The sequence below is a fragment of the Diuraphis noxia genome, unplaced genomic scaffold (assembly GCF_037042655.1).
Source record: "Diuraphis noxia isolate RWA-SAM2 unplaced genomic scaffold, SU_Dnox_SAM2 contig0001, whole genome shotgun sequence".
In the NCBI taxonomy this organism is placed as follows: Eukaryota; Metazoa; Arthropoda; class Insecta; order Hemiptera; family Aphididae; genus Diuraphis; species Diuraphis noxia.
The window spans coordinates 14,745,228-14,817,316 of NW_028301711.1; the positions used below are offsets into that span (position 1 = coordinate 14,745,228).

Sequence of the window (72,089 nt, forward strand, 5' to 3'; positions counted from 1 at the left end):
TTAATTACTTTTTGGTGTCCAAACTACAAAATAACATAAATTTCTTTGTGGTATAATGTGAAGTTGTCTCTGTACTTGAAAATAGTAATTATGATTTTTTTTTTTAATATTAGATTTTCTGATTCTATTTCTATAAACTTTAATTTATTTTGTTTCTGTGCATCATCTTTCGATAAATCTTTTGCCGAATATGGACATTTAATTTCAATGATTGAATTCAGTATCGATAATAAAACCCACAAACTCGTATATTGAGTACAATAATTATCTTTTGTTAAATTAAATGACAGTGATAAGGAAAGTAGGTTCCTACGTATGATTTTGTTAGACGCCTATTTAATTGATGACTACTTTCAGGAGTGCGTATCGTAAAGTCAAAAAATATAGCAATTCAGTTGTTTGTGGATTTATATTTTGAACCGAAAAATTAATTTTAACTATAATTAGTAAGTTATACCGCGATACGGCGGCGACAATTAAAAATTAAAATTAAGATATTATGTAGCATCGACAATAATATTTTATGATTTTTTATCTTTTGAGCATTTTTACGTTATTTTAAGGACATTTTTTTTTAGATTTTTTGGGTCATTAAACTCTTAGGTCTAATGATAAGTGTTTTTGCGGAAATATTTATGAAAAACATGTTTAAGCGTCTAGCTTTCTGCCAGGTTACCAAACCCGCCCGATACGATCCTCCGGCGTTGGCGTTAGTGCTATTTCGTATCTAAAATAATAAGGAAAATTTTTTATGAATTTCTAGGATAAAATAGTCTAAGATAATTTGAAAATTGCCGCAATTTTTACGTATTAAGTCAATATTTGAACTTCAAATACTAATAAAAAACAATTGTGCCTATGTATTTTTATAATTTTTTAATCTTTATAAGAATAACTTATGAGGAACTTTGTATTAAATTTTCAAGTATTTTGATAGGGCCAAAAAAGTTTTTATCGACACTTCAAAAAAAATTTTTCAGACAAATTGAAAATTTCAGTATTCTATAAATATCTCAAAAAAAGTCAAAATATTTTGAAAATTAAATCATGTAAAGAAAATGCCAATCCTAATAACTGGTAAAATTTTCAAGTATCTAGGACTTATACTTTTTGAATAATAACAAATATTTAAAATCGTTTCAGGATAAATCGTTATCGTTACGCTATTTCGTAAAAATTTAAAATTCAAACGCACTTAAAATTTTTCCTATAATGATGCTTCGAGTTGTCTCTATAACTACTTTAAAGGAAAACTTATGGAAAACTTAGTGTTGAATTTTCAATCCTTAGTTATAAACAAAAAACATTTTATGATTTTTCAGCTTCATAATTACTTGCAAATTTTCGCATTTTCGACAGATTTCGTAAAAATTTGAACTATAAACGCTTATAAAAAAAAATTGTGCCTATTTATTCTTATAATTTTTTAATCAATATAAGAATAACTTACGAGGAACTTTGTATTAAATTTTTAAGTATTTTGATAGGGCTAAAAAGTTTTTATCGACACTTTAAAAAAAAATTTTCAGACATATTGAAAATTTCAGTCGTCTATAAATATCTCAAAAAAAGTCAAAATATTTTGAAAATTATATCAAGTAAAGAAAATGCCAATATTAATAACTGGTAAAATTTCCAAAGATCTACTACATATACTTTTTGAATAATAACAAATATTTAAAATCGTTTGAGGATGAATCGTTATCGTTACGCTATTTCGTAAAAATTTAAAATTCAAACGCACTTAAAATTTTTCCTATAATGATGCTTCGAGTTGTCTCTATAACTACTTTAAAGGAAAACTTAGTGTTGAATTTTCAATCCTTAGTTATAAACGTAAAAAATTTTATGATTTTTCAATCTCAAAATTACTTGCAAATTTTCGCGTTTTCGACAGATTTCGTAAAATTTCGAACTGTAAACGCTTATTAAAAAAAAATCGTGACATACAATTTTTAGTTTTTTTTTAGTTACGATAAGAAAAACTCATAAGGAACCTTGTATTAAATTTTCAAGTTTTTTTGGTCGTCCAACATTTTTTTACCGACACTTCAAAAAAAATTCTCAAAAAAATCGAAAATTTCAGTGGTCTATAAATAACTCAAAAAAAGTCGAAAATGTTTGAAAATTAAACTGTATATAGATATCACTAACATTAACTTTAAGTGAAAATTTCAAGTATTTACAGTGATTAGTTTTTGAATAACAACCGTATAAAAATATCGATTTGGTCGAAAACGTGTTTTGCCGTTTTGCGTAAAAATTCCCGTTTTTCTGTCATTTTTTTTTTGTTTTTTTTGAAAAATGTTTATTTTGACCTCTAGAATGTACCAAGGATCTTCACTTTTACATCGGAAACCACCCCCCAAAGTTTGAAATCGAAGCATTATTTCGACTAGTTATGCTGTACCCAGACACAAAAAAAAAAACACACATCATTGTAAAATCAATACATTCATCACTTCGTTCAGAATCTAAAATGTTTTTGTATAATTTTAAGATTTTTTTTGTCACAAAATTGTCTAGCCTATTGTATAATATTTTAAAGATTTTCTACCCAAAAATAAAATTTTCATCGATATTAATTTAATAAAAACTAATAATAGTCGAAAATGGCATTGCCTATTTAAGTGGAAACTTTTAGATTCTGAACGAAGTGATGAATGTATTTTAAAATTAAATGGTGTATAGAAAATACTTATATAAATATTCGGTGAAAACTTCATGTATCTATGGTCATTTGTGTTAAAGTAACATCAAAAAACAAAATCTATTTTGTTGAAAACCGACTGTGAGTAAAAATTCCTGTTTTTCCTTAATATTTAGTTTGTTTATCCCGATTATTAAGAAAAATATTGAGAATTTTTTACTTTTGACTTCCCAATGTACCAACTAGATTCACTTTCTGATCTAACGAGGTACTTGAAGTCGAAAATCTAACTCCCAAAGTTTGAAATTGAAGCATTATTTCGACTAGTTATGCTGTACTCAGACACAAAAAAAAACACACACATCATTGTAAAATCAATACATTCATCACTTCGTTCAGAATCTAAAATCAGTAGCTTTAATATTATAGGGCTATTAGTAAGTATAAACATTATAAACATTAATTAAATATTATGAACATTTAAACACAAATTACAATTTATAACTTTTTTCTAGTTTTCTGTGAAGCAAATTCTTTAATTAAATCATTCCAATCCATAATTTTTAGGGCACAATTTTCGATAGACATTAGAGCCAACGATGACATCTTTTCATTAGATAATGATGTTCTTTGGTAGTTCTTCGCTCTCTTTAAAACTGAGAATGATCTCTCACCGCTAGCGTTTGAGCATGGTATGGCTACAAAAAGTTTTAAAGCTATTTTCACATTAGGAAATGAATTATTTAACTTTGATATTGTTAATGCTTCAAGTAAACTGTTCATAGATAATTTTTCTTCTTCTGAAAAATGTTTCATTATAGTTTTAAATTGAATAATCTCATTCTCAAGATCCGGTTCTAAATCTTCACTATAAATAGCTACTAATTGTTTTGATTTTCACGTAAAATGTCATTGTCGATTTCCTCCATATTTAAAAAAAACCAAATATCTTATTTATCTCAATATATGCCATTTTTCTTTCATTTAAACATAAAATGATTGTATCACAAATTGGTAAAAATGTTTCATTTTTTAATTTCTCTTGTCCATGAAATATTGTTTCTTGAACATTATTGAGGTCATCGTGAAAAATTTTTTTTCGTTTATTTCTTTTTTCTTCGTAAGAAAATATTTCACGTCCACTAATTTGCTTTGCTTCAACTTATATATTATCGAATCTATTTCTTATATCTTTTACATACATTTCTAGAGATTTATATAATTTCACAACACACAACACAAGATAAATCATTATTAATACGTTGTAAATTTTTACTTGTTGCGTCGAATCTTTCTAATATTGGCGTCCACAGAGGTATCATAAATGAGAACTCGAGCGTGTCAAATTTTTTATACGTGGATTCTGCTTCATGTCTTATACTAACTTTTTGATCCAAATTCGAAACTATGGATCCTTTAAATTTTTACAAACTTTTACAAACACTAAATCTTGACGACCATCTCGTCGGGCATAAGTTTTTTACAAACATTGAGTTTGATATATTTTTGAAACTTAATAAAAGTTGTTCCTACCGCCATGTCGATGCAGAAAAGAATACATAGATATTTTGGGCAAGTGAAAAAAAGTTATAACCTTCCTTAGTTACATTAGCAGCATGACAACCAACCAAATTTAAGGAATGTGCTGAGCATGGACTAAAAATTGCGTTTTTTGATTTTTCTTTAATTCGAGCTTGTAAACCATTATACATACCTGACATATTTCTGTCATTGTCGTAAAATTGTCCACGACAATAATTTATGTTGATATTTAATTCAGTTAATTTCGTTAATATTGCTATTAATATAAATATAATTAACTTCCATTTCTTTACTTTTATGTCCAACCGATGGAATAAAACATAAAAATCGTTCTACTGCAGTCCCGTCTAAATTAACGTATCTAATGGCAATTGTTAATTGGTCAAATTTTGTAATATCGGGAATGGAATCTACAATTAACGAGAAATATTTAGATGTCGTTATTTCATTTACAATCTTACGAAGTGCAGATTTATTCATAAGTGTTATTAACTCATCGCAAATAGTATGGGACAGATACGAGACATTTCCACGGCCTTTATTACCACCATAAGCGTCAAGATGTTTGGACATTAGTGGATCGAATTTCGCAATTAATTCTAAACAACCGAGATGATTGCCATTATTTTTAGAGCCCAACGTCTCATTATCTCCACGAAATGCAAGACCTCTGCCTGATAAAAATATAATTGTTTCAATTAAACGGTGAATTATACTTCTCTAGTAAAGTTCTCTTTTTTCAAGTTCTATTTTTAACTCAACATCAATACCTGTAGTTATTTTACGTCTAGAGAGAACCATATGCGAATCGATTCATTATGCGTCAAATTCTTTTCATGTTGTTCAACATTTTCTAGACATTTTTTTTCAATGAGTAAATCCTAATTCGGTTGAACTAAACTGTGTTTTTTTATTAGAAAATAGAAGACAGTAAAAACAAAATAGTGCATTTTTTGATGTTGAGTATAACCATAGTCTATCTTTTATTTTACCATTCAGAAGTTTCCTTTTGAAAACATCATGCGATAACTTCCTATTAAATTCGCCACATTTACGAATAGTATTATCAAAATTAATTATTTTAGGATTTGATACAACTGGGTTACGAATAAAATAATCAATCATATCAGAATTTATTTCTGAAGGCTGGATCTTGTGATGGACAAATTGGGACATTAGTAGTTTTATAAAAGACTTCAATGTCAGATTTTAAAGTTTCGTCATCGGTTTTTAACAATTTTCCAACTATAAGTTCATCAGAATTGAGTTTTAACGATTTTTCAATTAATTCATCAGAATCGGGTTTCTGGAAATTTTATAAGATCATATTTTAGTACCTAATTTAATTTTCACAATTCATAGGTAAATACATTTTAAAATTAATAATGTGTTTTTAAAAATAATACAGAATAATTTATATTATTATTTATAAATAAATATTTAAATTTTGTAAAATAAAAACATTAAAATCATTTTTACGATAGGTAATAGTATATGATAGTATGTAGGTTTGATTGAACAAATTTGTCGGCGTATCAAATCCAAAAAAATCAAATAAAAACTTACATGCTGCAGAGTAACAAATTATCTAACTATTAAAACAATAATATTTGATAAATGTCATAATTAAAAAAATATATTCTAAATAATTAAAGTAATTAAGCTATTATAGTAGATATAAATTTTTAAAAAAAACATTGGAATTTACTACAACACTTAACAAAAGTTATTGCATAATATGTTAATAATATACTGATCTACCATTTAGGTATATAAAATAGAAAAATATAATGTAATAAAATACAATCGTAGTCAGAAGTATAATAAATTAATTATAAATTAGTTTTAAATTCTTGGCATAAATATTAATCGCGACTATTCATATTTTATATTTTTCATTGATCTTTTTTAAATAGGTAACACTACAATATAATATTATTAAATACATAAGTTCTCACCTTTTTGAAGAAACTTTGAATTTTAGATGTCTGAGAAATAATTAGTTTGCTTTTTAATTTTTTTTCCTTTGCTCTCTTGCGAAATTCAGCACCACTTAATTTAAGGCGTTTTTCACTCATATTGAAAGATAAAAAACTGGTGATAGGAAACGTTTGTTTTTCAATTTTCAGTCAATATGACTTGACAGTTCACAAAACTATGAGTACGTTTTACAAATACGAGACTTGAATGACAAATATTCGATAGTATAATAATAACAGTTGATTGGTAATGTACAATTAAATTATTTGAAACTAAAATTTTATAATCTGATAATATTATAATATTATAGCCGTACGGGTATAAAACAAAGACGTTTATGTTTACAATATTTATAATCGAAATAATACGATAATATAAACGGAAATAGAAATGGATCGGTCCAAGCCGATACAGCCATAGAGTATGGTATAATAATAATATGATGGTCTTTCTATTTTAGTAATTTAGGTACTAATAATACGCTGAACGCTCATGTTACGTGATAATTCCGTGGTTGGCGATATAAAAAAAAATATTTAAATATAAAATATACAATATAATATTGGATACTATTTTATTTATTACTTGTTATGCATATTTTTTAATGAATAATAATTAAAATTAAAATTAAAATACATTAGAAAACTTAAAAATTTTCGTTTTCACCGTTAAGAAATTGCCGCCCCTAAAAAATTGGCGCCCGTGGCCACCACCCGTTTCGACGACGGACATCTCGCAGCCACTATCTCGCCGCCACCGTTTCACCGGCGGAAATTTAAAATTTCATCTATCATAAATATGGTTTTAGCCTTTAACCCCTTTTTAAAGCCATTAATTGTATATCTCTTAAAAATAATTACCATTTTTTATAAATACCTAATAATAGAAAACTCAAGAGATCCTTTGGAATCAGAAAATTGTAAAAAAATTAGGTCAGATGAAAAAGTGTAAATAAATCTTATATAAAAATGTTTTCCCAAACATTTTCATAAATCATTAATCAAAACATATAAAACCAATTTATAATATGGAAGTGTAGTTTTAAATGTTTTGATTAAGTAATGATCTATGAAAATGTTTGGGAAAACATTTTTGTATAAGATTTATTTACACTTTTTCATCTGACCTAATTTTTTACAATTTTCTGATTCCAAAGGATCTCTTGAGTTTTCTATTATTAGGTATTTATAAAATATAGTAATTATTTCATATATTTAAGAGATATACAATGAATGGCTTTAAAAGGGGTTAAAGGCTAAAACCATAGTATGATAGATGAAATTTTAAATTTCCGTCGGTGAAACGGTTGCGGCGAGATGTCCTAGACCCTATTTTACGGTAGGTACACACTTCTGCATCTGGCAGGACTGGCAGAGTAGATAGATGGTGGTGGTGGTGGTAGTGGTGGTGTAGGTGGCCAATGAATTTAGCAGTCTGGGGTCGAGTTGTTATTGTGGACGTCGAATCTGTCTGTCGCAGTTTGTCCTTCGTGTATCACGGTCCAGGCCAATTGAGTTACGCATTTGTCTTACATTTTTACGAGGTAAGTAGTGTACTAATATATCTACTCGATTTAGAATAATTATTACTATAATATTATAATAGCTAGGCATTACATAAAAATACGATGTTAGATTATATTTATTACCTATTTAGGTAGGTACATACCAATAAATCATAAGTGTGATTGTCATGTACCTAAACTATAATAATGTAAATTTTTCTACAAACTCGCACTTCTCAGCCTTTTCAAAGTATATTTTTATTATAATATTTCAAATGTCTATGAATAACTTAAAAGTATTTGAAATATTTTGACAATTTTATCAAGTATAGACAATACAAATATAATCATTCAGTAAAAATTTCATATATCTACGGTAATTTGTTTAAGAGTTATGCCAAAATTTAATATCCATTTTCTCATAAACCAATTTTGCGTAAAAGTAGATTATATACTACCTCACTGAGAAACATTTTGGTACCTAGGCAAATATTATAAAGATATTTTTAATGGCACAGTTAATTATTTAAAATATTATATTACCTTTTTCAGTGAACGATATAATCATAATTAAAATATTGAAAAAATTAAAACATATTTTTGAATCTATAGAAATTTATGTACAATACCTAGTGTTCATGTCAAGCATTTGCTTATCGCGGCCAGGTAATGTGTGTACGACGGTGACCCGTTCCTAATCTCGTCTCCTTTCTCCTCCATCCACCACTCAGCAATGTAGGCTACAATTGTTATACTTAAATTGAGTTAAATTATGTATATTTATGTTATTTTTTTTGTATTTTGTATGTTGTACTCATATAATCAATTATATTCAGTAATTATGCCTCAATTTATACTTTAATTCTATGTGATTATCTTTTTTATTGTTATTGTTCTGCGGCTAACGCCCTTATTATTATTACTTATATTATTATTGTTGAACGTAAGCTTTTCTTGTCTCCCGCTATTGCAGCATCGCCGTAACGTTTTAATTTTTGTAATATTTTTGATTGTAAGTCGCATTGAGCGCATATTCATCATTAATTGTTACCTTGATTCACCTAGAAAATACTATAATTGTAAAATCGTAAGTTCATTGAGAAGGCAAACAAAGCAATTTTCTACAACAAACTCAGTCTTATAAGTTGCTTATAAATTTATTTTATCTCACGTCCTCCAATCAGATTGGCCGGTTTCCGTGTTGGGATTACAGTTGCGTAATTCCGTCAGCAACTGACTATTGTGTGAGAGGACATCCAAGTCGTTGAGTGTCTCCCGATTTTTTGGTCTCGACAATTAGTCGAGTGATCTTTCGAATAGCTCTTATCGTTGGTCGCATACACCTAGCCTAATCTATTTTAAAACCATGTAGATTATATCGTGTACCTACCTAATTCATTTCATTGTGTGTTCTATAATAATATCGAAATAAATCGTAGTAGGTATAATGCCTATAATGAATGATCTACGTGATATTTTTAATCTAATCACTTACAATTAACAGAAAATTGATTTTTATAAAAAGGCACATTTTTACCGTTCTGGTTTTAAGTCTTGTCTTTCCGACTTTGAAAGTTTTAACATTTGAAATTTGGTTTGAGCGACATTTTATTATTATAGCACACGTCCGTATACATGCCTGCTGTAGTGTCAGGTGGACACCGTTCTCTTTTTCTTTTCACATCCGTACCTACGTGTGATATAAATTATAAAACATAAATACTGAAATTGGTATCGTATAGTTTCACCACCTGCAAAAGTGATGGTAAAAAAAAAATCATCAGTAAACCATCGTGTCTCCTATTTATGTTATTAGATTAGCTGTTGTGATACTTTCGCATTCATAATGTTAGAAGATATAATACCCATCGGAGCGATTGCAGATGCTGCGTCACAAGTGGCTCGGTTCTTGACCGTTTTGCTTGCAACTGTTGCTTATTTCCACTACGAGGGAAATGATTCTGAGTCAAGGATTATAGACCAGCCCAGCGATATGATACTCGACCAATATGATTTCATTATAGTCGGTGCTGGATCGGCAGGTGAAAATATTTCATATTAATAATATTAATATTTAATGATATTATAATGTACGTGAAATTAATTTTTTTCTTAATATTTTTTAAATAATTAATTAATAACTTTTGAATTGCTATTTATAATATGTAATATTTAAAAAAAAATTAATTACTTAGGTGCGGTGCTGGCGAATAGGTTGACTGAAGTCGAAAATTGGAGTGTATTATTAATAGAATCCGGTGGAAATGAAACCGAACAATCCGACGTACCTTTGTTGGCTGCCTATTTGCAACTCACCGAGCTCGATTGGCAATATAAAGCCGAACCCCAGGATACAGCGTGTTTGGGTGAGCAACATATTAATATAATTGGACATTTTTTCTTTTTTTTTCTGGCTTAATATAGACCATTCAGGTCCTTCGCCGCAACCACCACTTCCCTCCATATATCTCTATCCGTGGTTAGCTCTTCGCTGTTCAAGATTCCCAGCATATCCAAGTCTTTATGGACCCTATCTATCCATCTTTGTCTTGGGCGGCCGAGTGGTATTTTGCTCTTTGGCTTCCAGTAGGCGACTTGACCAAATGTCTGCTCTCGGCCTCGCCATACATGCCCTGCAGAGCTTATCCTTTTGCTTTTCATAGTGGCTATTATGTCCGGATCCTATATTGGACATTTATTGAAATGATTTATTCTGATCGTACCTAGCATATATACATTTACAATAAATTTACTAAGTTGAATGATGGTATTAATGCTATGATGTTATCTACATATTATTAGGACGTCAGGTACCCACTTTTGAATAATAGTGATTTAAAAGTTTCATTAAGTTCATATAAGTTACAAACATGCATTCAACTCTCAAACCTATTTGTTTTTAGAAATAATTTCTTTAATCGAATTCACGAATCCATAAACATTCTATTATATTCTGTAAGATGTAACCAATGGCAACTGTAACGTGGTAGGGGGAACTACCAGTTAAATGAAAGATATTCAGTGAGAGAAATAGTGCTCTCTATAGATACAATTACCGTACCTAGCTTTTGGATAGTAGATATAAGAATCTTCAATATATTTAAATAACTAGGATTCTATTTCTGTAGTTCAGTATTAACAATGTATTGTGATCTAAAGTACACGGTGAACAAAATTACTTTAACATTAATTATGTGCGTGTGTGTGTGTGTGTGTGTGTGTGTAAATATTATTGTATCGGTCAGCAGTTAATATTATATACACAGGTATCATGTAACATATAAACATTTATACCTTTGTTACACAACCATTAGCATAAATTTTCTCGATTTTTATCATAAATCACAAAATCCTCTAAATTTTGGAATTTAACGAAACATTAAAAAAAATTATCCAAATCAGTCCAATAATTTTCAAATGATACCATATGTATCATGTGTACCATATATCTGTCCATACGGACAGCTTTTAATTTGTATTAGGTACATAGATAGTGTACCCATAAATTAAAACAACAACAATAGTACTACACATCATCACACTTAATAATTGACAATAATAAATAAAAATTTAATACTGATTAAATAAATTATTTCAGCTATGGAAGATCAACGTTGCAATTGGCCTCGTGGCAAAGTCTTAGGTGGGTCCAGCGTGTTAAACTATATGATGTATGTGCGTGGAAACAAAATGGACTATGACAACTGGTTACAACAAGGTAATCCGGGTTGGGGGTACGATGACGTGCTCTACTACTTTAAAAAATCAGAAGACAACAGAAACCCGTATCTAGGAAACACCTCGTACCATTCAATGGGTGGTTATCTGACAGTATCCGAGGCACCATACAAAACACCATTGGCCGACGCTTTTATCACAGCTGGGCAAGAAATGGGTTACGATATCCGCGATGTAAACGGTGAACGTCAAACCGGTTTTATGTTACCTCAAGGGACTATCAGAGGGGGAACTAGATGCAGTACAGCGAAAGCTTTCTTGAGACCTGCCAGACAACGGAATAACCTACATGTGTCCATAAACTCTCATGTCACACGTGTGGCAATCGATCCCGAGACTAAAGTTGCATTTGGCGTAGAAATGATCAAGGACAATACACAGCGTTTCATTCGGGCTAACAAAGAGGTGCTGTTGTCGGCGGGTTCCATTAGTTCTCCACAGCTGCTTATGCTATCGGGCATAGGTCCTAAGAATCATCTGATGGAAATGGATATACCCGTTCTAGCCGATTTAGATGTCGGAAAAAACCTTCAAGACCACGTTGGACTTGGTGGCCTTACATTTCTGATAAACAAAGAAGTAATTATTATGCACATTAATTAATAATAATTCAATAATGTTAGTTTATTTAATTAAATGATAATTAATGATGATTAATCATATGGAATATAGATTACAAGCACATTATTAAAGCGCATTGTTAACCAAGGGGACACATTCTATTCAATAGTTAAATTTACTAAATCATCTAGGTAATAAAAGTTTTAAATATTAAATTAAAATTCAAGCATTTTACCTACACTATCTTCCTTGTTATTTTTTTTTTCTATTTAAAGAAGCAGTGTATTGTTTTAAATTATCACATCCATACCATTTTATAAAATATTGATTTACATTTTTTTTTTCTCTTTTCATTGTTAATTTGCTCAAGTTCATCTTCTTTTTTTGTTTAGGTATATCTATTTGATAATTCAAGGTTAAATTTGGTTTTTCGAGTTATGTAATGAAATCTGGTGAAGTTTAATAGATGTGACCAAATAATTAGTTAAATCAAGTGTAATAAAATGGTACAATTAAAATTGTTTGAACTTTTTTGACAGATTAGGCCACAAATTTTTTAAATTTACTAGCATTTTCTTAATAGTACAAAGTGGCATCCAACAATGTCCCCCATCTCTTTATAACAGATTTTGTTTTATCTATTTTCTCTATGTATTGAAGTCACAATTAAATGGTAACAATAAGACACCTTGATTGTAATACATTATTATTTATTAAGACCACATGTATAATTAAATTTTTAAATTAAATTAAATTATTTTGGTTATAATGTTCATAATAATCAGTTATAATGCATAATTTTTACTAGTCCCTTGAAAATCATTATAAATGACTAACTGAACTTAACCATATTTTTAGAGATATTAAAAATATGTTGATTATTTTATTTGCATCTAAAAAAAGAAAAACAATTAGATTTTAAAATTGAATTTAAATATTATTATTATCTCGGGCATGGCTTATTCGATGTTATTCTAACTGTTGATGATGCTATGTTATTGATTACATTTTAACTAATATTCAAAAATTAAATGCCACCTCTTCCTCCCCTCACCATATAAATTACTGGCTATGGAACTTATTCAGTGAATTAAAGTATAACTATTGCTTTTTCGTTGGTTGTACAGGTGTCGCTAATATTAGAGAGAGTGGAAAACGTCGAAACGGCTCTAAACTATGCCATGATGGGTGATGGGCCGTTGACGATCATGGGCGGCGTTGAAGGATTGGCATTTATCAACACCAAATATGCTAATCTTTCAGTTGACGCACCAGATATTGAGTTACACTTTATTTCTGGTTCCACAAATTCTGACGGGGGTACACTACTATGGAAAGCTCACGGGCTGAAAGAAGAGTTTTACAAATCTGTTTATCAACCAATAAACAACAAAGACGTATGGTCTGCTATGCCTGTAAGTGAAATGCCTTATTGCACAAAATATCCTAAAGCAAACATACCAATAAGATTGTATTGTCATGGAGTGTGAGAAGGTTGACCAAAACCCAAAAACTAATTAGGCAAATCAAAATTAAATGATAAATATGACATTTTGAATCATAACATTTTTCTCATAATTTTTTTTTATATACCTACTATATATATATATAACAGTTAATACTATGCTAAAATGAATTGTTTAACAATTATTTTATGCACGGTGTTTCCTACATTTGAATGGAATACAGAGGATTATTCTTAAATTCTTCGTACATTATTGACTTATGTTTCGGAATAATAATATTAGTATTATAATAATAATTTTAATAGTATCTGCGGTGCTCTTCATGAAATTTAAGTTTGTTGAGAAAATCAATTTCGAATATTTTATTATTTGTCGTATAAAAATAAAAATATTCAGTAGGCTACCCTTAAAACCTAGATTATTTTATTGGTTTCTCTGATATTGTGGAACACTGTGATAACATTTTATTCCTAACCAAACGTTTCACGCATTTTCAGATGTTGTTGAGGCCAAAAAGCCGGGGTGAAATACTTTTGCGGAGCACTGACCCGTTCGTGTATCCCCGTATCTTTCCCAATTACCTGACAGCCCAAGAGGACGTGGACACGCTGGTGGAGGGCGTCAAGTTTGTGGTGGCAATGTCCCAGACCTCGCCGTTCCATGGCTACGATAGCCGGCTGCACGACATACCATTCCCCGGTTGCACCGCCGTCCCACGGTATACGGATGCCTACTGGGAATGCATGATCCGGCATTACACGGTAACCATATACCATCCGGTGGGCACCGCTAAGATGGGACCCGAGTGGGACAAGACTGCGGTGGTGGACCCTCAGCTTCAGGTGTATGGCATCCACGGTCTCCGGGTGGTAGACGCGTCAATTATGCCTACGCTGGTTAGCGGAAACACCAATGCTCCGGTTATAATGATCGCCGAGAAGGCTGCGGACATGATTAAAGATAAATGGCTTGACAGGAAACAGTGATAAAAATAAAGATATCTTTCTTTCTTTTATATATTATTTATCAGCCCGTCAGCCGACCTCGTGCACTTCTTTGTCCGTAAAAATGTCAAATCTTGTATAACTCACGTTTTATTCAATTCTTACTCTAATATTCGGTGTAATGGTGTTCAAATCTTTTTAAAAAAAGTGTTCAGATTGGTACTGCTCTAATTTATAGTAGATGTCGTAACGAATATTTGAATTCAATGCTGAGAACATTGTACCTATATGATTGATCAATGATAAATAATGCAATTAAATAATTTTAAAAAAATAAGTATACAATTTCTCAAATAGTATTACATTCAGTAAATTGTATTTTTTTTATCATGATAGAAAAATTAAGAGGAATCTTCTATTTAATTTTCAAATGTTAGCTATAAAAAGAAAAACGGTGTTATGAATTTTTAGCTTAAACTAATTAATAATTCACGATTTTTCGAGATACTTTGTCAAAATTCTAACTTCAGACAATCATAAAAATTTATAGTGAATTTACGCTCAACTTTATCTTTTAATTTCCATTTACAACAATTCTTTAAGGATTTTTTAACGTTTTTAAGTTTTTAACCGAGAGACATTGTGTTTATTAAGATTAATTTTTTTTAGCTAATAAAAATCGTAAATTCCATATGCCGATAAATAGCGCACCAGGAATCAAAATTATTTTTTTCAAATTTTAAAATATATAGAAAATTATATTGTTGATATTCAGTGTAAATTTATTATGTATACCGCAATTTATTTTAATTACACGAAAAACTAAAAACGATTTTGTCGAAAACCGATTTTACGTAAAATTCCCGTTTTTTCATAATTCCTTTTTTTGTTTTAATTTCAACTCCTGTGAATTTTAAATTTAACTAGATTACTTTAAACTAGATTTACATTCCCACCGAAAAAGTACTTAAGTTGAAAATCAGAGTATTATTTTGACTACCTATTGTGTACATAGACACAAATAAAAAAAATAAAAAATACATAATTGTAAGATCAATACAGTCTAAAATATTATTTAAACATTTTGAAATTTCAAAATTATTTTTGTTCTATACCGGGTGATTCTTTTATCATTGAACACTTATTATTTCAAAAATTACTAATGTTTTTGAAAATATTTTTTACATAGTTTCAAGTTGTTCAAAAACCAACGTTTTTATTAAAAAATGTTATTTAAAAATAATTTACTCGTCCTAAATTCGATTTTTATGAATCAAAATACTTAGAAAAATATTCTGCTTTGGAATATGAAATTAAAACTCTATGTTGTCATTCAAAAAAAAAAAACTTAAAATATTATAATGACAAAAAATATTTAAAAATATAATTTTTCAATAAAAACGTTGGTTTTTTAACCACTTGAAACTATGTAAAATAATATTTTCAAAAACATTAATTATTTTTGAAATATTGAGTGTTCAATGATAAAAGAATCACCCGGTATAATTTTTTTATAATAATATAATATTAGGCTTATTTATATTTTATATATAATGTTTATAACACTAATATTTTTTAATGTTCATACTGCATTATCTGTATCTATACCAACAATGGTTGGATTAAAGTGGTAGGGTCCGTTAAAAAAGGACACAATGTATCGTCTTATATTTAAAAAAATATTCTTTGATTAAATAATTGCTCACATAAATATCTTGATATCAAATATTTTTTTAGCTTTTAGCCGATTGTATTAGAATTTGATGCTTTCAATTGTTTAATTTAATAATAATAATAACTTTATTTCAGAAAGATTAGATACAATTTTAATTTTAATATTATATTTCTTTCTCAACTAACCTATAAGTAAACTTGTTTTAGGTTTGAGTTTGTCTTAGTAACAATAGAATAATAATAACAAAAAAATATATAATAATAATAATAAAAAGGATAAATACAACAATAATCAGTTTGCTAAATTGTATAAACTAATATATTTTAAACGAATTAATCTAAATCTTAAATGTACATTTAAAATTTAATCAAAGTTTGAAACAAATCGATATTTATATTTTCACTTCACAACAAATTTATACCAGTATTTAAAAGTGAAATTTTGAAAAGTTTTTTACATAGGTACAGAAGTATTTACATTACTTCTTTCCTTTAATCTGGTATCAAAATTATGTATTGGTTTTCTAATGAGATGCTTATATTTGTAAAATAATAAAAGTAAATTATTTCTTTGTGGTTTTTCGAATTTATTAATATTAGATATTGTATATAGGTACCTATCACGATAGTTGGAGTAAGATATCGTTTTTTAACATACACTTAATTAAGGAATTTACTGTCGTGACCACCCCAATTATACCATAAGAAATAACAGAATTTACTAATGAATCGTAATACTTATACTTTAGTATCTAAAAATAATCTATGTGTTTTATAAAAAATGTCCTTACTAGTTTAGTGAAATTCTCAATATGGTATTTCCAATTTAAATTATTGTCATAGACCAATCCTTGGTATTTTATACTTGATAATTATTTTATTTCCACACAGTTACAATCAGACATTTGTTTACAGTTAGCATTGTGGAAAAATAATTTGTAATTTTTAGTAGTTTTAATTTTATTGCAATTCTGTTATTATCAAATCACGCCTTTATTAATTTAATCGATGTATTACCTAAGTAAATTAATAGGTCATAAGATTTTTCTTTTAATAATAGTAGGGTTTCATCAGCAAGACATATTATCTACCTCTAATATTCAGATTCAGTAATCCATTAAAACAAATTAAAAATAACTGTGGTCTTGAGACATTTCCTTGAGGCACAGATTTTGTAAGAATCGGAGGTTTGCTATGTACATCTTAACTATTTGAGTTCCGTTGTTTAAACAAGATTCGAAAAATTTTTTGTTAATCCTTTTATTTCAGCGTTCTCAAGTTTCTTTAATGGCAAAGCGTGATTATCACTACTTAAAAGTATAAAAGGCTTTTTTTATGTCTAAGAAAATTCCAATTATTTTGATCCAAAGACTCACTGATGTAATTATTTGCTGTAAAATGTGTATTTTCTGTTGATTTACCCGTGATGAATGCATATTGATTAAAGAATTGGTTGTTAGCTAAGAATCCCATAACAAGAGTTTTAACGCACTTTTCTAAAATATCAAAGATCGTTAAAGAGAGGGCTATTGGTCTATAATTAGAACAAATCATCTTATCGTCTGATTTATTTATAACTTATAAGTAATATTACGCAGTTTTTAAAGGAACTTTGATATTTATCAGAAGAGTTTGAATTTTTAAATATTATTTATAGTGGATATGATAATATAGGTGAATATGTGTTTTTTAATAATGCGTTTGTTAAATTATTTATGACATTGGACGACGAGGGTTTTATTTTATTTAAATACTTTTGTATTTCAAGTTCAGTGATTGGGCTCAAAAAAATTGAATTTGGTACATGGCAGTTTTATTCATTTAATTCTAGACTAATTTCTCAAAGGGATTTCCATTTATTATATGTTCAATATTACTTCCAACTTTGACAAACAAGGAATTAAATTAATTAGCTATTTCTTTTTCATCAACTAAAATATTACATTTATTATTAAAAATTTCAGTAAAATGACTAATATTTTTAGTAGTTTTACCAAAAGTGTCATAATTATACTCTATGTTTATTTAATATTATTTTTAACATAGTTTATTATAATAATAAAACATGCATTTTTCGCACTTTTAAGCAAGAGTTTAGAACATTTTATATTTCTTTTAAAAACTCAATAGTTTGGTATCAAATGGTATTTTTTACACTTTATAAAATATTTTTCCTGTGGTTATTATTGATATTATCAATAATTAACACGTTGAATGCCTCGTTATTTATATATCAGAGAGTTTCCGCGTCAAAACTGAGTCGCGCAGCCGACGGCCAACTACGTGTCGACATCGGTTCCCCGCACCCGGTGAAGTTGTTATTTAAAATGTAAATATTGTTTTCAGTGTAAATGTATAATTTAATAAAATGGTTATTTTTTATAAGGGTCACTGGTAATTTATTGCCACACAATTTTTTTTTAAATTAAAAAAAAAAATAATGAAAAATAATAAATACGAATTTACATGTAAAACAAAATTGTTTACGTATAATATACACCCTGTATATTATTAAAATAAACTAATATTATTTTTGTCAGCCAATTAGTGACAACTGACAACAAATTAATATAATATTTTTATATTATTGGAAATAGCACCGCCGCGCTATCGACAATTCGACATCGCCGTGGCTGTCGTCGTAATACGGGGGAAAATAATTATTAATTAATACACATTAAAAATAGCTACTCAAAATCCAAATATACCAATGCAATCACGAGATCCTACTCAATAACCACATATAAAAATTGAAATGGTGCGTCAATAACCGTAATATATACCCAATAAAGATACATATAAGATATAATATTTGTCGACTGCGTGTCGACCGCGGTCTTGGTGACCCAGCAACAGTTAGTCGACCGTGGCACTCAACGTGTTAATCCTTTAGTTATCCATTCTTTTCAGTTGTATAACTAGTTGATAGTTCTATTCTGGGTGATCTGGTAGGTAGTAGAAGCTTCAATGATTTTAATTTCTATTCATTTTATTATAGAATTGTGCAATATTTATATCAATATTTTTATTATATAATATCTCTGTTCATTTTATATCCTTTATTAAGGAGTTGAGTTGATTACAGTTTATGCATTTTTGTATGTTTCTGTTATTATTTTTTTGGCAAACCATATTCTTTTAAGCTCATTCCACCTAGATTCAAAATAAAATATTCAATTAATGCCAAACATTTATTATAAAGTTCATCATGATCATCTGTTATATTATTTTCCATGTGTTGCCGGATATGGTCCAAAAAATCGTCCTAATACTTATTCCAAAGCCTTGAAGATTTTGTTTTGAATGAGCTTAAAAGAATATGGCTTGGCATATTTTAGATTTAAAAAGAAAATATATTATGAATTTTTAATTTGATATAAATTGCAAATTATCGTGATTTTTAAGTATTTTATAAAAATTTGAACTTTTAGTGCCTATTAATAAAAATTGTAACAATGTATTTTTTAAATTGTTTAACTACAACTGTGATAATAATATATTAGGAGCGTTGTATTACATTTTGAAGCTTTTTTACCCAAAGAATACAATTTTATTGTTATTTATAAAAAAAAAAAAACTAAAAAGATTAATAATTTCAAATGTCTAGAAATAACTTTAAAATATTTCAAATATTTTGGAAATTTTATCAATTATAGAAAATGCCAGTATAAACATTCATTAAAATTTCTCGCGTATACGGTAATTTGTTTTAAAGTAAAACAATATCAAAACTCGATATTCTCAAAAATTAATTTTGCATAAAAATACCAGTTCTTATTTCATTTTTTTTTTTTGTTTTTCCTGGTATTGAAAACTACACTGAGAATTTAAAAATTTGACCTCCCCAATGCGCCAAATAAATTAACTTTCCAACCGGAATGTTACTGAAGTTGAAAATTCATTAAGTTATTATGATTTATATCAAAGGTTAAAAAACCCAACACAAGGTTTTCCATAACTTTTTTTTTCAGATAACTTTAAAAAACTCCAGAGTCAATATAGATAGTCTAGGATATATTATATTTAAATATTGTCATTATTTATTATTATTTCTATTTTGAAACAAATATTTTATTTTTCAATTAAGACGCATTTTACATAAGGCAAGGTTAATCAATTTTTCCAAAAACATTGCATGTAGTTATCATAATTCATAATACCTTATATTTTCATAGATATACTATATACATATACCTGGTTTGAGGAAAAATCGTTATCATTACGCAAGATCATAAAAATTTAAAACTCAAACGCTCAAAACATTTTTCCTATAATGACGCTTCAAATTTTCTCTATAGCTATTTGAAGCAAAACTTATGGAAAACTTAGTGTTGAATTTTATAACCTTAAATATAAATACAAACAATATTATGAGTTTTGAACTACAAAATAATTTGCAAATATTCATGGTTTTGACGAATTTTTGTCAATATTTGAAATTCAAATGTTAATAAAAATTTAATTTGAATTTCCGGTGGACATTTTTTTTGTGATAAAGATTGAAAAACTTGTAAGGAGCCTTGTATTAAATTTTCAAATCTTAGGTATAAAAGGAAAATTTTTTATGAATTTCTAGAATAAAATAATTTACGAATTTTCGTGATTTTTACGTATGTTGTCAAAATTAAAATTTGAATGCATGTAAAAAAAAAATGTAGCTATATATTTCTTTTATTTTTCAACTGCTAATGTTAAACTATATTATGAGCCTTGTATTAAATTCTCAAATCATTGAATTAAAAAGAAAAACTTTTATGAATTTCGATCTAAGATAATTTGAAAATTGCCGCAATTTTTACGTATTAAGTCAATATTTGAATTCAAATGCTAATAAAAAAAAATCGTGCATATGTATTCTTATAATTTTTTAATCACTATAAGAATAACTAATGAGGAACTTTGTATTAAATTTTCAAGTATTTTGATAGGGCCAAAAAATTTTTATCGACACTTCAAAAAAAAATTTTCAGACAAATTGAAAATTTCAGTCGTCTATAAATATCTCAAAAAAAGTCAAAATATTTTGAAAATTATATCAAGTAAAGAAAATGCCAATATTAATAACTGGTAAAATTTCCAAGTATCTACTACATATACTTTTTGAATAATAACAAATATTTAAAATCGTTTGAGGATGAATCGTTATCGTTACGCTATTTCGTAAAAATTTAAAATTCAAACGCACTTAAAATTTTTCCTATAATGATGCTTCGAGTTTTCTTTATGGCTACTTGAAGGAAAACTTATGGAAAACTTAGTGTTGTATTTTTAATTCTTAGTTATAAACACAAAAAATTTTATGATTTTTCAACTTCAAAATTACTTGCAAATAATCGCGTTTTCGACAGATTTCGTAAAAATTTGAACTATAAACGCTCATTAAAAAAAATTGTGACTAACGATTTTTAATTTTTTTTAGTTACAATTAGAACAACTCATAAGGAAACTTGTATTAAATTTTCATGTATTTTTGGTTGTCCAACATTTTTTTACCGATACTTCGAAAAAAATTTCAGTGGTCTATAAATATCTCAAAAAAAAAATCAAAACATTTTGAAAGTTAAACTGTACATAGATAATACTAACATAAACATTTGGTGAAGATTTTAATTATTTTCAGTGATTATTTTAGATTCTGAACAAAGTGATGAATGTATTGATTTTACAATGATGCATGTTTTTTTTTGTTTTTTTGTGTCTGTGTACAGCATAACTAGTCGAAATAATGCTTCGATTTCAAACTTTGGGGGTGGTTTCTGATGTAAAAGTGAAGATCCTTGGTGCATTATAGAGGTCAAAAGTAAACATTTTCCAACAGTTTTCAAAAAAATCGAGAAAAACAAAAAAAAATGACAGAAAAACGGGAATTTTTACGCAAAATCAGTTTTCGACCAAATCGATTTTTTTAAATGGTTGTAATTCAAAAAATAATCACTTTAAATACTTGAAATTTTCACCAAATGTTTATGTTAGTGTTTTCTATATACAGTTTAATTTTCAAAAATTTTTGACTTTTTTTGAGTTATTTATAGACCACTGAAATTTACACTTTTTTTGAGAATTTTTTTTTGAAGTGTCGGTAAAAAAATGTTGGACAACCAAAAAAACTTGAAAATGTAATACAAGGTTCCTTATGAGTTTTTCTTATTGTAGCTAAAAAAAATTAAAAATCGCAAGTCACAATTTTTTTTAATAAGCTTTTATAGTTCAAAATTTTACGAAATCTATCGAAAACGCGAAAATTTGCAAGTAATTTTGAAGTTGAAAAATCATAAAATTTTTTGCGTTTATAACTAAAGATTAAAAATACAACACTAAGTTCTCCATAAGTTTTCCTTCAAGTAGCTATAGAGAAAACTCGAAGTATCATTATAGAAAAAATTTTAAGTGCGTTTGAATTTTAAATTTTTACGAAATAGCGTAACGATAACGATTTATCCTGAAACGATTTTAAATATTTGTTATTATTCAAAAAGTATAAGTCCTAGATACTTGAAAATTTTACCAGTTATTAGGATTGGTATTTTCTTTACATGATTAAATTTTCAAAATATTTTGACTTTTTTTGAGATATTTATAGACGACTGAAATTTTCAATTTGTCTGAAAATTTTTTTTTGAAGTGTCGATAAAATTTTTTTGGCCCTATCAAAATACTTGAAAATTTAATACAAAGTTCCTCATAAGTTATTCTTAAAGTGATTAAAAAATTATAAGAATACATACGCACAATTTTTTTTTATAAGCGTTTATAGTTCAAATTTTTACGAAATCTGTCGAAAATGTGAAAATTTGCAAGTAATTTTGAAGCTGAAAAATCATAAAATTTTTTGTGTTTATAACTAAAGATTAAGAATACATCACTAAGTTTTCCATAAGTTTTACTTCAAGTAGCTATAGAGAAAACTCGAAGCGTCATTATAGGAAAAATTTTAATTGCGTTCGAATTTTAAATTTTTACGAAATAGCGTAACGATAACGATTTATCCTGAAACGATTTTAAATATTTATTATTATTCAAAAAGTATGAGTCCTAGATACTTGAAAATTTTACCAGTTATTAAGATTGGCATTTTCTTTACATGATTCTTACCGGTTCTTTTGGTTATAGCAGTAATAAATAAAAATAAGTATTAACTTATAGGACTATATATGCGTATATGCCACCAGTGACCGGTTAGTACCAGTCCCTAAAGTATTCAAATTTTCGTACTACACACATAGTTCCAAATCAGTCAAATCCAAATTATACATAGTACGTATCAAAATAATAATATGTATTTACAAAAAATTTTTTTTATATAAAACTCATTTTAAGGCTTCTAACACATTTTTACAATAGCAGGTGAAAAATAAAATAAAAATATAGTCACAATTTTTATTTACGAGCTTTCACATTTTGAATTTTGACAACATACGTAAAAATCATGAAAATTCGTAAATTATTTTATGCTAGAAATTCATAAAAAAATTTCCTTTTATATCTAAGATTTGAAAATTTAGTATAAGGCTCCTAACATATTTTTACAATAGCAGGTGAAAAATAAAATAAATATATTGGCACAATTTTTTTTTACAAGCGTTCAAAGTTTGAATTTTGACAACATAAGTAAAAATCACGAAAATTCACAAATTATTTTAAACTAGAAATTCATAAAAATTTTTCTTTTTAAATCTAAGATTTGAAAATTTTTAATAATCTATAATATATCCTAGACAGATAAACTGTCTTCGTTCAGAATCGTTTTTCGTATACAATGATATAATAATATCATTGGATTCAAATTTAATTCCATCCATTACAGTAACCCACTTGTAACCTATAGCTACTATACAGCAGAGCGACATCCACGACTTACCCGCTTTTTTTTTGAATTACAATCATATAAAAAAATCGATTTGGTCGAAAACTAGTTTTTCGTAAAAATTCCCGTTTTTCTGTCATTTTTTTTTTGTTTTTCTCATTTTTTTGAAAACTGTTGGAAAATGTTTATTTTTGACCTATATAATGCACCAAGGATATTCACTTTTACATCAGAAAACTCTCCCAAAGTTTGAAATCGAAGCATTATTTCGACTAGTTATGCTGTACACCATAGGCGAATCTACAGGGTGTGCCTGGTGTGCCAGGGCACACCCTGCGACTCGTATAAACCTGTGTAGGGCCCATAATACTCATTTCAGACTTCAGTTACAATGATATTGAGTCTAAACATTACATAATTTCTATTTTAATTTTAATACATTATTATGGGTAAAAATATTGTCAATAAATATTATAATGATAAGCATAGTTAATAAAAGATTAGCAATATTTTCAAGAATAGAGAAAACATGCCTGTTTATTTATAGCACGACTATAGTCGTAATTTGTAGCCATAATCATAGTTATTTTATGTAATTTAATTTTATCAGTAATTATCATTTTTATGGTTATTGACAAAATGAAAAATACTTTATTTCGTATTAAGAGGACGCCACACCCGCTGTGTTGTCTTCGTCGTACAAGTACGTAGCATAGCAAATTTTACGCTCAGCAGATCACGTTTATCTCCGTTATTTTAAAATTTAGAGTGAATTGACCTATTAAAAAAATTAAAGGCAAGATTATTACCGAGTGCATCTCATAGGCTTTTTATTATATTTTAATTTTAAGCCGAGTTATGAGTATTTTTAGATATAAAAATTATTTACAATTTTAAAATACTCATTACTCGCTTTAAAATTAAAATATAATAAAAAACTTATGAGATGCACTCGGTAATAATCTTGCCTTTAATTTTTATAATAGGTCAATTCACTCTAAATTTTAAAATAACGGAGGTAAACGTGATCTGCTGAGCGTAAAATTTGTTATGCTACGTACTTGTACGACGGAGACAACACATACGGGTTTGGCGTCCTCTTAAGTATTAACATTTAACACAGAAGTATTAAGTATAATATCATATCACCTATTACTATATATCAGTCACCTATATTATATATTTCATACAATTCTTTGTTATTAATAATAATATAAATAAGATGTTATATTAAACTTCCAAGAATTTTAAACATAATTGATTACCAATTTAATTAATGGTTGTAAATATGTACAAAAAAAAAATTGAGTAACATATATTGAACTTTGCAACTTTGCAATAGTTGCAGTTTATTAAATTGAATAATTTTGAAACATTACATGTGTATTCTACAGCATGAAAAATAGCATCTAAACTAGGCAATAAAAATTAATCTTAATAATATTATTAATGTTATTTCAAATGGTAAACATATTTTAAACATATGATAACTGAGAGGTATTTTGAACTACAGAGGGCTTTTTTGAGGTAAAGGCACACCCTGCAGTGAATTCCTAGATTCGCCTATGATACAGAGACACAAAAACAAACAAAAAACCCACATCATTGTAAAATCAATACATTCATCACTTCGTTCAAAATATAAAATGTTTTTGCATAGTTTTAAGATTTTTTTTTGTCACAAAATTATCTAGTCATGTGAAACTTTGTTTTAAATTTTAAATCCTTAGCTAGACAAGTTAAACGCATCATAGAGTTTTAACAATTAAAGAATTTGTAAATTTTGTTGAAATTTTAATTTTAAATGGTTATGAAAAATACTTGGCTAGGTATTTTTAATGTTTTTCAACTGCTATTTTATCAACTTATGGGGAACCTTTTGTGTTCCCCATACCAGTGTTCAATGTAATTATGATTATCATTACTGTAGTTGTCAGACAACTACAACCTGTAGTTGTCTTCATATCTTTTGGAAAACAAAAGTAGCTGTATAATAGTTATTTTAGAAACAGACAATAGCCTAAAATACAGTCTAATAGGTACAAATAACGACGTGATATAAGCTGTCAAAAATAACGTTTGTGATTAATATTCGTGAGTTTCAGGTTTGCTATTATCTCTGTTATTTTGCTGCTTAGTACTTTATCCGACCAAATAAATTATATATTAAGTATCCATCTAGACGGTCGTATATAGTTGACTGGTGACACACCCATGGAGACGCGACGGTAATTAGGAGTTAGGAGTCTTATAATAAGATTAAATTTCATTTTGTATTGGTACCTACTATTAGTAATTTGATATTGCATGCGCTCTAAAACATGTACTGTATTCATGTACGGAAATGTATCTATTAGAACGCCAACGACTTCGATTATATACATATATATTGATATACATATCATTACTTCGTTCAGAATCTAAAAAATATAAATATATATATTAAATTGAACTAAAAAATATTTTAAAAATTGCATTAAAAATACAAAATTATTTTTCTGTAAGCACTTAAAAATAATGAAAAATTTAAAAGTGTGTGGTGCCAGTGGCGCAACTACAACTTTTGGTGCCCTAGTGTAAAAAATTGGACGGTGCCCTACCAGTGGTGTTAATGTGTGGTTATATTACCACACTAATCTCAATATATATATGTATTTATATATTAATATGTAAAACATAAATGATATTTCTTAAATAACCTAGAACACAATTAAATAAATACAAATATTTTGATAAAATTAAATTAATCCTCTGGAAGTACTGTGATAATTTAATATGTTTAGGAGAAAAATTTAAGAAGCATTTAAAATTCCTGTAAATTAAAATTATTAACAAATTATTTCACAAAAAGACATATTATAATATATTTAAATAGCTTATAAATAATAACATAAAAAACATTATAATTGAATTTAAAAAAAAAAATTAACTAAACTTGACTTTTATAACTTTTATGTTGGCAAAGTTATCTATTATTTTATTCATATCTAAGTTTTGAGTTTTATTTTTTTCAATATTTAAAATTGCAATGTTTGACAATCGGTCTTGATTCATTGAATTTCTTAAGTAGTTTTTTATAAGCTTCTGTTTAGAGAACGACCTTTCCGCTGATGCAACTGTTACAGGTAATGTAAGGTAAATTAAAGTTGCGCTTAAAATATCACAATATGATGTACTATAGTGATGTTTTAAAATGTATAATGTTAATTGTTCAATATTTTTCACTTCAGAAATATTAATTAATTCTCTCATTGAGAGTAATTGCCGAGTTAAATCTAAAGTTATATCATTTTTATGTAATTGTACAAAATCATATGACGCTTTTATTAAGTCATCTTCAGATAAATTAACTAATGTAATTGGTTGTAAAAAATCAAAGTTTTCAGTTATTTCTTTCAATGCATTAAATCTATTGGAAAGTTGAAAAATCACAGTATCAATTACTGGTAAAAAAACTCGAATCTTGAAGTTCTCTGTTGTAACATTTAATCTTCGATCACCGTCAACTTCATCAAAATGTCGAATGGCAAATTTAGAACGAACTTCATGGTAATTTTTTGAAATTCCCCACTTATCACACATATTATGACTTGTTAGTATTAAATCATCATACTCATTTCTTAAATTTTGAATAATACAATTAGCCTCAAGTAAATTTTGACAAGCATTGTGTAAAAATGTATTTTTACGTTAAAGAGACTGTGAAACTCCATATAATGGTCTTAAAATATTTTCCCATAAGCATAACAATAAAACAAATTCAATATTTTCTAATTTTTTTTTTTAGAGTACCTACAATATTTCTATTTTTGTACTATTTTTAGATGTACTTATGATAATATATGGTAGGTAAACGAATCCAATCTAGATAACGTCTACCGTTTCAAGAAATATTGATATAAACTATTTTAGTAACTTTTACAAGAAATAATCAATATATATCTTTATTATTATGCCTCTATGGTAATACCTACCACATTTTAATGTTTATTAAAATATTGATGTGTCATATGTTATTCTAATATACATTATACATAATATTCGTCATATTATATATTATTTTTGTATTGGTTTTATATATTATAATAATAATATATCGAAAAAACAAAAGTATCAGATGGTGCCCCCCAAAATGGCATTGTACTCTGGTGCCCCAGTGTAAGTACCACCCAACACCCCCGCTTGTTGCGCCACTGTGTGGTGCTCTTACACTTTATACTCCTAGTCACTATCTTATAAACAGGTTTGAATAAAGAAGTGTATGTGAGACTTAGCTCGGCTATGTTTTGTATGATGCACCACGCAAGAGAAAATTATTTTTGTATTTTTAGTGCGATTTTGAATATATTTTTTAGTTCAATTTAATATATATATATATATATATATATATTTATATTTTAGATTCTGAATGAAGTGATGAATGTATTGATTTTACAATGATGCGTGTTTTTTTTTGTTTTTTTGTGTCTGTGTACAGCATAACTAGTCGAAATAATGCTTCGATTTCAAACTTTGGGGGTGGTTTCCGATGTAAAAGTGAAGATCCTTGGTGCATTATAGAGGTCAAAAGTAAACATTTTCCAACATTTTTCAAAAAAATCGAGAAAAACAAAAAAAAAAAAAAACAGAAAAACGGGAATTTTTATTCAAAATCAGTTTTCGACCAAATCGATTTTTTTATATGGTTGTAATTCAAAAACTAATCACTGTAAATACTTGAAATTTTCACCAAATGTTTATGGTAGTGCTATCTATATACAGTTTAATTTTCAAAAATTTTTGACTTTTTTTGAGTTATTTATAGACCACTGAAATTTTCGACTTTTTTGAGAATTTTTTTTTGAAGTGTCGGTAAAAAATGTTGGACGACCAAAAAAACTTGAAAATTTAATACATGGTTCCTTATGAGTTGTTCTTATTGTAGTTAAAAAAAATTTAAAATCGTAAGTCACGATTTTTTTTAATAAGCGTTTATAGTTCAAAATATTACGAAATCTGTCGAAAACAAGTACCTCGTTAGATCAGAAAGTGAATCTAGTTGGTGTACATTGGGGAGTCAAAAGTAAAAAAATCTCAATATTTTTCTTAATAATCGGAATAAACAAACTAAAAATTAAGGAAAAACAGGAATTTTTACTCACAGTTGGTTTTCAACAAAATCAATTTGGTTTTTTGATGTTACTTTAACACAAATTACCATAGATATATGAAGTTTTCACCGAATATTCATAGACAATGCCATTTTCGACTATTATTAGTTTTTATTAAATTAATATCGATCAAAATTTTATTTTTGGGTAGAAAATCTTTAAAATATTTTACAAGGCTCCTAACATATTGTTACAATAGCAGTTGAGAAATAAAATAAATCCAGTCACAATTTTTTTTATAAGCATTCAAAGTTTGAATTTTGACAAAATACGTAAAATCACGAAAATTCGCAAATTATTTTAAGCTAGAAATTCATAAAAATTTTTCCTTTTAAATCTAAGATTTGAAAATTTAATACAAGGCTTCCAACATATTTTTTACAATAGCAGTCGAAAAATATTAAAAATACATACTCACGGTTTTTTTTAATAAATTATAAAATTTAAAATTTAAATATTATTTTGTAGTTAAAAATTTAAAAAATTTTCGACATTTTTATCTAAGGATTGCAAATTTTAAACGAGGTCCCACGTAAAATCTATTTTTATACTAATTTGATTAATTATTTATAATATTATAAATTAATATAATTATAGTGACTGAACTGAAAGCCAAATGGAGACATATTAGAGACCATTATTCGAAATTTATGAATCAGGGTAAAAGTGGTGATAGTTCAAAAAGAAAAAAATATGTATGTTGTCCGTTGTCCGTGTGTGCACGATTTGACGCAATAAAGATTAAACATTAAAGATTATCCCACAATAATAATAATTCTGAGGAACTATATTGAAGTGCGTATAATTTTATTACATTATCGTCATTTTCGTGTCTCATCGTGGTGTTTTAGAGGTAATAAATAAGTTTAAAAATGATGTGTTAAATCTTAATAAGTAAGAAATTTTATTTAGTTTAGGTGACAAGTGATGGTTTTTATTGATTTGAAACTCGATATGGAGTTCTGAAGCAGTTATACGCCAGAAGTCAGTTCACAGTATGTCAGAAAAGCTACTACAAATTGACGAAGTTCCAACAGACGCAGAAGTAGCTTTACGAACAGTCGACCGGAACTGGCTAAGGATTTTTAAAATGTGTTTGTAAGACCAAGCGTCAAAATAAAATGTGAATTTGCCTTAAAAATAATGTTTTATGCACTTCAAAATGCCAATTTTCTACAACATGTTGTAATAAGTAGCTAGTAGTTTAAGTAAAATGTATGAATAATAGTAGGTACTTAATAAAATAATAATATCAATATTCTAATATATAAAAATCTCGTGTCACAATGTTTGTTACCAAACTCCTCCGAAACGGCTGGACCGATTTTCATAAAATTTGTTGTGTATATTAAGTAGGTCTCAGAGAGTGGTGTAAATTATTTTTCACACCCCCATTTTTATTTTAAAGGGTGGCTCATACAGAGATTTTTTTAACCTATGACAATTTTTTTTTTATAGAGTTGCCGTTGGTTACCAAACATATTTTTATTTTTATATTTAATCGTTGTTTCATATATTTAATCAATGGCCACACTGACCGATCAGCCGCCGTTGTTGAAGAACGTTAGCTCGAAAGCTTATTATGCGTATCGTATGATGTCATAATGATAAGACGCGGTCAGAACAACGTCATTCTACGGTGTCGCAAGTGGACGTCAATGATTTGAATTTCAAGATACAACAGTTGTTGCCATGGAACTTGGTGTTATACAAATCTATCGATACAGTTTGCGATACCAATGAAATTGTAAATTATCCGGCAGAGTTTTTGAACTCATTGGATTTGCCAGGCATGCTACCACACCATTTACAACTGAAGGTTGGATCTCCTATTATTTTGCTACGTTATTTGAACCCACCAAGGCTGTGCAATGGCACGCGATTAGTTATTAAAAAATTGATGAAGCATTTTGAATGGCAAGTTTTGCGGAGAAGATGTTTACTACCACGAATCCCTATTATCACTACAGATGTCCCAATTGAATTCAAACGGGTTCAATTTCCAATCAGATTGGCATTCGCAATGACAATCAATAAGTTTCAAGGTCAAAAGATGACTGTTTGTGGCTTAGATCTGAGCACACCGTGTTTTTCACACGGACAATTATACGTGGCATGTTCTCGCGTGGGTAAACCATCCAGTTTGTTTTTGTTGGCTAAAGACGGATTTACTAAAAATATCGCACAGTCCATCGCACTAAGAGACTGACAATATTTTTTTTTTAATCCATATAATTTATGATAGAGTTATAATTTTAAATTTATTAGTTAAGATATAAAAAATACAATGAATTCAAAAAAATTAATATTTGGTGTTTTGTTATTTTTATGGGCCGTCATCTTTCACAGTGCTCCATTCATCTCTCAGTCATATACCAGTATACGACATTCCCACACACTTACAATAAAAAAAAATCATTGTAAAATCAATAAAAATAGTTTAAAATGTATATCATTTATAAAAATATATTTGTTTATGTTATCAATAAAGAACTTTGTAATTTACTCATTCATTGCAGACTATGTTCTATGTTCTATCCTTAATCCCGAGGGTTATTAATTATTATTAGTGACATTATATGAATATTAATTTGACATTCTCAATAGTTTACTATACGCTATGATCTCCAAAACCACTAATCAACTACAAATAAAAAAAAAATTATTTACATAATAAGTAATAACACTATACACGGCCTTCGAAAATGCCAAAAAACAAACTAATACGCGGGCAACGCCGTGTCGGGACAGCTAGTAAACTATAATAATAGTTAAAAATTAAATTTTGTGATATGAGTAATAATATATAATAATTATAACTTATAAGAATCTTAATATAATATTATAACCAGGGCTCGAGACTTATAGCACTAAAAAATCATGAAATATGCGCCGAAAAAATGTAAAATATGCGCTATAATATGCACTAAAAATATGAAAATATGCTGTAAAAATTATTTATTAAAAATGTATAACATATTATTATGATAAATTGGGTTTTACTTATCCTAAATAAAAATTGGCATTTTACATAACGCCTATGAATTTTATAAAATACTTAAGTTATATATAAAATAATATTGAAAATCATCTGTTTTATTTACATTGCCTAAAATGGGTTTTCAGTATACATAATGCCTAGGGATTTTTCAAAATACCTGAATTATCCATATTGGTGGTGACATAGATATAACGTTCACGATATATTATTGTGTTATCAAAATAAATTATTATACATTTACGTGTAGCCAATATAATAATATTGTAAAGACACCGACGTCAGATTATTTGGTTTTATGTAATCAGAAATTACTAATTACTATACCATACAATATTCATTGCGAATTGACTTCAACGTCTCCCGGTACAATGTATTGAAGTCATCGACGTTGACACTTTTGCGTCGCTTATAGACCTTAGTGTTGTAATTCACTCGACTTGTCCGGTTCGCGACTAGCAGCACGTACGCATCAACGGTCATTTGGAAGTTATGTATTACTTTTTCTTTCGTTGTGAACATACCGAACACCAGCTTCGAGATTTTTCGGCAGATCCTGTACACTAAATAGAGTGTTAGCTGACCTCTGGCTGGACCACTGGACGGCAAGACCGCTTTAACGCGCTCTTCATACTCGTTCACCTTGCTGGTAGAAACAAAATGTGAGGTTTTTTTGTGCGCGTGCTCCAAAAATAACTGGATTAGGTTGTTGACTTTCTAAAATAACAGAATAACACGCACAAGACATGAGGGAGTTGAAAATGTCAAATTCTCTTAATGGATTACACGTAAACTTAAAAAACTGGAATATAAATTAAAATATTTGGACATTTTTCGCTGTTATACGCCTTTAAAAAACACTTGTGAGATAACATGAATTCTCAAGACATTTTGGCTACCTTTGACGTTACTAAAAATAATACCATAGTTACCTCATTCAATTCCTCACGCCCCTTTATTGGGAACCTTATCGTGGAAATTTTAGTCTCTCGATAGTTTTCCCATGAAAATTTCTTGAACCTATCTTCAGCTGTTTCTGAAATCTGTGCTATGTAACGTGGATCATCGTCTAATGGTTTGTCAAATCGACCGTAGACGTTGTCGTTGCTGATCATTTCGAAAATAAAAGACGTCACTGCGCTCATGTTCTTAGATTTTATCAGTTTGGCGGGAATTACATCTTTCTCGTTAACATGTTGAAGCCTGTCAATGGTTTTTCGCATGTCGACAAATATTTTTTCTAAAAAATAAATCACACTCAGAGTTAACTTAATGCGTTAATTAAACAAAAAAAAGACAATTTATTACTATTACATACAAAATACAAAAACTAAACGTTTAATTTCCAAATTGTTTACGATGTTTCATAACATAGAGCACATATAATACAAATTAGGAAAGTTATCATAAGTGTCAGGACTATAAAAAAATAATACTGGTTCCATTATTTTTTTGTTTTTAGAAAACTGTATTATAATAAAAGAACAAAATGTTATTTAAATTATATTTTTAATAACTGCAGTATAAACTTGGGGAAAGAATGATCATTAACATAAACGATAACTTAAGAACGAGCTAAATAGAGTTATACAAGAAAAATGTCGTTACATTAAAATCATAAGTATTCGTTTTAATTATACATACCGCAGGACTGACTAAATGAAATAGGAAATTTATTTTAAGAATAATGTATTTTTAAGGAGCATATTCACAGTTTTTATACTTAATTAAAATACGAAGCACAACTATATTATTTTGTTGGAATAATAAGAAGTGAATTTTTTGGTTAATATAGACCTCTGCGTCGAATTTTATTTTAATTTAATTACACTCGACATGAATAAAATCAAATTAACGATGTTTTGTAATTTTTTATTTTATTTTCACCTGGAAATGAGCAACCATCATCCAGCAAACTTATATTTAGTTTTAAAGAAAACGATTATAATTACATTACAATAACAATTACTAATTCCGGGATTAAACGTTTTCCGTGATTAGTACAATATACATTATGGTATTTTGTGTTATTAAACGCTTAGGTACGCTTGCCCTCACCGGCAATTTTTTTTTTGATGAATTCAAATACGGCCCTCTCTGCGAGACTGGTTACAAAATAATCAATGTTATTTTTAACGTCAGCTTCGTATTCGGTAACATGCCTGATCAAGTTTATGATGTCAGCCGCGGACGCACCCGGTTCCGATAACAATTTGGCCTTTGCTATCATTTCAAACATCGTTGCATCTGATAAACAGTAGTCTACATCTAGAAACGGAAAAAACGTCCAACTTAACATAAATATGAGCAATTCAAACATATAAACAGTTATAAGGGTATGTGATATACAGATATTTATACTTGGGAAATTTGAAAGTACCTATGTATTTCTATTATTTCTAATGCTTAAGAGTTGCGAAAAAAGTTTGGGCAGTCAGAAAATTTGTGTTAGTTGTAAGTATCTATTTCGGAGCATCGGAGCAATACTAAATATCGACTAGGTAATATATTTTTTTTAGGAAAAAATCTATATCATAAATATGAGTTCCTACATGTGAGTTAAGAAAACAATAGAATATGAGTAATGTAATTTAGGAAAATTAATTATCTATTGATGAGATTTTCAATTTGGTTTGAAGTTTTATTTTACTTTTTTTATGCGATAAATCTCCGCATCATTTATATTTGAGTCATCTTGAGGTCTTTCTGGAATTGTGAAGGATGGTAAGTTCTTGATGGGTGGATTTGAATGAGAAGATATATGCTATGAGGTTTCCTACTATTAGCCTCGTCGTAAATTGATTTTAAGTTAGAATCTATGTTACTCCTAGTTATTACAGTTCCAATTAATAGTCTGGATCAGCGGTCCTCGTTAGGATTTTAGAAAGGGCCGAATATAATTTTTGAAAATCATTTGCGGGCCACTTAATTTTTTTTTTATTATACTTATTTTATTTGTATAACCTTTATAAAATATTTTTACAATAAGCACAATAGATGGAGGGATACATATTGTTTGGCTTAATTGAAAAAAAACTGTTCAATGATAGTAGGTTACTAATTAGTTTTACATTTTGAATGATAATAAGGATCAATATTAAAATGTACAACTGCAGTTCACTGAATTTAGCGAAGAAGGTTGAAGAAACCTCGTAAGTCGAAATTCAAGGGAAATACAAATGAAAAATACTGTTGTGTGCCAAGGTTAGGTAATACATAGATAATAAACGCAATAAACGCGATTAGAAAAAATCATCGAAACGTTTATAAAGCTATTCGTCATTATCCGTCTACATTCGGAGCACAATATGCTCGAATTATCTATAGCTTTTTTTTTTCGAGTAATCGAGGTTTTCACAAGGGAACAGAATTTTTTTGACTTATCAAGGTTTTCAACTTATTGAGGTTTCACTGTAATAAAATGAGACAGGATATTTTGTTAGAAAAGGGTATTGTAGAAAAAGTTCAGGAATGACTCAAACGTTTTACTTGGACTTAGGATTTTAGATTTTAGAATGTACAACTTAATTTTAGAGCGGGTCACATTAAATTTGTTAAAACGCCACACGTAGCCCGTGGGCCGCATAGTGGGGAGCGCTGGTCTGGATAGTGCAGTTGTGTTTTTCAATAAAATTAATTATGCTCTCTTATCATTAATGTCATGTAATGTCTTTAAAGTGAACATTTTACAAAACATAATCTTTTCACCTAAACTGTCAGTTAATAATTTATGAGAACAAAAACAAACCATAAAACTAAGTGTGTGATGATTTTGGGAAAAATTGAATCATTAAATAAAATGTGGCTTCAAGAAAAATCCATCAAGAAAATCGAAAAATAAATGGATCTAAAAATAAAAATGTATAGTAGCATTTTAAGGACCTCCATGATATAAAACTTCAATTAGTTAAATATAGTATAAATGAAATAATTTAACTGAATCTTTGAAAAATCTGAAAAATGTATTTCTTTTCTATTTAATGAAGTATATTAATTTATTGCTTATGATTCTATTCATAGGGAAAGCCTAATTAATGTACTCAAAGAATTCAGATTTCCAAGTAAAATTGCAAAATTCATTAGAGCTAGCATCAACCAGACAGATATAAAGGTTAAGATAGCATACACAACATCACAGCCCGTGAGAGTGACAACAGGTCTCCGACAAGGAGATGTACTATCACCAGTATTGTTTAACCTGGTACTGAAAAAAATAGTACGAGAAATAAACGTTTCGGAAGGAATTGAGCTAGGCCAGGTAAAAATAGGGTTAATAGCATACGAAGACGATATTTCTCTCTTAGGAGATAATATTGAGATGATAAAAAGTCTAGGAAAGAAACTTATAGAGGCCGTGGAGAATTTAGGATTAACTGTGAATGATGATAAGACAAAATACTTGATTGTTAGTCGAAGTAACAGAAATTATGGACTAAAACAACATATTGAATTAGAAGGACATACATTTAGGAATGTATCACAATTAAAATATCTGGGATCAATTATTACTCAAAATAATGAACTTAAGACAGAGGGGTCGTCAAGAATACAATAAGCTAACAAGGGATATTATGGATTAGAAAGAATACTAAAATCGAGGACACTCATTAAAGCGGCCCCTACACGATCAATAATATTGAGTCAGTATAATTGTGTCAATATTTTGTTCAATATTCATTTCACCCAAACCTCTCAATATTATTTCACATTATTCAGTTGAATTCGTTGGCCAGGTCAGGTGTAGTACTGCTGTGTATTACCGCTTGTGATGTTTACGTTGTTTATACTGACACAGTAGAAAGCAGCATTTACCATCTGTTATAAATTATATTATAACTATTTATATTATTATAGTTTTAAAAATGTATCTTAACGAATAACGACACCGAATTAATTTGCATCGCAGTAGAATTTAGATTGAACCAAAAAAAATAAACCCAAACAAAATAAAAGAAGACGTTAGATGAAAGAGTTGTATAAACAGAGAGCGCAATATAGTCATGAAAAATTATTGAACTGTCAACGAATGACTGAACCAGATGGCTATAGGATTTTTTTGCGAATGGATGCTATATCTTATACACGATATTATATTCAAACGTTCAATAATATTGTGTATCCAACTAGGTTTGATTTCTTCAATATACAGGGTGATTTTTTTATCATGAACCACTGATTATTTCAAAAAGTATCAATGTTTTTGAAAATATTTTTTTACAAAGTTTCATGTTGTTAAAAAAAACAACGTTTTTATTAAAAAAATATGTTTTTAATATTTTTTAACCTTTTAATTTTTAAATTTTTTACTTTTTGAATGACAATCTAGAGTTTTAATTTCATATTCCAAAGCAGAATATTCTTCTAAGTATTTTGATTCATAAAAATCGAATTTAGGACGAGTAGTTTATGAGTTATAAGTATTTTAAGTTTAGATAAGCGGAGTAGTGGACAAACATTTTGCGGGGTAACCCCGTAACACTCCACTCCACCAATCTAAACTTTAAATACTTATAACTCATAAATTACTCGTCCAAAATTCGATTTTTACGTATCAAAATACTTTGAAAAATATTCTGCTTTGGAATATGAAATTAAAACTCTAGGTTGTCATTCAAAAAAGTAAAAACTTAAAAAATTATAAGGATAAAAAATATTAAAAAACATAATTTTTTAATAAAAATGTTGTTTTTTTAACAACATGAAACTTTGTAAAAAAATATTTTCAAAAACATTGATATTTTTGAAATAATGAATGGTTCATGATAAAAAAATCACCATGTATTGTACAATCCTTCAATATATATACTAGACCGTCAATAATATTGTGCAATATTATTGATCGTGTAGGGCCTGCTTAAAAGATTAAAAATAAGAATGTATATGACATTATTACGACCTATTGTCCAGTATGGTTGTGAGACGTGGGCATTGAAGAAAGCCAAAGAACAGAGACTAGGAGTATTCGAGAGGAAAGTTTTGAGAAAAATATATGGACCGGTCTTTGACAGTGAAACAAATGAATAGAGAAAATTACATAATTATTAACTCAAAGGCAGTTTCAGAGACCTGACATAGTTAAGGAGATCACAAAAAAAGACTCATGTGGGGGGGGCATGCCTGGTGTAAGCAAGGATCTCTAGTTAGACATGGAATAGAGGAAGATCCCGAAGATCCGATTGGTAAAATACCTTAAGGAAGACCCAGGTTGAAGTGGGAAGACTGTGTTAAAAAGGACTTAAAAACGTTAGACCAAGGAATCAGATGTAGAGAAGCTGCAGAGGACAGAGACAGATGGCAAGATTTGTATTTAGCGGCAGGGTCTTAAAGGCCGAAGCCAAAAAGAAAAAAAAATATTAATATATTGCAGAATCACAGAACATAGTTCAAAAAGTAAATGCTTTGTAGAATTATATTTTCAACGTGAAATCTTAAAAGTTAATATTATTTTTTTTCAACAGACAAAATTCAATCCCACTTGTATACCAAAATTGACAAATCAAGATTTAAAATCATTAATTTTAACTTTATTTGTTAACATTGAAATTAAATTAAAATGTATACGTAGAAATTGACTGCAATAAAATCTAGATTTATAGTAAAAAAATTCTTTCTTCGATAAATAATTGCACAAATACGTCCTTGAAAATTAAATTAATTTAAACGAACTGAACAACTTAATGATAAAAATATTAAGATTTATTGGCTTGAAGAATAATCATAAAAAAAATCAATCATCATTATGTGGTCAATGGTAGTGGAGCTTTTATAAAATAATTGAAGGAACTGTTATTTTTTTCATACACAATATAATACAAAAATTTATATTATTTATATTGAAACTGCTAACTAGATTAAGAAAAAAATAATATAAAAATTAAAATTCCATCATCAATCATTCAATAATATGCTATATGCAAAATAACAACGTAGACACATGCATTCCATCAAACTAGGTTAAAATATCAACTATGTAATAAAATTATAATTATAATTAGTATAATTTCACGAATAGTCAATAAGTACAAATTTGAATGTAAATAAGTTAAACTTGATATCGATATTATCGATTGTGAATTTGATAAACAAAGAATATTGTGAATCCAGAAAAAGGGTCAGTAGTGGTAATCGTGTGACGAGATTACCACTAAATGCAAGTTATTAATAAAAGTTCATATAATATTAAATATTCGTTTATTTATGACATGTACATCAAAAGTAATCGGCGTATAAGACAATGTGGTGTCCGTATAAATAATTTATCTCAACTAATGTCTTTTAATACTGAAAATTCTAATGATTAAGTATGAAATTGCAATTAAAGCTTATCTATCAACATATTTTTAATTTTACTATTAAGTTTATTTATCTCAATGAATAATTTTGAGATATTAACAAATTATATTAACTGTCTTTGTAATTTTAACACATCAGAAATAAATTCACGTTTGAACTATCAAGTATTTTTATTATAATATTATTATTATTACATCCGTATGGCTTAATTTGTATGGAGGAGCTTTTACTAATTATATCTTATTAAGATTGAACTGTTTATAATTTCCTCGTCGTCTATATTTTAAATGGCTTTTAATAAAGTAATGTACATGAGGAGTTTGATATTTATGGGGGTGACTTTGTTAATAATTAAATGTTTAAGCATACGTAGCTGATAATTAAGGAATACTTAGTGTTTTTTTCATTTAAATTTCGATCTTAAGTTAAGCGTTGGTTAAATGTTAGATTAAGGTATTTGACTGTGTGTGAGGAAGTGATGGGATACCATAAAGAAATACGTATATTTATATAAGGGATTTGTCTAAGTTGAAAAGAAGTGTGTATAGATTTCGTTCGATTTACTTTAAATTCTTATTTAGTCAACCAAATTCCACCCATCCCTCCCCAACAAGAATGCGATGGATTTTTTGAATCCGGAACCGAGGGCCCGAAGCTTTGAGCTATACTGACTTGAATTAATTGGCACAATTCTGTCTACTCTGGCCTTAATTGCTTGGAGTAGTTCATTCTTCCAGTTTGGGGGGTTTATCATAGGGCATACACCTTGCATTAGAAGACAATATTGTTCAGAACCTAACAATAATCTTAGCTCGGAAACGTGGAAATTCGAAAAACAAGACTAGGAAATTTAAAAATGGATTATCTGTTGGAACATGGAATATTCGCACACTTTTTAAGCCTGGAGCAGCAAAATTGAGGTGGTTAAGAGATATAGACTATGATAAGTGGAACTACTGGAGGTAAGATGGAATGATAAAGGAACACTAGATATTCAAAAGACGTCAATTTTTACGGTGAATGTAATAAACAACGTAAATTCGAATTGGGCCTCGCAGTATATAAAATTTTAGAACATTTAGTAAGAGAATTAAAAAGTATTAACCCAAGAATATCAATGCTATAAATACTGAATGGACATGCATCCACTGAAGAATAAACACAAGAGGAGAAGGACAAATTCTATAATAATATAACACGCGCTAAATAAAATTCTACAAAGTAGAATTAGAATAGTCCTAGGAGACTTTAATACCAAGTTAGGGAAGGAAAATATATTTAGATCAACGATTGGTAACCATAGACTTCACGATGTAACTACTGAGAGTGGACTCAGACTAATAGATTTTACAAGTTACACCTGTAGATCAGAATCTAAAAATTGAAATTACGTGGCGTTGTGTTAAAAATAAGTGTAGTGCAAAAGTTATTACCTATACTTTGGTTCAAAATGCCCAACTATTAAATACAGATAAATCTTGTTTTGATCATAGTTATGCAAGTGATAGCACTTTAAAACGGCAACAAATTAGTCATTCTTGCAAAAGAAAAGCTGTAGACTCTATAGTTTAAAAACCGTCAAAAACAATACGAAAAGAAGTATCTAATTATGATAATGAAGGAAATTTGTGTTAGATAGAATGTTCTGATAGAGTCCATACGATAAACGCTTGTGAAAGTTTTCATTCAGATTATAACTCAAATTTGTATCACCAACATCCAAATATTTTTAAAATTATTGAAATTCTCTAACTTTTTCAAGTAAATACGTATATAAAAATAAGAACTACAATTAGTACACGAAATCAGTTATCAATAAAAAATACGCCGAAAAAGAAGATTTTATAAATGAAAAAATTTCAGATTATAAAACTAACAAAATTAATCCATACGATTATTTAAAAATTTAAGTTATAGAAATAAATCCCATGCAATAAAAGTTATCAATTTATGTGATTTTTATTATATTTTTTACTCATATTATATTTATTTGTGACGATGCGTTATGCAATTTTTTATATTTTTTAATCTTCATATATTTATTTGTGAAAATGCATTATGCGATTTGTATTATATTGTATAATGATCATATATTTATTCATATATACATCGTATATTATATATATATATATATATTTACACTTTTTTTCCACAGTGTAGGAACACTAGGAACTAACATACGCACCTGGTATTTACCGTGTAGGAACTAACGTATATATATTTTTTACCTGCTACGCTTGTGTAGGAACTTACATTCGCCCCACAGGCTACCATATTTAATGATAAGATTGGTTAGATTATGAGAGTCTTTATTTTAGCGATACATTTTTTTTAGTAAATTTACTAGTTTAATTTCCTACATAGCCCGGTAAATGTGTACCTACCTACGTTAATAGCGAGCTCTGCCTCTTAATTTTTTAAATGAATAATTAAATAAAATACAACGAATACTCACCCCTTCAAATAATACAAATATATATTTTTAAATTAGGTATTAAAATTTAATCAATTTGTTTAAAAATATATATAATATTGTTTAATTTAAATATAAACAGTATAATATTGTCACCATCGTACACGTTCAACAGCTGGAGTTGTCAAACGACAATACTGTTTAGTTTGAAGATAATTTATGTCACTTGTTATCTATATAATATATAAAACCGAAATCAAGCAAAAGAGGAAATCTTTGTTACGGTTTGGCTTCGAAACACTTATTGGATCGTCTTGCACTTTTTTTTAAATTAAAGAGGACGTCATAGAGAAGGTTTTGGGCATGAAAAATTTGAGAAAGTAACTATTATATATAGTAATATATTATATATTATATATATACCGGGTTAGAGGAATACGACGAGGTGATGATGAAATGACAGTGTCGCCATCTGTCCAGCAAAAAATGAGCAAAAAAAAAATATAAATATCGTTTACAAAGAAGTATTATAACACTAATAGAAATATGTACAGAGATAATATATAAATTAATACATAAAAAAGGTACAAAATATAAGAAAATAGTAGTTTTTTCATCCTCATTTTTTTTATATAAAATAGTTGAATACCTCCCGGGCTATTTTTTCCCTGGACAACGCGGTAATTCAGCTATTTATATGTATAAAAATATACTGCTAGCATAATCAAAGATTTTGTATTATTTGATTATATTAATTCACCGTTAGAGGAATTAAGTAAAAATGGAAACTTGGTATAACTTTAATACTTTAGAGTTAAATCATAAACTTACGTAAAAACAGCAGTAAGTCCGCGATCTACAGCAGGTAGATTGCCTACCTAATAATATTATACTTCTGCAAATCAGAATTTTTATTCCAGGTAACGGAAAAATTAAGATAAGTTTTGAAATCCATACACCGATTATTAAATAACGAATTGAACAAAGTTTGAGTCATATAAATTAAGTACATTTAACGGGCAACGAAGTGCACGGGATCAGCTAGTATTATATAATAGATAAATATTGTCATAGTAATAAATAATAATGATAATACAATTTTCTAATTATGATACCGTTCATCATTATCTGCTGCATTAACGACGGTGGGCGGCTATCATCCGTCAAATCAAACAAGTAACGTCTTGTTTTTTCTTCCAAGTATACTTTGGGAACGGATAATTCAGATTTCGATACCATTGATGCTTCGGCAATGTTGGCCTGCAGACACTTAGTCATTTTGTTCCAAAGTGGTGCCGTCTTATTCCAATACGCTGCATCCTGATTGCATTTAGTGGAGTTTATCCTCAAATTCTCAATGCGCTGTATAAACGTGAGGTTCAAATCCACGGATTTCAATGTCTACAATATGATTGATAAAATACAAGTATATTACAATTTTTAGGTGAACACAATAGCGATGTAACGGCGATAAAAATATATACAATTATTACATTACAATGATAATTGAAAACGGTAAATGCGTGGATATAACTCATAAATAACAAGGCGTAAAGTATTTCATAGAACATTTCTATGATATGTATTGATGTGGTAGAAGAGTGATGCCGCGTTCAGCGCTTAATAATATAATAATAATAAGTGGTGCCTTCACGACTGTGAGGTAGGCAACATAATATGGCGCACTACCTCAGCGCATTCAAATAAAATAATACTAAATAACATAATAATAATAATGGGTGGTAACAATTGGTTTATTGAAAACAAAATAATATAATATCAATGAAATAACAATGGTAACTAATATAACATACCTAAGACCCGTCGGTCATACACATAAACATTTGGCCGACCAATACTCACATAACAGTTGAGACACACACCTGGTTTTACACCCACGCTACCGCACCAGGGCCTGTAAGTATGTCAAATAAGTTACAATAAAAACAAAAATTTGACCCTGCGTACGTGCGAATGTGTGCCGACAACTGTTCACGAAGAACTCACACCAATGAAACACTGAATGCAGCCGGGACAGGATCTTTAGCACACGCTACTGTCCCCACGAGCAACGAGGTACACCAAAACACGTTGAATCACGACACAAATCGCTGGTAATTTTGACCACCCTAAACTGGGGATAAACAAATGAATGAACGCAATAAAAATGCTGAGAACGATAATTACCAGACGACGAATTCACAAAATCACAACAACGTGGTTTGGGACGACTGCAAACAGAACATGAAGAACGAAAAACAATGCTGACTGGACAGCGACAAAATGCGAAGTAAAAAAACTTCTACATGTAACGGATGAAAAACACACGAAGAAACTCAAAAGAACGGCCTTTCAGTGTCACCACACTAAACACTGAACAATGGAAAAATTAGAAACTTTGTGACACTGAAAGCATGACAAACCGAAACAACTTAAAAGTTTTGAACATAACCGAATAAACTAGAACACTGATAATGGTTCCACAGCTGGCCGGTCGCACACGAACGCCTGATAAGCGTCCGCCGACAAGGCTGCAACTGTGGAACGCACCGATACATGCACATGAATATGATAACATAAATGACACAATATAAATTTGTTTTGCGGCGCAAACATATTCCCCCCTTTGAAAGATTATAAAACTTTCAACCTTACATAGATACAACATTACCCCTACATAGATACCATGTGAGTTTTGCAACACCCACAATACATAAAATTTATAACTATAGACTCATACAATCTGTATAGTAACATAAATGTAGTGAATGACAAGATACTTCACTTAACACAAAAACAAAAAAAAAAAACACCTAAATAATAACAAGATGTTACTATATAAGAATACAATTTGAATAATAACAGAATACAATTTGAATAATAACAGAATACAATTTGAATAATAACAGAAGTACGATGACTAGATTGTTGACTCTTGAGATGTTGGTAATACAGCAATTTTAACCATTGGTCTTTTTAGTAAAGTTCCATTAGGATTTCTTACAGTTACCACACGAACTGTTCCATCTGGACCCGGATGAATCGCTTCCACTCTGACTAGCTTCCACTTCATTACAGCCATATTGTCCTCCTTCAACAATGCCAAGTCTCCTACAGCTACCTTTTTACCAGGATTGAACCACTTGTTCCGACGTTGCAATTGAGGTAAATACTCCAGAAGCCATCGTTTCCAAAAATTTTGATACATTCCCTTGACCAAAGACCAACGTTTGATATGATTGACATGGCTTGTCAATATTTCAGGTTCAGGTGGGAATACTAAAGATTCACCAACTAGAAAATGAGCAGGAGTTAAGGCGTTGAAATCCGATGGATCATTAGACAATGGCGTCAGTGGTCGAGAGTTAAGAATTGCCTCAATGCGGCATAAGAGTGTAACAGTCTCTTCAAACGTGAGCAATGCACTATGACATATTTTTGATAGATGCTTTTTCGCAGACTTTACTGCTGCCTCCCATAGTCCACCTAAATGTGGCGAGGACGGGGGGTTGAAATGCCATTCAATACCTTTGGTTGCTGCTCTTTCTTGAATGGTTAATTTATCTGTACTAGTCTTGAACCACATTTGCAATACTTTGTGTGCTCCCACAAAATTTGTTCCTTGATCGCTATAAATGTGACCACATATCCCTCTGCGAGCAATGAATCGCTCCAGTGCAGCTAAAAAGGCTTCGGTGCTGAGATTGCTAACCACTTCCAAGTGTATTGCTCTCGTTACAAAGCATACAAACACTGCTATATAACCTTTTACTGCAGACACACGACGTATTCCCGACCGAATCGATATAGGACCACAAAAATCTACTCCAGTGTGTGTAAATGGTCGCGCTACCGTGACCCGCTCTCGTGGTAACGGAGCCATTATTGGTGCTGAGGTAACTGGTGAAGCTCGAAAACATATTATGCATTTGTGTACTGTGGACCTGGCAAGGATACGTCCTCGTAGAGGCCAGTATTGGATGTGAATATTTGCTAACAGTCCTTGAGGACCTATATGCAAAAGACGTTCGTGTTCAGACTTGAAGATTAACTTAGTAATTAAATGGTCTGACGGAAGTACAATAGGATACTTTCTTGAATTTGAATGAGTCGAATTTGACAACCGTCCACCAACACGAATCAGCCCATCGCTATCTAGGAATGGATGTAGAGATCTTAATTTGCTGCTGCCACTTAGCTGATTTCCCTGTGATAAAATGTCTATATCTCGCTGAAATGATTGACGTTGAGCTTGTCGAACCCAAATCATTCTTGCAGTTTTTAGCTCTAATACGGACAAATGGTGGGTGGATCTCAAGTCCTGTTGATGTTTGCGTATTTTGGCATTATTGCAAAATCTCATAATCCACCCGGTTACGCGAATCAACCGACTCCAATTGGAGTATCTACTCATGAGTTCATTAGCTGCTTGTTGTGTTGATAGGACCAATTTCACTGGTCTAGTTTCAGGGATTTCAGTTGGTAGAATTGGACAGTTGGGCCATGACGTCGGTTCTTGACTAAGCCAAGGTGGTCCATGCCACCATAGCGCAGATTCGGACAATACTTGTACCTCAACACCTCGGGATATCAACTCGGCAGGGTTAGCATTTGTGGGAACGTGATGCCATTGGTTTGTTTTCGTTAAATCTTGAATGCGGGCTATTCGATTTGCAACATAAACATGGAAAATGCATTGACTAGTAATCCATGCTAGCACTATGGTGGAATCACTCCATAAGAAAATATTGTCGGACGGAATTGTAATGCCTAGTTGTGACAATTCCATCTGAACTTCATTAATAAGATCTGCCAACAACACAGCTCCACATAGTTCAAGCCTTGGTATCGTAGTGGCCTTCATAGGCGCTACTCTAGATTTCGATGTGTATAAGTGAACACTAACACTACCATCGCGAGCAACTGTTCTCAAATACACACAAGTGCCGAACGCCAATTGCGAAGCATCACAAAACCCGTGTATTTGAATACCGACACTATCTGACCTGATCACCTTTCTGGGTACTGTTAACTTGTCAAGTTGTTGTAGGTTTAAGTAGAACCTTTTCCATTTTGAACATAGATCTTCTGATAACTTGTCATCCCAATTGACTTTCAGATACCATAACTGCTGAACAAAAATCTTTCCCTTTATCATTACCGGTGTCACAAGACCTAAGGGATCGTAGATACTGTTGATGTCTGACAATAGACTGCGCTTTGTCATCCACTTTGGTGGACTCCATGGCTTCACGGAGTAACAAAAACTATCTGAACTAGGTTGCCACATTAGACCTAGAGTGCTAACTGACTCAGATTCTGACAATGGTAGTAAATAATTTGCATCTGTGGTTGTAGGTAGCCAAGATAAGAGTATCGGTGAATTTGAACACCACTTTCTCAGCGGCAATTGGGCACTGGTTAATATATTGGTGAGTTTTTGATAGATGTTATGACACTCTTCAACAGTGTCTGCACCTGTTAACAAATCATCTACATAAAAGTCCCGCTGAATGATTTGAGATATTTCTGAATCGTTACACGTTTTTCCCAACTGTACTAGACACCTTGTAGCTAAGTACGGAGCGGTTTTTGTTCCGTAGGTCACTGTTTTTAGAATGAACTCTTGGAGTTTATCAGTTGGTTTTGAACGATAGACAATTTTTTGCAATTGACAGTCGTCGCTATGAACTAGTATTTGCCTGTACATTTTTTCTATATCCGCTGTCAGTGCTATTTGATGGATTCGAAAACGTAATAAGGTAGAGTATAACGTTGGTTGAACAACAGGTCCTTTCATAAGTATGTCATTTAAAGACTTGCCCGAAGACCCTGTCGCAGACGCATCAAACACCACTCTTGTCTTTGTAGTAATGCTATTGCTTTTGAATACTGCATGATGAGGTATGTAGTATCCTTTAGCCTGATCATCGTAATACTGTCCACCTTGTTCCATGTGACCCAATTTTAAATACTCCATCAAGAACTCATCATATTCATTTGCCAATGCACTATTTTTTACCAATTTATTCTCTAGGTTCAAAAACCGTTTCTTTGCTATGCCACTTGTATTGCCAATACACGAGGGATGGTCTTTAAGTGGTAGTCTGACAATAAATTGACCTTTATCATTGCGAGTGGTTGTCTGAGTGAAATGTTGTTCAACAATTTCTTCTTCCTCACATTGACGTGATAACACTGTTGACGTGACCAATGATAATGCAGATACTTGGCATGTAGTACCTGGATGCACACCTGAGCACATAGATGTTGGTGTATTGACTTTACCAATCAGAATCCACCCGAATGCAGTATCCTGGAAAGCTGTATGTGTTGATACCCTGTGTTTGTTTTGTTTTAAAATATCAAAAAATATCTCAGCCCCTAGGAGTATATCTACAGTTCCAGACTTGTTGAAATTAGGATCGGCTAATGCTGTTTGTACATTATCTGGAATTTTAAATTGATTCGAATTAAACGTCTGTGTTGGAAGATCACCCGTTATTGTAGGTAACACATGAAATTGTAATTGGAATTTCGTCTGATTAATTCGGGAATGCACTGTACCAACACAACATTTGCTGGTTGCTGATTTTGACTGTCCGATGCCAGAAATGGGTACTGTGTTGTTGATGATATGTAACCCTAGGCGTCGTGCCATCTTGTTAGTAATAAAACATAGCTGTGATCCTGAATCAAGGACCGCCCTGCATTGCCTCATATTGCCTGCCGCGTCACACACATGAACCACTGCTGTGGCCAGTATGATCTGAACATTTGATTGAATCTGTAGTGTACGGTCAACAATACCGCAAGCAACTACATTGGGAGGTACACTATCTGAATCCTGAACTGACTGAGATTCATGGTTGCCAAGTGTGTCTCTAACCGATTCCTCATGATCCAAATGCAATAAAGTATTATGCCGTTTATTACATCGAGTACATGAAGATGACTTGCATTGCCGGGCTTGGTGATCAGCTTTCAAACAATTAAAACACAGTCGATTGTTGAATACAGTTTCTCTGCGCTCTTTGATGGACAAGTTTTTAAATTTCATGCATTGAAATAAAAAATGTTCAGTGTTACAGATGATACACTTTGCTTTATTTTCACTATGCTTAGTAAAAAATACTTTCTTTTCATTTACTCTTGGAGGTTTCACAGGAACTGGTTTAGATGCAGACTTACAGTCGTTCATGTCACCAGCTTCATATGCTGCAATCCTGTTGAATAAAAAAGATTCGATTGCAGTAAATGATGCCAATTCTTTACTGTTGTAATGAAGCTGCCATTCGCCGACAGTACTACTGTCCATTCGATTGCAAATTAGAGTTACGAGCCACGCATCCCATGAATGAACTGGTTGTTCTAAAGCCCTAAGAGCGTTGATGTTTGACATTATATGATGGTGTAACCTTTGTAAATCTGTGGCTGATGCGGTGTGTACCTTTGGAGTTTCCAACAGTGACCTTATGTGTGACTGGATAATGGCACCCTTGTTTTCATATCTATTAACAAGTGTGTTATAAGCTTGCAAATAATTTTCTCCAGTCGTGGGTATTGATCTTATGACATCACTCGCTTGACCTTCTAAGCAACTCTTTAGGTAATGCAAACGTTGAACCGGTGCCAAAGTTTTGTTATTATGGAACATGGCATTAAATGAGTCAATGAAAGATGTCCACATCTGCCAATCACCAGTAAATTTTGGAGCATTGATTGGAGGCAACCTCATAGCATTTTCCCCATTGTACTTAGTGACTTCACTATAAGATGGTGACGTTGAACGGTTTTCTTGATTGGCATTCACAAGTTTCATTAATGATGATTTGACACTGAAAAAGAGGTCTTTAAACGCCATCCTCTCAGCAATCCGTAGGTTATCAGGGACCTCATCCTCAAGATCCTCAAGCTCTGTTTGATGCGATTCAAATCTGTCAACTGTATCAAGCAGGCTTTCGAGCCGTACACGAACTTCGTTTATGTCATCAGTGGAAGCGTTAAAGTGAGAACTGAATGTTGACATTGCTGTAAGTTCAGTGGTGATGATCTTCAGTTTCCTTTTTACTAACTTCAACGACCTTTCTTCACCCATTGCTGCTATACAAAATAAATGTAGTGCACTAAGTGCTTATCTCACAATCAAAAAAAAAAAAACAAAATAAGAAAACAATGAAATACAATAAAAATCAAATAACACTACTAGAAATACAATAATTGCTACCACCACATATCACGTCGAGGTCACCAAAAATGATGCCGCGTTCAGCGCTTAATAATATAATAATAATAAGTGGTGCCTTCACGACTGTGAGGTAGGCAACATAATATGGCGCACTACCTCAGCGCATTCAAATAAAATAATACTAAATAACATAATAATAATAATGGGTGGTAACAATTGGTTTATTGAAAACAAAATAATATAATATCAATGAAATAACAATGGTAACTAATATAACATACCTAAGACCCGTCGGTCATACACATAAACATTTGGCCGACCAATACTCACATAACAGTTGAGACACACACCTGGTTTTACACCCACGCTACCGCACCAGGGCCTGTAAGTATGTCAAATAAGTTACAATAAAAACAAAAATTTGACCCTGCGTACGTGCGAATGTGTGCCGACAACTGTTCACGAAGAACTCACACCAATGAAACACTGAATGCAGCCGGGACAGGATCTTTAGCACACGCTACTGTCCCCACGAGCAACGAGGTACACCAAAACACGTTGAATCACGACACAAATCGCTGGTAATTTTGACCACCCTAAACTGGGGATAAACAAATGAATGAACGCAATAAAAATGCTGAGAACGATAATTACCAGACGACGAATTCACAAAATCACAACAACGTGGTTTGGGACGACTGCAAACAGAACATGAAGAACGAAAAACAATGCTGACTGGACAGCGACAAAATGCGAAGTAAAAAAACTTCTACATGTAACGGATGAAAAACACACGAAGAAACTCAAAAGAACGGCCTTTCAGTGTCACCACACTAAACACTGAACAATGGAAAAATTAGAAACTTTGTGACACTGAAAGCATGACAAACCGAAACAACTTAAAAGTTTTGAACATAACCGAATAAACTAGAACACTGATAATGGTTCCACAGCTGGCCGGTCGCACACGAACGCCTGATAAGCGTCCGCCGACAAGGCTGCAACTGTGGAACGCACCGATACATGCACATGAATATGATAACATAAATGACACAATATAAATTTGTTTTGCGGCGCAAACAAAGAGTATATGCAATGGTATATCACACTATTCTGATAAATTCGAAAAATGGGAATAAATAAAGAATAAATATTATGTTATTTTTCAATAACTCAATTTAGTGGTTCTCGAAGTTTGCACCACTGTGTCCTTACAGGAGCGCAGTACTACTGTATAAGTTTATATGGTTCAAAAATAAATTTGAAAATACTATAATGGTGGTGGCAACGGAATCATAATCGATTATATAAATAAAAATATATAAATAATGTATGATTTTAATTAAACACATTTTTATATTACCACAAAGTAAATAAATTAGAGTAGTAAACACTGATAAAGAATAATGCGAGAAGTATATGGAAATCTGATAAACAAATTTGTTATTTTGTTTTGGGGAAAATCGTTTTGGCCATTATACATAATGTCAAAATATAGTCGCTTATTATTGATAACATTTTAGAGTGTCCAGAGCCTGATATTATTAACCTTTAACATTATTTCTAGTTTATTTTTATAATTAGTCAAACTATGACTTGAGAAATGCGCCTTAGGAAAATCTTACTTTCAAAAAACTTAAGTCAAAAGAGTTTGGTAACCCCGCTGGTTTAATTAATAATTCAATGAATTTAACGCTTAATCAAATTTAACTATTATTTAGTAGTTATTCATATCAAATTAATTATTAAAACCAACTACCTAATTTTTATTTATGAAATTTTGACACTTAAATTTAACCTTTAAACCATTATATTATGTACACAAATATTAAAACGTATTATTTAATTAATGAGAGCATATGTCTTAAAAATGATTTCTTTAGGAATCCTATAATTTTAATTTTAATTAATAATTTAAAAATATGTATTGGGTGTGTGAATATTTTCTACGGATATTTGTTACCATAAATATCACTCACTGGAATGTAAGTACAATTTTCTGAAGATTCGGCTTCCATCTCTAAATCTTCATCTTCATTAATACCTATTTCGTCAATCGCCTCCTCTTCTTCCACTGATGATTGTGTGTTTTCTACACATTTTTCTATCAATAACTTGTTATTTTCCATCGTCCGTATTTGACTACTATATTTAGCCCAATACTTTTTCAATTCTTTATTTTGTTTTGTAATCAATGCAGAACTTTTTAGATGTTTTAAATTTTTCACAGTATTTTTATCTTTGTTTTTTCTCTTCTTCTTCATTGCCAATGTTCTATAAAATGCTAAATCATTCAACTCAATTATTCGAAGTTTTGTTTTATCTGATTTCTCTTTATTTTTATCTATTTTTACAATTTGTTCATTCTTCCGTCGACCTTTAAAATTTTGAATGCGTTCTTCCCATAATTTCAAATTTGACCATAACAATGTTTGCTTAAACTCAAATTGCTGTTTGATTATCGCTTTTCGCTTTTCTAAATTTGTTAAAAACAATTTGCCATTTTCCATTTCGATAATTTAAAAAAATAAAAATTAGTAAATTTTATGTAGAATTTAGTTGATCTAAAATCAAGTCTTAATATATAATTATGAATAAATGTATTTAAGATAAGGTTTTATTAAAACTAAATAATGCTTTATTAAAAACAGCTGTTGCTATGTGATGCAACTATTTAAATGGACAATAGAGCCAATACCTACCAGTAAATTAATAGGTAGGTATTTACTTATTAAAACATTATAATTTCTTTTGAACAGGAATTTTCCAATTTCTGAAATAGGTTCATAGTAATTGGTAGTTGGTAGTTTGGTACCCATGTCTTTAGTATACATATATAATGTATACTAAGTAAATCGATTACTATTTTAACTTTTTAAGCACTGTAGTTGAAAATTTATTGGTGGAAAATTCAAACACATTATATAAAGCAGTAAAAAAAGCGTTGCAAATTGTTACAAATTAATTACAAAAATATTATATTGATTGGTTTCCGATAGAATAAAGTAAACTTCAGTTACATTAATATTTACAATGCTTAAATAGTTTTAATAAATTACCATTAATAAACTAGTTAAATTTGAATAATAAGTTAAAAACAAAAAAATTATAGTATCTATCAATCAAAATGAACACTAAATAAAAATTGATGTATTCGCCACTGCAGTATGAGACGAGGGTTGTAGATGGATAAGCAAGAGGTTTCGGGATATTTGCGGTCGGCACCTTTTGCATGCCATTTGCGGTTAATTTATTTCTAACTACCTAAATATAAGATTTGGGTGCTATCTATAATATTTTATATACTATAATATACTTAATTTAATATTTTAATAGGTATAATATAATACTTTTTACTATAAATGATTTAATTATTTACTTGTCAATCACAATTCACCTACTTATACGTTATACGCCATAGTATGAAAATATGTTGATCCGTGATATTTATTTATACTGGATAAACTAATTTGTGATCAGCAGTTTAATTAAAAGATTAAGAAACTTGAAAGGCATCTGGTATTAAATTTTCAAATCTTGGATTTAAAAAGAAAATTTTTTATGAATTTCTAGCTTAAAATATTTGCGAATTTTTGTGATTTTTACGTATTTTGTCAAAATTCAAACTTTGATGAATGCTTATAAAAAAAAATTGTGACTATGAATTTATTTTATTTTTCAAGGATTACAGGTCAGAGACTACTTTTCCGAATATTTTATGGGCCCAGGCGCAGTACCATTTCAGTACACATGTATTTAATGTTTTATATTTTAAATTTAAAATAAATATTTGACATTATACAGATTTTACTTATTTTATGAAGAAACAGATTACACATAATTATTTATTATTATTTTATTCAAGTTATATCTAAGAGATTACCTAAAATGTATTTATTTACATATTTATGTTTTTTTTTTAAATTTTTTTTTAGTTTTTGGTATTGTACAGATTATTACAATATTCAATTTGTGAAATATATTTAATTTTATTATACCTATTATAAAATACAAATAATTATTTTCAGTACTTTATAATTATATAGCGTAATAAATGGCCTACTGATAACTTACCTCTTTCTTCTTTTTCTGTAACTGAAAGCTCATTCCAGTCACTATACACCGAAGTCCAAGCCAAAGCTTTAAAATGTTTATTATGGTAATTGTTATCACCAATATTCCATAGACATGGTTTCGATTCTACTTCAATTATTAGTTTTTCGTAATCAAACATTTTTATTAAATATATTAATTACTTTTTTTGACATACCTAAAAGTATAATAAATAAGTTCACCGCATACGACACTGCCGGATCGTGTGGTCGAACTATACTAAAATAATGTATATTTGGAGTTTGCCCGGTATTGGCGATCCGGTATCACCGCAACATGTTGCGGTAGAGACCTGCCGGAACCGGTGAAAACGTGTTGTGTAGACCAAAATAAAATTAATAATTATTAATTTAATATAATATATTTTTAAAATATTGGTGTCGCCGTATCATGACGGATCCGGTAATACCGCATCGTATGGCTCGACACTAAGTGCTACACGTACACTTGAAAGTCCAAACCTACAATATTATTTAATACTTTCCAATGACCAATACAATTGAACAGGACGTGCTGCGGAATGAGTTCCTCAGTTAATAAATATTAAATAATAACTAAACACATTAATCAGCTAGATAGTGACACGTGTGCATGATTATTCTCTGTTCGGTAGTTTATTATCAAGTTGCCAGACCTAATAATCCATAGATAATAAAAGAAAGGATATGCCATTCCTATATTAACAACATAGGGGTTTGCGGGCCGGAATGTGTATAAGAGACAGATTGCTTTTTATATAGTGCTCTCGCTTTAGTAAGGGGTATTATCATTTATTTTATAGCAATTTTTATATTTTTATACTGATAAAACCCCTTGTAACATCATTGTTCATGCCCGTGCGATAAGGCCTGATGGCCTATCCATTCTTTTATTATCTATGTAATAAATACCGTGAAAAGTACCGAAAAACAATATCAAGGTTTATCAATAGACCATAAATAATATCGTTATCAGTGATCTAACCGAATTATTTTGGTGATCATTTTATCACTTAATCAGTTGTCTTCTCCACTTCGTAAGGTTGTCTTGTACTATCGGCTGTAGCCTGTAGCGCGCCCGCTTTACGTATATCGTTCTCGTTTCGGTTGAGCTGTTCGACGAACTCAAGTTTGCCTTTGCGGTCGCGTTGCCATCGCTGTGGTCATTATAGTTCAGTTTGTGTTTGTACTTTCATCCAAGGTCGGTAACCATTTTACACCAACTTCGCATATAGGTTGTGCGTCGACAGGTATCGTTCAAGTCCGCCACCCTTCGTCTCGGTTAATTAGCGCTACCGTATTTCGGACACGTTGCCACCGTCACACACGACTGCGTCAGACGTCACAGCTTTCATGCCGCCGATGTTATTGTTATGAGTCGTGCGGTCATCTTTAAAAAAATAACTTTTACAATCTGTATTGGAATAACGCAATACACAAATATGATGATATAGGTATGTACATTTTAACTAACATAGGTACCTACCTATAGTAGGATCATTATTAGAAATCTATAAGTATTAGGTACCTATAAAAAGAAAAATTCTTTCCCAAATAATTAACAACTTGTTAAAAAGGATAAGAATTCCCATGATATGTCCCTATTAAAATATACCTTTTCTATATAATTTTTGATCCAAGTAACTCAATCTAAAACAATTCGGTAAATATTATTTAAATTTAACATAGGTACCACATTATTTATTTCTTAGTTTTAATATTAGGTAATTCATCATAAAAGAACCTCTAAAATGTCTGGTATTTTTTCAATTTTTTATTAGGTACCTGTTATCAGGTTAAATTATTCCTTTCAAAATTTTCTTTGGTGAACTCATTACATACTGTGGGCGCGGCAAGTGCCTAAATACAAATAATAGGCTGGCTTGTTCGCCTTAAATGAAAATAAATAAATGAGCCTTATAATAATAAAATGTAATAAAAACAATGATTTATAGAAAAATGATAATAAATATAATAATAATAATTTATGCAATAAGAAATATTTGTGCAATAACAATAATAATAAGTATAATAACAATAATTCGAGTAATAACAATAATAATACTGGCCTTATAGCGGCACAATGACTACAATAAAATAATGCAATAAAAATATTACAAGAAAAATATGTGGCCCATACGGCACACAATAAATAATTAATAGGAACACTATTTTTATAAGTATAATAATAATAAATAGCCTTTGCGGCTAGGCCCGTCGGCCTTAAACAATGAAAAAACAAACAAATATGGTCGACCAATACTTACATGTGATTGTGATTGATGGCGGATTTAATCCCAACGCGACCGTACCAGAACTGTAATGACCTGCCTAAGACGGCACACAGCAGTATTATAAAGTAACGATCACAGTCCAGTACGTGCGACCACCAAGCCACAATCACCAACGAAGACAAAATACAAATTGCTGTGCTCTGCAGACCAAGAACGATCACACAATTGACAAAACAACGTTATTCACAGGCGACCGCTGGCAAGCTAAAAAACAAAGAAAGGTTTAGACGTTGGACAATATTAAATTGCCTCGAACGATACTTTACCAGACGGCCGATTCACAAAAACGAAGAGGTGACAAAAACGTGTTTTTCAAAAGAACAAATGGCTGCAGACACAGGAACATAAACGAATTGATGTGTACACTACGAGAAAGAAAAAAAAACAGTGCGAGACGGTGCCGACGACATTCACCACGAAAGCTATACCGCTGGACACCACAAAATGAAGATAAGTGCCTCAGTGCCACCACACCACACTGAACAAACACACGAACTTAATAAAACTTGTGGCACTGAGAGCACGACTTTAATTTTTACTAAAAACATAACCGAAAAATCAAAAATGTTAACACACAACGAACATTTCCGTGCCATGATAACAGCGCGATTACGTAACCGGTCTGTCGCACACGGAGGCTTTGTTGCCGCCGCCGACAATGACCGCGGCTACGTAACGCACCGATACGCAACGCAATGCATCGCGCGAAAATACTAAAACGAAAACAACAACGAATGCAACACCATGACATATAAACGCGAACATTCTCCCCGCCTTGAAAGGACGCAGGAGTTTCAATTCAACACAAATTAAATATGATATAGTATAACATGAACATTCGATTAGCTAACAATATAAATAGATTATAAACATTTAAAAAAGAAAACAAAAAAAATAAATAAATAATAGCAATCCAAAAAAAAAAGAATATAATAACAAATAAATAATGGTAATCCAAAAAAGAATATGATAACAAATAAATGAATTCAATGAAATTAAGAAGAAATGGGGTCTTCGGAATCTGCAATGTCGACAGTACTGGGTAAGAGTGCAAGTTTGACGACAGGTCTCTTCATTTCAGCACCAGCACTCTGTTTGATGGTCACAACTCGAATGATTCCGTCTGCCCCGGGGTGCACGGCACTGATTCTGACTAACTTCCACTGTAGAATGGGGACATTGTCTTCCTTAAGTATTGCCAGATCACCGACTTGAATAGCTCTGCTTGGAGAAGTCCACCTACCGCGTTTTTGCATCTGTGGTAGATATTCCATGCTCCAACGGGTCCAGAATCTTTGTAGCTGTGCTTGCATTAATTGAAATCTACGCAATCTGTTCATAGGAACGGCCGATAAATCCGGCTCTTGTGGCAACATGAGATTCCCTCCAATAATGAAATGACTTGGAGTAAGGGCCTTATATTCACTGGGGTCATCAGACAACGATGTCATAGGACGTGAATTTAAAACAGCTTCGATCTTACACAACAAAGTATTCAGCTCTTCCGCAGTAAGTAGTGCACCCTTTGTGATCTTTAGCATAAGCCGTTTGGCGGACTTTACAGCTGCCTCCCAGAGGCCGCCAAAATGGGGTGCAGAAGGAGGAATAAAATGCCACTGTATTCCCTGGTTAGCCATCAGATCCGTGACTCGCTGGTTTTTGCTACTTTGTGAGAAGTACTGTTTCAACACCTTGTGAGCTCCTACAAAATTTGTAGCATTGTCACTATACAAATGCGAGCACATTCCCCTCCTGGACATGAACCTTGATAGAGCAGCAATAAATGCATCGGCTGTCAGGTCAGTAACTAGCTCCAGGTGCACCGCTCTGGTAACAAAGCATACAAAGACGGCGATGTAACATTTAATAGCAGTGACTCGTCTAATACCACTCCTAATTAAAACTGGTCCGCAGAAGTCTACTCCAGTGCGATTAAAAGCTCTTTCAATTGTCACACGCTCCTTTGGTAACGGAGCCATTGGTGGGGCTGAAAATCTAGGATTTGCTCGAAAACATTGTACACATTGCTGGACAACCTTTCTGGCTACAATTCTGCCTCGAATAGCCCAATATTTTATAGATATATGAGCCAGTAAAGCTTGAGGGCCTACATGCATGAGGCGACAATGTTCGTAACGAAATATTAATTTAGTTATTGTGGCTCGGGAAGGAAGAACGATTGGATGCTTGCTGCTGCAATGCATATGCGCATTTGTAAGTCGACCACCAACCCTGATTAAGCCTTCGTCGTCAATGAACGGACTTAGCGAAGTCAATGCACTTTTGCGATGCACATTTTTTTTAGCCTTCAAGCACACCAATTCATCATGAAATGCAGAACTTTGAGCCTTGATTAACCAAAAACGTTCAGCTAGCAGTAACTCATTTAGTGTGATAGAATCAAAAACACGTCTCTCAGGGTGTTTTGATAGGGAATCCTTGCAATTGGAGACAAATCGGCGTACCAAAGCAGTGATTCTTATGAGCATAATCCAACTTGAATATTTATTCAAAATCCAGAAATTTTCTTCTGCTATGGCCGACAATACCATATTGATAGGCCGAATTTCTGGTAATTCTGATGGTAAGGTAGGATTTTTGGGCCAACTTTGTTTATCTTTACTCAACCATTTTGGACCGTGCCACCAAATGTAACAAGTGCTTACTGAGTCTGCATCTACACCTCTGGAGATTAGGTCTGCAGGATTTTCAGAAGTCGGGGTATGATGCCATTGTGATGCATGCGTTAGATCATTTATTCGAGCAATGCGATTGGCAACGTAGACTTGAAAGAGAGATAAACTATTGATCCATGCAAGGACGATAGTTGAGTCCGTCCATAAATAAGTATTATTTGACGTCACGGTAATATTTGATTTTTTGAGTTCGTCCTTAACCTCAGTAATTAATTCAGCCAATAGTAAAGCACCACATAATTCAAGGCGTGGAATGGTAGTGGCCTTGATTGGTGCAACTCGAGATCTGGATGTATATAAATTTACAACAAAAACATTGTCGCTGGTCTCTGAACGGATATAGACACAAGCACCAAATGCATTCTGTGAGGCATCACAGAAGCCATGAAGTGTATATCTGGTAGAACAATGTGCTAGTGCTAATCTTGGTATGATCAATTTATCAAGGTTACCCAAACTCGAATAAAACTTGATCCACTTTGAATATAATTCTCCAGGCAATGGTTCATCCCAATCCATTTTAAAACTCCACACTTGTTGCATAAAAATTTTGCCTTTGATTAGCACACAAGAAATGAAGCCGATAGGATCATACACACTATTTATATTTGATAAAAGACTGCGCTTGGTAATGAACTGAGGTGGCGTCCATTTCTTCATTAAAAACCGAAAACTGTCAATAGATGGCTGCCACAACAGTCCCAAGGCACTCACTACATCGTCCTCACTTAATTTGACCATCAAGTTTGGATCATCCTGCGCATGAGGCAGGCGATTGAGGAGATCTTTAGAACTTGAGCACCATTTTCGTAGAGGAAAACCAGCAGAGCCCAAAATGGATTGAAGCTGTTCATATATTGAAAAACAATCCTGATCAGAGTCACCTCCACTAATGAGGTCATCTACATAAAAATCATTACAAATAGTTTGACCAATTGCAGTATCACGATGTTCATAACCAAGTTGGAATAGGCAACGTGTTGCCAAAAAGGAAGCAGACTTTGTACCGTAGGTCACAGTTTTTAAGTTGAAATGTTTCAAAGATTCATCAGGATGCGAGCGATAAACTATTCGTTGTAGATAACAGTCTCCTTCATCCACTAACACTTGGCGATACATCTTTGCCACATCAGCAGTTAGTGCAATACGGTTTAAGCGGAAACGCAATAAAATATTATAGATATCAGGTTGGATCTTTGGTCCTCTCAGCATAATATCATTTAATGAAAGTCCAGAAGTTGATTCCGCAGACCCATCAAAAACTACACGAAGTTTTGTTGTTGAACTGTCTGATTTGAAGACCGCGTGATGTGGTAAATAATACATAGGCTTGTCACTGGCGGATGTTGTTAATTCCATGTGACCTAACGCTATGTACTCTTGAATGAATTCATCATACTGCTTAGCTAATGAGTTGTCTCTGGCAAGTCTTCTTTCTAAATTGAAAAACCTTTTTTCGGCCATAGTGAGGGAATTGCCAAGTACATCAGGATTTTGAGATAGTGGTAACCGCACGATAAAGCGACCATTTGGACTGCGACAAAAATTCTCTTTGAAATGCTCCTCGGCCCTGAGTTCCTCCATAGTACGTTGATTACTTTTTGATATAAAAAAAGACAAAGCAGAATCGTGATTTACCATCAAGGCAGATGACTTGTTACAGTTTGATGTCTCCAGAACCTTGCCAGTAACTATCCAACCAAATTTCGTATGGTGGAGAGCAGCATGTTTATTCAGTGCGACCTTCGTTCCAGAAAAAATTTCAAAAAATAGGTCAGCACCTAGTAATAAGTCAATTGGTCCTGGTAGATGAAATTGTGGATCAGCTAAGAGATTTTGCAAGTTATTAGGAATTTTCAAATTTTCACGGATAACTAAATGGGATGGAAGTGAGTTGACAATGATTGGCAATGAATGCAACGTAATTTTTGTAGTATAATCACCGAAACGTGAACACACAGTAGTATCTTCAAGTTGTTTGGATGAAGATGACATAGACGAAACACCAATAATATTGAGAGACTTCATTATTTCAGATAGTTTCAATTTTTTAGCAAAGGAATCCGTTATAAAATTTAATTGAGAGCCCGAATCCATAACGGCTCGACATGAATGCATAGTTCCGAATTTGTCACAAATGTTCACAATAGCAGTGGCTAGAAGTACATTTAAATTTGAAGAGTGTGTGTTGGCTACCCCAGTGCACATGGCAGTGGCAATGGGATGTGATGTTAGTTCATCATTGGTTTGAGAAATGCTTGGTCTTTCACTAGAAGGTTCTTCATGCAATTTTGAATTATGCCTTTTGTTGCATTTAGGACAATGCGAAAATTTACAATCTGCACTTTGATGACCATAATTTAAACAATTGAAGCAGAGCTTGGCATTTCGGACCACAGTTCTCTTCTCAGATAATGGCAATTTATCAAACGTATCACAATGATATATTCTATGTGCAGATGAACACAATGGACATTTGATAGTCTTTTGATCTGATGAGCGAGTAAACAACGATTTGTTATTGCCATGGTTATGATACGGAGGTTTAGCTTTGGAAATTTTATCTGATATATTGACTGAATTAGAGCATACTTCATATGCTGATACACGCTTAGACAAGAATAGTTCGATCTGCTCATAAGTCGGAAGCTCTTTGTTGTCTTGACGTAACTGCCACTCGCCAGCGGTGATTGAATCAAGTTGGCTACAAATTAAAGTCACCAGCCAGGCGTCCCAGTACTGCACCGGCTGACCAAGAGCTTTAAGAGCACGAACATGTGAAGCAATGTGGTGGTGCAATTTTCGTAAATCAGCTGCAGAAGGTGAAGTTATTTTGGGTGATTGCAGTAAGGCACGTATGTGTGTCTGAATGGTTAGACTTCTATTTTCAAATTGACGTACCAACTCATTGTAAGCAACCTGATAATTTTCAGCAGTGATCGTGAATGTTTTTATAATATCAGCTGCAGGTCCACACACACTGGTTTTTAAGTAATGGAGTCTTTGCACATCATTTAAAGTTACATTATTGTGAAAGAGTGCATTAAACGTATCAAAGAATGAAGGCCAGTCTTCAAGATTTCCATTAAAGGTCGGAGGCTGGATTGTTGGAAGTCTTAAAGAATCTCCAGTGGATGAATGAGATGAGTGTGAAGTGTTAACGATTTCAGCAGGTGTATTTTTGGCAATAAGATCTTCCATGGTAGCCTTCAATGTTAAGCATTCATCTTCAAACTTCAATCGCTCCCTTTCTTCATCATGTCCTTGATCTAAATCAGCAATAGACTGTTGAGCTTCATTAAATAAATCAATACATTCATTTAATTTAGTTAATCTTATTTGCAATTGTCTACTGGAATGAATTGCTGGATTGAAGTTTTTGACATATTCATTTATAACTTGGATAGTGGATTTAGTCGAGACTCGATGCTTGATCAATTTGCGCATTTCCTTGGAAGGCCCAGCCTCAGGAGTCGACATGGTGCAGTTGAGTTTGTGATTGATCTGTTGAACTTGAATGTGATGTGTTCGACAATTAAGGAGAATACAAAATCAAAATAACAAAAAATATGAATATAAGTACAAATCACGTCGAGGTCACCAAATGTGGGCGCGGCAAGTGCCTAAATACAAATAATAGGCTGGCTTGTTCGCCTTAAATGAAAATAAATAAATGAGCCTTATAATAATAAAATGTAATAAAAACAATGATTTATAGAAAAATGATAATAAATATAATAATAATAATTTATGCAATAAGAAATATTTGTGCAATAACAATAATAATAAGTATAATAACAATAATTCGAGTAATAACAATAATAATACTGGCCTTATAGCGGCACAATGACTACAATAAAATAATGCAATAAAAATATTACAAGAAAAATATGTGGCCCATACGGCACACAATAAATAATTAATAGGAACACTATTTTTATAAGTATAATAATAATAAATAGCCTTTGCGGCTAGGCCCGTCGGCCTTAAACAATGAAAAAACAAACAAATATGGTCGACCAATACTTACATGTGATTGTGATTGATGGCGGATTTAATCCCAACGCGACCGTACCAGAACTGTAATGACCTGCCTAAGACGGCACACAGCAGTATTATAAAGTAACGATCACAGTCCAGTACGTGCGACCACCAAGCCACAATCACCAACGAAGACAAAATACAAATTGCTGTGCTCTGCAGACCAAGAACGATCACACAATTGACAAAACAACGTTATTCACAGGCGACCGCTGGCAAGCTAAAAAACAAAGAAAGGTTTAGACGTTGGACAATATTAAATTGCCTCGAACGATACTTTACCAGACGGCCGATTCACAAAAACGAAGAGGTGACAAAAACGTGTTTTTCAAAAGAACAAATGGCTGCAGACACAGGAACATAAACGAATTGATGTGTACACTACGAGAAAGAAAAAAAAACAGTGCGAGACGGTGCCGACGACATTCACCACGAAAGCTATACCGCTGGACACCACAAAATGAAGATAAGTGCCTCAGTGCCACCACACCACACTGAACAAACACACGAACTTAATAAAACTTGTGGCACTGAGAGCACGACTTTAATTTTTACTAAAAACATAACCGAAAAATCAAAAATGTTAACACACAACGAACATTTCCGTGCCATGATAACAGCGCGATTACGTAACCGGTCTGTCGCACACGGAGGCTTTGTTGCCGCCGCCGACAATGACCGCGGCTACGTAACGCACCGATACGCAACGCAATGCATCGCGCGAAAATACTAAAACGAAAACAACAACGAATGCAACACCATGACATATAAACGCGAACACATACAATATTCAAAACCTTGATGTAGATCAATTCATTTTTCCGATCCTATACTAAACAAATTAACAACAGCAAGTTTTTCATATTGCTTCCAGCTCTTTCTTTATTAGTCATAAAATATAATTTTTTTAATACATGGTTTAAGTTTTGAACAGGATTTTTAAAATATTTTTTCAAAACACCTTGTTTTAGAAAATCACTTTCAGTCTGATTTTTCCAAATGTTTGCAATCATTTAAGTATATTTGTCCACTTTCATTGTCTTAACTATTCTTGTATTTTATTACTATTTTTATAGGTATATTGGTTCAGATACAATTAATATTTCCTTATAAATTTTAAAATCTTCATGTGTATATTTTTCAGGTGGTGTGTAAAACTATAAACTGTGTATTATTGTAATCTAAATAAATCTTCTATACCTACCTTTATATGTATTTCTGTTCAAAATAACTATATTATTATCATTAAATTTCAATAAATTGTTTTAATTATGTAATTATCATAACTTATTGTCATAGGCTCAACTAGGGGGGGGGGCTTGGGTGGGCTTAGCCTACCTAGTTTTGTCTGTAGCCCACCCAGTTTTATATGTTATAAATTCTAGGGGTGTAGTGTAATGGGGCAAAGCCCCTACGGGTTTGCTGATAACAATTTAGCCTACCCAGAAATAGAGCTCTAGTTGCGCCTATGCTTATTGTTACAATATATTTCGAAATGGTCAGCTTTAACTCTGGTAGGTAGAACATAGATATTTTGATGTATTAGAACCTAATAACTATATGATGTTTTTATTGGAGATCCAATTGTTTTTTCAGTAGATTTACCTGTTAGAGAAGATATAACTGGTGTTTGGAAAGTAATTTCTATACTTTATAAACGTAATAAATTTTGTCGTTTCATAATGTAAGGTACTAACATTCAGGCACAGATCAAGCCTACATTAATAGGACAAACAAATTATAAATATCTAAATATATTTACTATTTACCTACTAGTATATTAGAGTATATATAGATATAAATATAAATATGCCCGTAAATATGCAATAATTGCTTATTGGTTATAATGAATACTTTTCATCTTGAATGTCTAAATTGAATTATTTACATTTTAAAATTATTCTTCTATTATCCTTAAATACCTGTTTGAAATTTTATAATTTCACATTGTTCTATCAGTCGTCAGTCACCACAATTTTAATATAATGCAGGTAGCAATGAAGAGATAACCAATAATTAGTAAATATCAGTCGGTCATAATAGTATTATCAACAATTTATAAATGTGTGTTATTAAAATAAAATACGAAGATTTGTGACTGTTTAATATAACAATACATTTACATAGGGTAATTAAAAATATCAAATTAGAATATTACATTATGAGATACAGCCAAAAGGGAGGGGGGAGGAGCGGTCGCCCATACCGCCCCCACTAGATTCGTGCCTGATAACATCTTTAATATCTTCATTGTTTTTATTAACAGGAGATTGACTTTTATTAAAGCGGTTACAATATTTTTTAATTTATTTGTTACAGGTAAAAATAACTATTTCTCCTCGATTTATATAATTCGTTAAAGCATTATTTTTATATATTTCTTGCATTTTATTTTTTAAGTTGAAATCATTCAACTATTTCATTAATTTTTATTTCGTTTTTTCTTTAATCGTGATATTACCACCTATTTTGTATTTTTTTCTAATTTAATTAACTTAGGTTCTATACTTTAAGCTTCCATGTTGCTAAGTTTTTTAATGTCTAATAAAACTATTTCATATTCTGTTGGAGTTTCAAAGACAAAAAATGAAAAAACATCATACATCTTATATAAATGAGGACATCAAATTTTCAACTTGAACAAAACAAAGAAAACAGTTATAACTTATAAACTAATGAAAAAAACAAATTATAAATTTTTAATGAATTAAAAAGCAATGCTATATACATTAAATGAATTGCATTGATAAAAAAAACTTTTACAATATAAATGCTGAATGATTATTATTTATGATGATATTAATATTTTAGGTAACAGTTCAATATTCCACCTACACACTGATTTACGGTCCAATACGGCAATATGTGACCTACGTTATAAATGTAAAATACAAATTTTAACTAATCTTTTTTTTATTACACTTCTCAGAGTCGTCAATAACTGATTTGTTTATGTCCGTATTGTTATGAAACGTCTTTTCCATATCAATCAAAAATTTATCAAAATTAGTTTGTGGATTTTGACACGATCTCCAACATTCTTTTTGAAGTTGTCTTTCAAGTAATAGAGACATCCCGTTTTTTTAAATATTATATTTGGATTTTATGATTCTCAATTAGCCTTCAATTTGTTGAGTGTGAGCTCCAGTTTCCGGGTCAATAAAATATTCAGAATGGTTTGATAAATATATTCATGATGATTTAATGTTGAATACGCTCTCCATTGGTCACTATAAATTTTCATTCCAGAATTTACCTCACTTTAAATTATTTGTAAAAGAATTTCTCAGTCCCGTTTTTCTACGATCAATAATCGCCTAACCGTTCTAATAATAAGTCTGGCGGTCTGGCCGTTTCCAAAAAATTCCAAATACACATAGGCCTCCTGCCTACTACACAATTCCCATAAATTTTATTTGTATGTACTTGTACTATTTCATTTTCGTCAGAATCTTCGTTGCCAAAATTAATTATTTGACTTAATGGCTAATAATCCCAACATTGTAATCGATCACGGTTAAACTTTATTTTTCCTTAAAAAAGAGTCGTCAATTTGGACACTACAACCACTTGAAAAACACTTTACTGGAATATCTCTATAAAGATTATACCAATCAAAAGCAATTTTGCTTCTTCCAGTTAAATTTACAGCTTGATTTACTGGAACTATATTAACCCAGAACTAAATTATTTCCAATAGTTCACATAATGAAAGCTGACTGTTACAACGGCCTTTAAGATTAATTACTTATTAATACTTAATTATTATAAAGCTAATATCTTTTCATAACTATTCTTGAATAATAAGTTATCTCAACCTAAGTTGTATGAAAACTGAATCAAATGGTCATCATTGAGGATTTACTATTATTATTATTATTTTAAAACGTGTAGGTCATTAAATTATTCATATTTTCTACAAACTAATGTTAACAATCTCATGATAAATTAAAATTATTCATTCTACTTGAGTACAAATATCTATCTTATCAGAAAAAATTTTAAATTTTGACCATATTAAAAATAATGACTTGTCCTTAGATGAATGTCATTGATAACAAAAACTGTTTTACAGTTAATGCTGAATAATTATTATTCACGATGATATTAATATTAAATAATTTTTAATCCATAAATATAAAAACATTTTAATTTATTTATTGAATAACACACATCCCACTCAATTGAGACGCTATTCGAATTTTTACTTGTGTAATTGTTGTTTACCAAATTATTCAAATGGTAATACATCTCACTGAAAATCAAAATGTTTAACATTTTTTATTATTGTGGATAACATTTGACTAATTAATGTTCTTTGATAATTTCAGAAATTCTTATATAAATTTTTGAATATAATATTTAATTTATTTTTCATTTCATTATTATTTATTTGCGTAGGTACGTTTTGATTTCATTTTGTTTTCTTTGAGATCATACAATTATTGAATTACTTCTGTAAATGTTATTTCTCAAATCTTCTAATTTCACAATATTAATAAATTTTTGAACTTTGCAGGTGTTGATGATCGACCTGATGATATTGAAGACAACACTTTAGCTTTACAGGATGAACAAAAAGGCTGGAATAATTTTACTGGTATGATATATATATAATCAATGATTTTAGTGATATTTATTGAATTCACTTTTTTATTTGAGAAAGCTTTGTCTTGAAAATCATTCAAATTGTATTCTCAATTACAATTACTATTTTCATAACATCAAATGGTTTTATATGTTCCAACATATTATACACTGTTCATTCATGAAGAAAAATATATTAGCGCTTTGAAATTCCGTTATGACACATTGTGTTGTACATTGATAATTTTATATCAGCAAGAATGATATATGAATATCGATCACTTATTAGTACATAATTATTATAAAGCTACTATCTTTTCGTAACTATTCTTGAATAATAAGTTATCTCTACCTAAGTTGTATGAAAACTAAATCAAAAGGTCATAATTGAGGATTTATTATTATTATTCTAATTTTAAAACGTGTAGGTTATTAAATTATTCATATTTTCTACGATCTAATGTTAACAATGTATATGATAAATTAAAATTATTCGTTCTACTTGTGTACAAATATCTATCTTATCAGATTAAATTTTAAATTTTGACCATATTTAAAATAAAGACTTGTCCTTTGATGAATGTCATTGATAACAAAAACTGTTTTAGAGTTAATGCCGAATGATTATTATTCATGATGATATTAATATTAAATAATTTTTATTCCATAAATATAAAACCATTTTAATTTATTTATTGAATAACAGTCATCATATGTAACACACATCCCACTCAATTGAGACGCTATTCGAATTTTTACTTGTGTAATTGTTGTTTACCAAATTATTCAAATGGTAATACATCTCACTGAAAATCAAAATGTTTAACATTTTTTATTATTGTGGATAACATTTGACTAATTAATGTTCTTTGATAATTTCAGAAATTCTTATATAAATTTTTGAATATAATATTTAATTTATTTTTCATTTCATTATTATTTATTTGCGTAGGTACGTTTTGATTTCATTTTGTTTTCTTTGAGATCATACAATTATTGAATTACTTCTGTAAATGTTATTTCTCAAATCTTCTAATTTCACAATATTAATAAATTTTTGAACTTTGCAGGTGTTGATGATCGACCTGATGATATTGAAGACAACACTTTAGCTTTACAGGATGAACAAAAAGGCTGGAATAATTTTACTGGTATGATATATATATAATCAATGATTTTAGTGATATTTATTGAATTCACTTTTTTATTTGAGAAAGCTTTGTCTTGAAAATCATTCAAATTGTATTCTCAATTACAATTACTATTTTCATAACATCAAATGGTTTTATATGTTCCAACATATTATACACTGTTCATTCATGAAGAAAAATATATTAGCGCTTTGAAATTCCGTTATGACACATTGTGTTGTACATTGATAATTTTATATCAGCAAGAATGATATATGAATATTGATCACTTATTAGTACATAATTATTATAAAGCTAATATCTTTTCATAACTATTCTTGAATAATAAATTATCTCTACCTAAGTTGTATGAAAACTAAATCAAAAGGTCATAATTGAGGATTTATTATTATTATTCTAATTTTAAAACGTGTAGGTTATTAAATTATTCATATTTTCTACGTTCTAATGTTAACAATGTATATGATAAATTAAAATTATTCGTTCTACTTGTGTACAAATATCTATCTTATCAGATTAAATTTTAAATTTTGACCATATTTAAAATAAAGACTTGTCCTTTGATGAATGTCATTGATAACAAAAACTGTTTTAGAGTTAATGCCGAATGATTATTATTCATGATGATATTAATATTAAATAATTTTTATTCCATAAATATAAAACCATTTTAATTTATTTATTGAATAACAGTCATCATATGTAACACACATCCCACTCAATTGAGACGCTATTCGAATTTTTACTTGTGTAATTGTTGTTTACCAAATTATTCAAATGGTAATACATCTCACTGAAAATCAAAATGTTTAACATTTTTTATTATTGTGGATAACATTTGACTAAATAATGTTCTTTGATAATTTCAGAAATTCTTATATAAATTTTTGAATATAATATTTAATTTATTTTTCATTTCATTATTATTTATTTGCGTAGGTACGTTTTGATTTCATTTTGTTTTCTTTGAGATCATACAATTATTGAATTACTTCTGTAAATGTTATTTCTCAAATCTTATAATTTCACAATATTAATGTATTTTTGAACTTTGCAGGTGTTGATGATCGACCTGATGATATTGAAGACAACAATTTAGCTGTACAGGAAGAACAAAAAGGCTGGAATAATTTTACTGGTATGATATATATATAATCAATGATTTTACTGATATTTATTGAATTCACTTTTTTATTTGAGATAGCTTTGTCTTGAAAATCATTCAAATTGTATTCTCAATTACAATTACTATTTTCATAACATCAAATGGTTTTATATGTTCCAACATATTATACACTGTTCATTCATGAAGAAAAATATATTAGCGCTTTGAAATTACGTTATGACACATTGTGTCCTACATTGATAATTTTATATCAGCAAGAATGATATATGAATATCGATCACTTATTAGTACATAATTATTATAAAGCTAATATCTTTTCATAACTATTCTTGAATAATAAATTATCTCTACCTAAGTTGTATGAAAACTAAATCAAAAGGTCATAATTGAGGATTTATTATTATTATTCTAATTTTAAAACGTGTAGGTTATTAAATTATTCATATTTTCTACGATCTAATGTTAACAATGTATATGATAAATTAAAATTATTCGTTCTACTTGTGTACAAATATCTATCTTATCAGATTAAATTTTAAATTTTGACCATATTTAAAATAAAGACTTGTCCTTTGATGAATGTCATTGATAACAAAAACTGTTTTAGAGTTAATGCCGAATGATTATTATTCATGATGATATTAATATTAAATAATTTTTATTCCATAAATATAAAACCATTTTAATTTATTTATTGAATAACAGTCATCATATATAACACACATCCCACTCAATTGAGACGCTATTCGAATTTTTACTTGTGTAATTGTTGTTTACCAAATTATTCAAATGGTAATACATCTCACTGAAAATCAAAATGTTTAACATTTTTTATTATTGTGGATAACATTTGACTAAATAATGTTCTTTGATAATTTCAGAAATTCTTATATAAATTTTTGAATATAATATTTAATTTATTTTTCATTTCATTATTATTTATTTGCGTAGGTACGTTTTGATTTCATTTTGTTTTCTTTGAGATCATACAATTATTGAATTACTTCTGTAAATGTTATTTCTCAAATCTTATAATTTCACAATATTAATGTATTTTTGAACTTTGCAGGTGTTGATGATCGACCTGATGATATTGAAGACAACAATTTAGCTGTACAGGAAGAACAAAAAGGCTGGAATAATTTTACTGGTATGATATATATATAATCAATGATTTTACTGATATTTATTGAATTCACTTTTTTATTTGAGATAGCTTTGTCTTGAAAATCATTCAAATTGTATTCTCAATTACAATTACTATTTTCATAACATCAAATGGTTTTATATGTTCCAACATATTATACACTGTTCATTCATGAAGAAAAATATATTAGCGCTTTGAAATTACGTTATGACACATTGTGTCGTACATTGATAATTTTATATCAGCACGAATGATATATGAATATCGATCACTTATTAGTACATAATTATTATAAAGCTAATATCTTTTCATAACTATTCTTGAATAATAAGTTATCTCTACCTAAGTTGTATGAAAACTAAATCAAAAGGTCATAATTGAGGATTTATTATTATTATTCTAATTTTAAAACGTGTAGGTTATTAAATTATTCATATTTTCTACGATCTAATGTTAACAATGTATATGATAAATTAAAATTATTCGTTCTACTTGTGTACAAATATCTATCTTATCAGATTAAATTTTAAATTTTGACCATATTTAAAATAAAGACTTGTCCTTTGATGAATGTCATTGATAACAAAAACTGTTTTAGAGTTAATGCCGAATGATTATTATTCATGATGATATTAATATTAAATAATTTTTATTCCATAAATATAAAACCATTTTAATTTATTTATTGAATAACAGTCATCATATATAACACACATCCCACTCAATTGAGACGCTATTCGAATTTTTACTTGTGTAATTGTTGTTTACCAAATTATTCAAATGGTAATACATCTCACTGAAAATCAAAATGTTTAACATTTTTTATTATTGTGGATAACATTTGACTAATTAATGTTCTTTGATAATTTCAGAAAATTCTTATATAAATTTTTGAATATAATATTTAATTTATTTTTCATTTCATTATTATTTATTTGCGTAGGTACGTTTTGATTTCATTTTGTTTTCTTTGAGATCATACAATTATTGAATTACTTCTGTAAATGTTATTTCTCAAATCTTCTAATTTCACAATATTAATAAATTTTTG

At 30.1% G+C, this 72,089-nt stretch overlaps 5 protein-coding genes across 6 annotated transcripts; 2 read left to right on the top strand and 3 right to left on the bottom strand.

The window, feature by feature from the left end:
* Positions 1–3,148: 3,148 nt before the first annotated feature.
* On the bottom strand, positions 3,149–5,317 carry LOC149059897 (uncharacterized). The gene is made up of 7 exons (XM_089226780.1): positions 5,185–5,317; positions 4,654–4,866; positions 4,486–4,602; positions 4,245–4,343; positions 3,927–4,064; positions 3,593–3,811; positions 3,149–3,531 (listed from the first exon to the last, which is right to left on the bottom strand). Exons 1-7 carry the CDS (start codon positions 5,315–5,317, stop codon positions 3,149–3,151), a joined length of 1,302 nt encoding a protein of 433 aa, XP_089082906.1.
* Positions 5,318–9,522: 4,205 nt separating this feature from the next.
* On the top strand, positions 9,523–14,427 carry LOC107169393 (glucose dehydrogenase [FAD, quinone]-like). Its single transcript, XM_015519124.2, has 5 exons — positions 9,523–9,718; positions 9,872–10,042; positions 11,275–11,993; positions 13,103–13,390; positions 13,939–14,427. The coding sequence occupies exons 1-5, from the start codon at positions 9,523–9,525 to the stop codon at positions 14,425–14,427; spliced, it is 1,863 nt and encodes a 620-aa protein (XP_015374610.2).
* A 16,110-nt stretch (positions 14,428–30,537) lies between these two features.
* LOC149059898 (ATP-dependent DNA helicase PIF1-like) lies at positions 30,538–31,222 on the top strand. The gene is made up of 2 exons (XM_089226791.1): positions 30,538–30,576; positions 30,626–31,222. The coding sequence occupies exons 1-2, from the start codon at positions 30,538–30,540 to the stop codon at positions 31,220–31,222; spliced, it is 636 nt and encodes a 211-aa protein (XP_089082917.1).
* Positions 31,223–32,059: 837 nt separating this feature from the next.
* Positions 32,060–52,415, bottom strand: LOC107169394 (uncharacterized). The gene is made up of 5 exons (XM_015519125.2): positions 51,885–52,415; positions 42,833–43,118; positions 34,070–34,279; positions 32,944–33,251; positions 32,060–32,728 (listed from the first exon to the last, which is right to left on the bottom strand). The coding sequence occupies exons 1-5, from the start codon at positions 52,413–52,415 to the stop codon at positions 32,333–32,335; spliced, it is 1,731 nt and encodes a 576-aa protein (XP_015374611.2). The 3' UTR covers positions 32,060–32,332.
* Positions 52,416–55,944: 3,529 nt separating this feature from the next.
* LOC149059899 (uncharacterized) lies at positions 55,945–63,436 on the bottom strand. 2 transcript variants are annotated; one of them, XR_016190211.1, is made up of 2 exons: positions 56,557–63,436; positions 55,945–56,494 (listed from the first exon to the last, which is right to left on the bottom strand). XR_016190211.1 is itself a non-coding variant. In XM_089219227.1 (2 exons), the coding sequence occupies exon 2, from the start codon at positions 62,464–62,466 to the stop codon at positions 57,286–57,288; it is 5,181 nt and encodes a 1,726-aa protein (XP_089075353.1). In that variant the 5' UTR covers positions 62,467–63,247; positions 63,310–63,434; the 3' UTR covers positions 55,945–57,285. The 2 variants fall into 2 exon arrangements, 1 of the variants encoding a protein (XP_089075353.1); XM_089219227.1 differs by having other exon boundaries at positions 55,945–63,247; positions 63,310–63,434.
* Between the last annotated feature and the right edge of the window lie 8,653 nt (positions 63,437–72,089).

Bases quoted from the DNA above. Each gene is read 5' to 3' on its own strand.
- LOC149059897 (XM_089226780.1), bottom strand. From the start codon at position 5,317: ATGATTGATTATTTTATTCGTAACCCAGTTGTATCAAATCCTAAAATA. The intron at 4,867-5,184 runs GTAAAATAAAAG...TATTTTTATCAG, and splicing joins CAAAAGGAAACTTCTGAATG to GCAGAGGTCTTGCATTTCGT. The intron at 4,603-4,653 runs GTAAGATTGTAA...CGTTAATTGTAG, and splicing joins TATGAATAAATCTGCACTTC to ATTCCATTCCCGATATTACA.
- LOC107169393 (XM_015519124.2), top strand. From the start codon at position 9,523: ATGTTAGAAGATATAATACCCATCGGAGCGATTGCAGATGCTGCGTCA. The intron at 9,719-9,871 runs GTGAAAATATTT...TTAATTACTTAG, and splicing joins AGTCGGTGCTGGATCGGCAG to GTGCGGTGCTGGCGAATAGG. The intron at 11,994-13,102 runs GTAATTATTATG...TTGGTTGTACAG, and splicing joins CATTTCTGATAAACAAAGAA to GTGTCGCTAATATTAGAGAG.
- LOC149059898 (XM_089226791.1), top strand. From the start codon at position 30,538: ATGGCCACACTGACCGATCAGCCGCCGTTGTTGAAGAAC. The intron at 30,577-30,625 runs GTTAGCTCGAAA...CATAATGATAAG, and splicing joins AGCCGCCGTTGTTGAAGAAC to ACGCGGTCAGAACAACGTCA.
- LOC107169394 (XM_015519125.2), bottom strand. From the start codon at position 52,415: ATGGAAAATGGCAAATTGTTTTTAACAAATTTAGAAAAGCGAAAAGCG. The intron at 43,119-51,884 runs GTGAGTGATATT...ATCATATTGTAG, and splicing joins AAAATTGTACTTACATTCCA to ACATTGAAATCCGTGGATTT. The intron at 34,280-42,832 runs GTATCATAATTA...TTCCGTTTCTAG, and splicing joins GCAGCAGATAATGATGAACG to ATGTAGACTACTGTTTATCA.
- LOC149059899 (XM_089219227.1), bottom strand. From the start codon at position 62,466: ATGTCGACTCCTGAGGCTGGGCCTTCCAAGGAAATGCGCAAATTGATC.